The 72,089-nt window shown below is 36.9% G+C and overlaps 2 protein-coding genes, 3 non-coding genes and 1 pseudogene across 5 annotated transcripts; all 6 read right to left on the bottom strand.

Annotated features, from left to right (window-relative positions):
* Window positions 1–2,607: 2,607 nt before the first annotated feature.
* On the bottom strand, window positions 2,608–2,829 carry LOC140151595 (small nucleolar RNA U3). Its single transcript, XR_011858951.1, has one exon. It is a non-coding gene; the product is annotated as a small nucleolar RNA U3 (small nucleolar RNA).
* Window positions 2,830–9,119: 6,290 nt separating this feature from the next.
* LOC140151590 (small nucleolar RNA U3) lies at window positions 9,120–9,341 on the bottom strand. The gene has a single exon (XR_011858948.1). It is a non-coding gene; the product is annotated as a small nucleolar RNA U3 (small nucleolar RNA).
* A 792-nt stretch (window positions 9,342–10,133) lies between these two features.
* LOC140151591 (small nucleolar RNA U3) lies at window positions 10,134–10,368 on the bottom strand (annotated as a pseudogene).
* A 10,743-nt stretch (window positions 10,369–21,111) lies between these two features.
* On the bottom strand, window positions 21,112–21,333 carry LOC140151594 (small nucleolar RNA U3). The gene has a single exon (XR_011858950.1). It is a non-coding gene; the product is annotated as a small nucleolar RNA U3 (small nucleolar RNA).
* A 7,846-nt stretch (window positions 21,334–29,179) lies between these two features.
* Window positions 29,180–30,226, bottom strand: LOC140150164 (uncharacterized). The gene has a single exon (XM_072172167.1). It carries the CDS (start codon window positions 30,224–30,226, stop codon window positions 29,180–29,182), a length of 1,047 nt encoding a protein of 348 aa, XP_072028268.1.
* An 11,645-nt stretch (window positions 30,227–41,871) lies between these two features.
* Window positions 41,872–56,686, bottom strand: LOC140150163 (nose resistant to fluoxetine protein 6-like). Its single transcript, XM_072172166.1, has 12 exons — window positions 56,668–56,686; window positions 56,071–56,155; window positions 55,546–55,952; window positions 54,171–54,341; window positions 53,759–53,852; window positions 52,738–53,011; window positions 50,493–50,572; window positions 49,032–49,142; window positions 48,301–48,457; window positions 45,835–46,015; window positions 44,721–44,863; window positions 41,872–42,184 (listed from the first exon to the last, which is right to left on the bottom strand). The coding sequence occupies exons 1-12, from the start codon at window positions 56,684–56,686 to the stop codon at window positions 42,032–42,034; spliced, it is 1,875 nt and encodes a 624-aa protein (XP_072028267.1). The 3' UTR covers window positions 41,872–42,031.
* Between the last annotated feature and the right edge of the window lie 15,403 nt (window positions 56,687–72,089).

Below are 72,089 nucleotides of genomic sequence, written 5' to 3'. Positions count from 1 at the left end.
CTAGACATTTGAAGAGTATCCTATATTGCATTTTGAAATCATGGCAGGCTTTTCAATAAACATCAAAATTGGGTTTGTTGTGAATTTATGATATTATTAATGTTTAAAATATTGTCTGATAGTTTCAGATTGGAATATAATTGGCATCTTGTATTTTTTTTCAATTTTTTATTCATTTTTCAAGGTAATTCCTACTCTCAACATTGTCAATAATATTTTTAAAGGCCGATATATCAATTTCCAATTTTATAATACCATAATACGAACTCAATATCTTCGCTTAGGAATGTCCGATTTCGTTGTGGAGCAAAATATCTCTATATTTAAGATATGTAAAAACCTCAAAATTGACACCTACCCAAAAGTGTCTGGTTTTGACATGGGACGTCACAAACATGACAAATATGCAAATTTTTCCTGCGCTCGCAGCATATATCTACACAGGGGCGTAGCAAGAGCATCAGGGGCCCATGGACAAGAAGCAGTACGGGCCCTTTTAACCAGGGCAGGATTTAGCCTACCTTATTGGGGCCTTGGGCCAGGCCAAAATTTGGAGGCCCCGAACTCACGTACCGAGGAAGGTATGTGCACTTAAGTCAGTCAAGTTTTGGTTTAACTAATGGGGGACTAACAGGACTAAGGGGAACTAACATATTTTGTTCAATTCAATTTCAGACTATTTTGGCCCCAGATCAACATAAACTTTGGTATTTGAATGCGTGCGAAGCGCGGAAAATTTTACAATTTTGCCCTATTTTGACCAAAAAACATCCTGTTATTGGGGTTAAAAGAAAGATGCATAGGGCAATTTTGGGGGCCCCAAATTGCCCTGGATCCGGGCCCATCTGGCCCAATGGTATAAAAATCCGGCCCTACTCTCCATTATCAGCCCTTATTTAATTTTCGCTTTTGTGCTCGGGGCCCCTGAACCCTCGGGGCCCATGGAATTCGTCCACCCTTTCCCCCCGCTTGCTACGCGCCTGTCTACAGATCATTTAAGGTTTGCAAATTGGGATCCCCAAAAATTGGCATATGCAAGGGGGGGGGGGGGCTAAGATTTTGTGGCAGGCCGACAGGAGAGGGGCAAGCCATTTTTGGCAGGTCGAGGGGGGGGGGGGGCAAGCCATTTTTGGCACGCAATTTGGCAATTTTACCCCCAGGGGCTCATAATTATATGGTGTTCAAGTTGCATACATTGTCCGCTCACGGAATATCAATATTCATTCATGAAGTATTATAATAATATACACTGTAAAATCGAGTTCAACATATTATGTTTAAGGTGGATGGGAGGGAAGCATGTATGACCTAGCGCTGTTTGTACTCAAATGTTGAGATAAGCCGACACAAGATGAATAGCACGGTAAAGGGAGATCCCCAAGGCTTGATATAAGGGGCGTCATTTCCACCTCATATGGTGTACAAAACTTATGATAACTATATCGCCAATGTCGATGTCATATTCTCCGGAGTATAACTGTAATCATGATATTGAAAAATAGATAATGGGATAACTGAATAAGAGTAATTTATTGAATGAGTATTCCAAGACCTTTGGGGTGACCTATAACACTACGAAACAGAAGAAATATTTTGCAATATCCTATGTCAAATTTGAACGCCTTATACAGTCATGTAATACTGTACAATGTAAAATTGACGTAAAACTTGTATTAAGGGGTACTACACCCCTGCCCAATTTTGTGTCTATTTTTGCATTTTTCTCAAAAATTATCAAATATTGGTTTTCCCTCATTTTTGACTGTAACTCCACAACTGTTGTCTGTATTGAAATAAGATTTTCAGTGCAGTAGTTGTAGTCCTTGCCCCTATAATATACATATCTTACTTGTCACCAATGCGCTATAATTTTTTGAGAAAAATGCAAAAATAGGCACAAAATTGGGCAGGGGTGTAGTACCCCCTTAACGATTTACAAATCGTGTAAAATATTCAATAATTGTTTGCACATGTACATAAAGGTTATAGAGTTTCATATGTTTAACATATTTTTCTCTGCTTGTGTACGCTTATTATGCCACAATTACCTAAAATATTATGGGGTCTGCTCACGCATATATATGGGATATAACATTAACAAAATTGGAATTATAAACCGTTCCGAATTCAGGTAAACTTGTTTCATGCATGTTTTCGTCTGAAATTCTACACATAATTATTATTATCAATGACCATCCAGCTTTTGCCGTGTGAGGTATGGCGAATTTACGCCCGAATTTATTCCACTTCTGAATTATATTTCATCAATTAGCTTCAATATGGCGATTTTACCATGAACTTATTCTGTCGCCAAAAGATGCTGGTTACTTCCAAGATTTTTTCCAACTCCATCCCCAAAAAGTGGAAGGGGACACGTTGCAGTTCCTATAGCCTTCTTCCACTCCGTACGACGTCCCAATAGATTGGAGAATATCAGTGCTACAAGTAGCAACCTCGGACTAATCCCCCAGGATTTACACCAATGGTTGATGTGAGGCTGTTCAAAATCTATGGGCTGTATGATGCGAAATCAACATGGGTGCGTGTTCATAGGTCGCCAAGGGAGTATTGGGAGCGGATATCTATTTTTTGTATTGTTTGAAAAACGCCACTCTGAATGTGTTCCTCTCCTCCTCATCCCCACTAAAGGAGGAGGAGGAACGTTCATCAATGACACGAGACAAGATGCCTGGAAAGGCAACATCTCATGTCTGCTTCGCGCTCAGAGAGGACCACTATGACTCGTCATCGTGGTGTTGGATAGCCATCAAGTGTATTTGATAGCATGGTGACACGTACTCTAGAAATGATCCTTAAAAGTACGGTCTTGGTAGTATCTAGGACAATTTTATTTATGTATTGCTCAACAATATATTTATTCCGTGGTGTTAGATTACAAAAATAGCAGACACTGATAAATTAAATAAGAATAATAAATTAATTAGGTGTCACAGTTATTCGGTCTATAATAGAATAATAATCCTGCTTACAATTTTGTCTCTATAATTATCAGTTATGAACATAAAAGGTTGAATTGAGGTATTCTCGTTATACACGAATAAAAATATGTGTGACGTGCCTTGGTAGATTATAAATGTATTCTGATTGACAGTTTAGCAAATGAAAAATAACTAATAAATAGAGGGCGCCATATTATTTAGCTGTTTAGCTGCAGACTGGCCAGGCATTGATATACCCGATTGTTGAGTATGATTATTAAAAACGTTACATTAACTGCACCGATATACCCATAATCCCAAATCCTAACCATAAAACCCGGGGTCACTCCCATTGTGGCCTGTACACCATCCGCGATAATTAACTTTTGAAAAACACCCTAAACAAGGATTTAACCCTTGACTAAAACGATACCCTTAACATGGATTTTATTCCTTGTATGAAATTTCATACCCTAAATTTCATTTCCGCGTATTAGCAATTGCAATTTTGCTACCCTTTTTCCAATTTTTTGACACCCTAAACACGGTACGCGCGTATCGTGCCTACCCACGAAAAACTACCCTTTTACGCGTTTTCATTGCGGATGGTGTACAGGCCACAATGGGAGTGACCCCCCGGGCCATAAAAATATATTTTAACCCTAATCTGGAATTATGAAAGAAAAGAAAGAAAGAAAGATTAAGAAGATGGAAATAAAATATGAATGAATGAATGAATGAATAAAATAAGATAAAATGAAAAACAAGAAACAAAAACAAAACAAAAAAACCAGCAACTACAACAACGAAGACAGTTGCGACTTCGTCCTCCTCCCCAATAAAGAAGAAGGAGCTCACGTTCATCACAGAGGATGATTTAAGCACTTCCCAGCAAGTCTTGCGGTTAGCACAGCTGTGTGAGTGAACATGACACCACTGCCCGCCCACTGCATACACTCGTGCATGGTTAAATTTGAATTTGGACAGATATATTTACAATAAAAACACCTTCTAAAAGTTGGTCGATTTCACATTTTATGTTATGTACAGAAGGTGTGAATTATCCTTCATGCATACATCACTTTAGATCTGAAATCGACCAAGTAATGACGACACACGGGCAATTTTAAAACAACATCTTTTGCACAGAGTTCAATGGGATTTGAAAAGTAAAGTGGCAGTTGAAACTCTAGTGATAACACTTTTACAGTGCATGATGGGGCTTCCTTAAATCATCCTCTGCGTTCATCACTGACATGAGACAAGATGCCTGGAAAGACAACATCTCATTTCCACTACGCGCTCAGAGAGGAACACTAGTCACTACGACTCGTCATCAGCTGTGACTCGTCATCATGGTGTTGGATATCCAGCAAGTGTATTTGATAGCATGGTGACACGTACTCTAGAAATCATCCTTTGAGTACGGTTTTAGCAACACAGGACAATACCCAAAATAAAATGCGCGGAGTCTACATGTACGAGGAACAAACTTGTTTATGTGCCTAAAACACTGAGAACAAACTACCCGGGTAGTGCATGCATTCAAATACAAGAAACAATGTTATTAAAAAACTGCCAAATTTCTGAATGATATTAATATTTTGAATATCCAAAACACGCATTGAATATGAAAGATTTGAAGGGATTATTTTAATATGTTTTAATTATGTTTAAAAGTTAGCCAAAACTGAAAATGGGTAAAATGTTTTGAGAAAATTGGTCTTACCCTGGAATGATGGAAACCTTGGGGCATCATTGTTTGTCTAAAATATAAAAAAAATATACATATTTAGAGTCAAAGACTCATTTTTTACGGCCAAAAATTTTAAGTCATTTTTACAAATAATTTGGACTAAATTTGTGATAAACTTTACACAAAATGGTTGAAAAATGCTAAATTTCGCAAAGAAAAAAAATCATAAAAAGCCTGATTTTCGCCAAAATTTCAAGTTAATGAATACCGGTATTAAAAAAAATTAAAATGTTTCCTAGATATAGGCCTATTCATATCTAGTTTTTAGAAATTAATAATAACGATAAATTATATTGCCCGAAAAAAAATTTGGGTTACAAAACAATAGGAAGGTGGGGGGGGGGGATTTTCTCCAAAATTGAGCAATTTTGCCCAAAATTGACCTCACAAATTGTTTTCCCTCTGTTTTATTGTTTTGCCAAATCCAACAACTTCGTCCACCCTGTCCCCCCGCTTGCTACGCGCCTGTCTACAGATCATTTAAGGTTTGCAAATTGGGATCCCAAAAAATTGGCATATGCAAGGGGGGGCTAAGATTTTGTGGCAGGCCGACAGGAGAGGGGCAAGCCATTTTTGGCAGGTCGGGGGGGGGGGGGGAAGCCATTTTTGGCACGCAATTTGGCAATTTTACCCCAGGGGCTCATAATTATATGGTGTTCAAGTTGCATACATTGTCCGCTCATGGAATATCAATATTTATTCATGAAGTATTATAATAATATACACTGTAAAATCGAGTTCAACATATTATGTTTAAGGTGGGTGGGAGGGAAGCATGTATGACCTAGCGCTGTTTGTACTCAAATATTGAGATAAGCCGACACAAGATGAATAGCACGGTTAAGGGAGATCCCCAAGGCTTGATATAAGGGGCGTCATTTCCACCTCATATGGTGTACAAAATTATGATAACTATATCGCCAATGTCGATGTCATATTCTCCGGAGTATAACTGTAATCATGATATTGAAAAATAGATAATGGGATAACTGAATAAGAGTAATTTATTGAATGGGTATTCCAAGACCATTGGGGTGACCTATAACACTACGAAACAGAAGAAATGTTTTGCAATATCCTATGTCAAATTTGAACGCCTTATACAGTCATGTAATACTGTACAATGTAAAATTGACGTAAAACTTGTATTAAGGGGGTACTACACCCCTGCCCAAATTTGTGTCTATTTTTGCATTTTTCTTAAAAATTATCAAATATTGGTTTCCCTCATTTTTGACTGTAACTCCACAACTGTTGTCTGTGTTGAAATAAAAATTTTAGTGCAGTAGTTGTAGTCCTTGCCATATACATATCTTACTTGTCACCAATGCGCTATAATTTGTGAGAAAAATGCAAAAATAGGCACAAAATTGGGCAGGGGTGTAGTACCCCCTTAACGATTTCCAAATCGTGTAAAATATTCAATAATTGTTTGCACATGTACATAAAGGTTATAGAGTTTCATATGTTTAACATATTTTTCTCTGCTTGTGTAGGCCTACGCTTAATATGCCACAATTACCTAAAATATTATGGGGTCTGCTCACGCATATATATGGGATATAACATTAACAAAATTGGAATTATAAACCGTTCCGAATTCAGGTAAAATTGTTTCATGCATGTTTTCGTCTGAAATTCTACACATAATTATTATTATCAATGACCATCCAGCTTTTGCCGTGTGAGGTATGGCGAATTTACGCCCGAATTTATTCCACTTCTGAATTAAACTGGTCCCAAAAAGTAACTTACCAGGTAAGAAATTCGTCTGTCAAGTTCAAACGACAAATCGTATTATACTGAATAGCATATGAGTGGAAGCGGTGTACATTTACGCGGAGTTTGACACCTCATTTGTCGCAAACAGATCAAAACTTTTGAAGTTATGCTCATTTGAACAAGCCTACTATCAAATTTGAAAGTTGCAGGTCCGCCCCAATGAATTCACACAATAAACAGACACATGAAAGGATGTTCAGAACTTTTATTCTTTGTCAACTCACACTTTCACAATAGGAAAGTTAGTCATGCAAAGAAGAAGAGGAGAGCACTGGTTACACCTGTATACTGCCAACCATCTCAAGTGGTATGAGTGCAACTTTCATTCCAGTGGATAGGTTCGGTTAAATAAGCATAACTTCAAAAATACTCATCCGTTTGCAACAAATGAGGTGTCAAAATTCGCGTAAATTAACACTGCTTCCACTCATATCCCATTTAGTGTAACACAATTTGTCGTTTGAATTTGACAGACAAATTTCTTACCTGGTAAGTTTCTTTTTTGGAGCAGTTTATATTTCATCAATTAGCTTCAATATGGCGATTTTACCATGAACTTATTCTGTCGCCAAAAGATGCTGGTTACTTCCAAGATTTTTTCCAACTCCATCCCCAAAAAGTGGAAGGGGACACGTTGCAGTTCCTATAGCCTTCTTCACTCCGTACGACGTCCCAATACATTGGAGAATATCAGTGCTACAAGTAGCAACCTCGGACTAATCCCCCAGGATTTACACCAATGGTTGATGTGAGGCTGTCCAAAATCTATGGGCTGTATGATGCGAAACAGTCATCGACATGGGTGCGTGTTCATAAGCTGAGCTCAAAAAGAAACCTATAATTTTTTACAACGCGTGAATCACAAGGTCATATCTTAAAATACTGTCAATCAAAATGAACCAAAATTACACACAGGATTACTTTAATACTCTACTCAAAACACATGTCAGTAACCAAGCAGTTGTCCAACTGACACAACAGCAAAATGCACTGTCATGGGACAGCTTCCTGGACTTCCTCCACTTTCACAGCCCAACATTTGGCACCCAGCACAAAAAATCTGCGAGAATGCACACAAGATCCTTGCACAGATGATAAAACGGTGCTGCTTTCTGCTTTTCATACACTTTTTTTCATGAAACAGGGCTGGGCTGTGAATGTGTTCCAGGAAGCTGTTCCATGTCAGTGCATTTTGCTGTTGTGTCAGTTGGATAACTGCGTGGTTACTGACATGTGTTAAGAGTAGAGTCAAGGGGGTGACACTAAATTCACGGTTGTTCTATTAGCAACGCAAAACCTATGACAAATTCCGCTGGTTTACTATCTAGAAAGTGAGGCCAGTTATCGATCCGTTATGAATAATTCATGTTCGACCCCTTGGATCATGTTCATTGATATTGGCAAATAACAACGTTGTTAGTTTTGCGAACTTTGCCTGTTCAATGAGAGTATAGCGCGCCCCCAATACATCTGGGCATAAACCAGGCGAAAACGATCCAGTTTAATGAAATGGCGGACGGATATTCCCATCAGGCACCAGTGATATGTTTTTTCAAAGAAAGTCTACTAATTTGATATGAAATGACATTTTGCAATAGCAAAGTCAAAATTAGGACTTGTGGTCAATAATATGAAGGAAATGCGTGACAGAGGCAAGGTGTGAAACACAAGTAGTATTTGAAGTTAAAATAACCTTTGATACCCGACCTGACCTTCCATAGCTTTCCATCATGGCGCCTTATTCGTTTTATGTATTTCTATATGCTCTCAAGTAAAATAAAATACCAAACTGCACTAAGCAGACAGAATGTTACTTGGCTCCCAGCATGAATTATTGATTTTATACGGAGGTAAAGAAATACAGTTGCCTGCAAGCCGTGCACCATACTCTAAATAGTTCGGTAAATCTGAATAATGGTCACATGTAGACATATCACGTGTTCGGGAAATCACGTGGCAACATTTTAAGATTTCAGACTTGTTTACTAGTTAAATTGTCATTTGTACTATTGATTATTTATCTTTGTTAATTAATATATCTTTTAAATGCTGATAAATCGTGGTTGGCTGCCCATATTATATGTTAAATTCAATGTTTTATGAATATAATTCTACCACGCAGAGGGGTCACACAGCATAATTTCACACTACACGATTTAGCTAGATTTGGAGCTCTGCATTTCAAATTCACGTCAATTTTAAAGTTTATACACTTAATATATTTAATATAATACTTATTTTTTGTTATAACAAACTGGAACACGAAATATACTAGCTTATTACCTATACAGAAAGGGGGTTTATACACATTCACTCAGCAATTTGACATGCCTGGCGCATCAAGACATTCTCTGTCTGGATAACATGACTGTCGCCCTCAATACGTCTGGGCGCAAATTTAAATAACAATACGCTATTTACATATGAATGCGGCTTCATGCTAATTTCTAGCGCCGCTTCCAGGCCTATTCCGTGGTAGAGTATTGAAGTAAACCTGTGTGTAATTTTGGTAGAATTTGATAGACAGGATTTCAAGATATGACCTTGTGAAAAATTATAAGTGTCTTTTTGAGCTCAATTAAGGTCGCAAAGTGAGTAATCACTTTGGGAGCGGATATCTATTTTTGTATTGTTTAAAAAACGCCACTCTGAATGTGTTCCTCTCCTCCTCATCCCCACTAAAGGAGGAGGAGGAACGTTCATCAATGACACGAGACAAGATGCCTGGAAAGGCAACATCTCATGTCCGCTTCGCGCTCAGAGAGGACCACTATGACTCGTCATCGTGGTGTTGGATAGCCATCAAGTGTATTTGATAGCATGGTGACACGTACTCTAGAAATGATCCTTAAAAGTACGGTCTTGGTAGTACATAGGACAATTTTATTTATGTAGTGCTCAATAATATATTAATTCCGTGGTGTTAGATTACAAAAATAGCAGACACTGATAAATTAAATAAGAATAATAAATTAATTAGGTGTCACAGTTATTCGGTCTATAATAGAATAATAATCCTGCTTACAATTTTGTCTCTATAATTATCAGTTATGAACATAAAAGGTTGAATTGAGGTATTCTCGTTAATACATGAATAAAAATATGTGTGACGTGCCTTGGTAGATTATAAATGTATTCTGATTGACAGCCCACTATTAGTTTAGCGAGGGCGCAAATGAAAAATAACTAATAAATAGAGGGCGCCATATTATTTAGCTGTTTAGCTGCAGACTGGCCAGGCATTGATATAACCGATTGTTGAGTATGATTATTAAAAACGTTAAATTTTACAGGTTGTATATAATTAAATTAACTGCACCGATATACCCATAATCCCAAATCCTAACCATAAAAATATATTTTAACCCTAATCTGGAATTATGAAAGAAAAGAAAGAAAGAAAGATTAAGAAGAAAGAAGGAATGAAAGAGAAGAAAGGAAGACAGTAAGGAATAAATAATTAAATAAAAAAAAAAAAAAAAAAAAAATAAATAAATAAATAAATAAATAAATAAATAAATAAATAAATAAATAAATAAATAAATAAATAAATAAATAAATAAATAAATAGATAAGCAAAGAAAGTAAAAATGAATAAAATAAGATAAAATGAAAAACAAGAAACAAAAACAAAACAAAAAACCAGCAACAACAACAACATTAAGACAGTTGCGACTCCGTCCTCATCCCCACTAAAGAAGGAGGTGGAACGTTCATCACTGACATAAGACAAGATGCCTGGAAAGGCAACATCTCATGTCCACTACGCGCTCAGAGAGAGGAACACTAGTCACTACGACTCGTCATCGTGGTGTTGGATAGCCAGCAAGTGTATTTGATAGCATGGTGACACGTACTCTAGAAATCATCCTTTGACTTGAGTACGGTTTTAGCAACACAGGACAATACCCGAAATAAAATGCGCGGGGTCTACATGTATATGTACGAGGAACAAACTTGTTTGTGTGCCTAAAACACTGAGAACAAACTACCCGGGTAGTGCATGCATTCAAATACAAGAAACAATGTTATTAAAAAACTGCCAAATTTCCGAATGATATTAATATTTTGAATATCCAAAACACGTATTGAATATGAAAGATTTGAAGGGATTATTTTAATATGTTTTAATGATGTTTAAAAGTTAGCCAAAACTCTGTGCCTTGTATATATCCCGGGGGGGGGGGCACTCCAACTTTGGAGGTGACGCGTATGTAGGGCTGTTAAGACCCCCTTTTTCAGCATCGCTGTCACCCATAGACCCCATATTTTTTTACGAACACATGCTCGCTCTGCGCTCTGTCACCCAAAGACCCCTATTTTTCCATTTGATCTGTCACCCAAAGACCCTTACAAGTTCAATTTGAACAGCAACTTTCATTTATCACTGATTTTGTTACTTATTTTGAAAAAATAAAGAAATTTGAAGCCATTTAGAACTAGAAATTCGATTTTCGAGGTTTTTGTGGCGCTGTTTTGGTTCTCACCCAAAGATTCCATTTAAAAAAAGGTCATGTTCTCACCCAACGACCCCATATTTTTTACATTTTGCTCTCACCGAATGCCAAAAATCATGCTCTCACCCAATGACCCCATATTTTTTACATGTTGCTCTCACCGAATGCCCCTTAGTGCGAAAGCGCCAGCCCTACACCTATATCCATTTCAAATTGAAGTGCCCCCCCCCGGGGTATATATTTGAAAATGGGTAAAATGTTTTGAGAAAATTGGTCTTAACCTGGAATGATGGAAACCTTGGGGCGCTTGTTTGTCTAAAATATAAAAAAGTATACATATTTAGAATCACAAAGACTCATTTTTTACGGCCAAAAATTTTAAGTCATTTTTACAAATAATTTTGATTAAATTTGTGATAAACTTTACACAAAATGGTTGAAAAATGCTAAATTTTGCAAAGAAATAAAATCATAAAAACCTGATTTTCGCCAAAATTTCAAGCATTTTTGGTGAAGTTAATGAATACCGGTATTAAAAAAAATTAAATGTTTCCTAGATAGGCCTATTCATATCTAGTTTTTAGAAATTAATAATAACGATAAATTACCTTGTTATATTGCCCGAAAAACATTTGGGTCACAAAACAATGGGAAGGGGGGGGGGGGGTGATTTTCTCCAAAATTGACCTCACAAATTTTTTTTTTCTGTTTTATTGTTTTGCCAAATCCAACGCTAAAAAATCTCACGTTTGACATCGTTAGACATGAAAATAGCCTAAATCGTATAAATCTAATTCTTCATTTTGACCACACGCACAGTAAAACCTAGCGAGATGAAAGGTGGTCTATTCTTGTCAAAAAGTTTGTCCGGGAAATGAAGTTAAAATTTCAGACAAAGTGGTGGTGGGGGGGACTTTCATTTGGAGGTGATGCGTATGTATGGCTGGTAAGATTCCCCTTTCAGCATCATTGTTTCGACCACATGCTCGACTCTGTCACCCAAAGACCCCTTAATATGTTTCCATTCGATCTGTCGCATTGACATGTTGACATTTATCACTGATGTTATTTGAAATAACAAAGCCATTTGAAGCCATTTCTTAGGGATTGTTCAATATTCAAACGAAAAATATTTCGACAATAAATTTTGCGTTCCACTCCACCCCTTTGCGTCCGTTTAACATTTTTGGGACCCCCTTGTTTACCTAACGTTCTCCATTTAAAACTTAACATTTTCGGTTGTTTGATGTGATCATTTATTAATGTTTCTAACAAAACATTTCATAATTTTCAATTCTAGACCGTTAGGGCCGCTACAGACTCCGGGTATTAGACGTATAATATTTGATGTAACATATCTACGTTATTTAATATAGTCCCATTCTATTTCCAGTAATGTTTAAGTTCTAACGAAGGTTTGATGACGTAAAATCGATAATACGAGGGTCATTCAAAAAGTTCTACCTGTTGGATCATAACTTTTGTTTTATTAAATGTAGCTACTTAAAAATTTGCATACGTATAGTTCGTAATGTCACCCACAGCTGGTGCAAAAATTATGTCAAGACCATTTTCAGATTTTTGTAGGTGACCTGAAAACCACAGTAAGATATGGTTTACCAGAAACGGCCAAAATATGTACAATATTTACAAAGGCAGTGTACAGTGTGTTGAAGATCCCATAATTATTCCATTTGGTCGTGTTATACAGTAAAAACTGTATAAAACACAAGAATAATCACAAAATTATATGTACTGGTTAAAAGGTTGCCACAAACTGAAAATGGTGGACATTATATGCACAAAACTAACAGAACAAAAAGCCAGTGTAATAAAATTAGTATAAATGACCACAAACATAGTTTAAGAAGATATTGACTTTAATAAAACATAGTGTAAAATGGTGGCATTATGACGCTTTCTTTGGAATAAAATACCACAATAGATCACAAAGGGAATTAAATTTACTTTTTTGACTGAAAAATGTGTTATAGTAGCTTTAACTTTTGTATTTTTTCTAAAAGCGCAGCTAGAAAAGTCACGCTGTAGGGATGGACACTATATTATCATTACCTGAAATGTTACAAGATATCCCTCCAAAAATTGAAATTCTGGGTAATTTCTGTCCATCAAAATTTTACTTTTTCAGTCACAGATGATGTTTTGGACTGTTAGGTGATTATTCATTCAAAAATTATATTGTTACTAATATGATTTTTTTGTATAAAGAGGGAAGTTCTAACATTGGCTGCACACATGTTTTCAAGTGCAATATCCAAAGATGCGTCACCGTTTCCGGTGTACCATATGTTACTGTAGTTTTCAGGTCACCTACAAAAATCTGAAAATGGTCTTGACATGAATTTTTCACCACCTGTAGGTGACATTACGAACTATATGTATGCACATTTTCAGGTAGCCACCTTTAACAAATCAAAAGTTATGACCCAACAGGTAGAACTTTTTGAATGACCCTCGTATGTTACGTATAATATCTGGTAAAAATATATTATCGATTTTACGTCATCAAAGATTCGTTACCACTTATACATTACTGGAAATAGAATGGGAATAGATTAAATAACGTAGATATGTTTCATCGAATATTTTACGTCGAAAAAAAGTCTGTATTTTGTTATTATTTTTATTTTTTCGTTATTTATTCAGGAAATTCCACCAATACAAATGTACTGGTCTCCCTGGAAGACCTGATTTTATATATATGGTCGAATCCAACCAAAAGTGTACACGGCATGTTCAGGGCCATAACTTAAAAGTATTAATCAATTGGCATTCGTTTTTGGATTGTGTTTATTCGCCTTGGTTATACGCTTCGCGCCATATATAATAAGACCCACTTCTGTGAAAAACTTAGACACAGAGACCCCAAAACATGCTATTTTTATCCATTTTTTCAAAATATTTCTTAAAGTATTTTTAAAAACATCTAAATCAGTTATGAAAAGAAGTCATTGGATTGAATCTAAATTGATTTCCTGAAAGGTGTGTATTCAAAGATTGCCTTTTCAATTTTTCACATATTTGTACATAATTATGAATTTTTGTGATAATTTTTTGAGTGGTATTTTTTACATTACCTACGAATACAATTTTTCATAGCACTAGATATATCTTTAAAAATGGAAATCACTAATAAATGCGCAATTTATACAAGCTTTGATATGTCCAATACTGAAATGCATAGCATTCGGACATCTTTATTATTGTGTTTAGCTGCCAGAAATTCTAAATGGCACAAAGGTAGGTTTGGTAAAAAATATGCATTACCTCCGAATACATGTTAAAAGCTGTGTCATTTCCACAAAGTGAGAGAATAGTAAACAATAGTTAAGCAATAGGTGCAGGGTAATACACTCTTTATTTCTACCAAGTTTCAATAGCCTGCGTTTAAATATTTCTGAGATGTCAACAATAAAAGCAAGTATTCGTAGGTAAATTTCGGTAACCGAATGTTACCTACGAATACAATTTGACATCATGACAGTATTGTGAAACACCGCCATTCATGCCAATGCCCATATTGGTACATAACGAAGGCCTGTATGTTTGCTATCAAATCATATGTCAATGAAAGTTGCGAATTCACATACATGCCCACCATGCAAAAGTGAATACGGCTTAATTGTTGAAAAATATGTACTGAAATAGACGACGGTCTGCTCATTTGAAAGAAAAATCAGATTCAAAGAAGATTAGAAGGGGATAAATACTTGGATTTGTCAACTGTCATGTGTGCTTCATTTTAAATGTTTACCGACCTTCTGGTTTCTGAGTAATTTGTGTCCAAATTGATTTATTCGAAGGTAACTTTTGACGTTTTCGCTAAGGTTACCTACGAATACCATGGAAAAACGACTGTTCTCATTGTCTCATGATCTAGACAACACAGTGATGGACCCTGGTATAAAGCTAATTGTAGTTGCCCTCAAACGAAAGGCCACAAGACGTAACTGACTCCAAGATGGACTTCACAAGTCTGCAATAACGGTTTTAAGCGATTTGTGTGCAATTACAAATTAAAGTCACTTTAGTGCCTTTGCTTCTTACTTCAATCCTCTTTCAACCGCTGTGAACCGACATTATTAATACATGATAGGGTCTAAAGTATCAATAAACGCACATAAAGAAAATAATACATTCAAAGTGCTTTATAAAATGAAGTTTTGATTGCGATATCCACCAAAAGTCTAATTCTTACCTACAAATACTGAAATGTTACTTACGAATACATCATAATACATGACATGTGTAATGAAGTGTCCCTACCAATGGAAATTAATTGTCAAAAACTTTAAGCGGTACCCCAGGACACTATTATTACCCATATACGGATTCATTCAACAATTATTTATTATGTAAAATTGCTGATTAACTACTTGTATATCAAAATGAAGTGGTCAAATTCTTGCTAAAAGCATCAAAAAAATTTTGATCTAAGGTAATAGCATTTATTCATTTGGACGTACCATCTGAAAGAGATCTAAAAACTACCTTTTTATTAATTCATTACCATTAATAGCAACATTTAAACCTCTAAACTCAATATAGATATTGTTAAATCGCTCATGTTACCTACGAATACCCGGGTTTCTTCACCTTTTCATTGTATAAAGCGTTAGGTGTATGCGTATAATTCCCAATATTCTTGAAAACATATATCATACTCGTTCTTATACAATGTGTAAATTGATTCATACTCATTTGATAAATAAAATACAGAAACTGACCTAAACTTCATTTTCAAAAATAAACTAGCATAAATTGACTAAGATCATATTGATCGCGTTATAAAAATAAAACAAATATTTTCTGGTTGAGCTAGCATTTTCCTGACACCCTGTGGTCTACATTACACGAAAAAAGCGTTAATGGGAATATTTCATTTGTTTTAGGTTGATTAGTATTGCGATAGTGAAAGCATCCTAGTGGTATTCGTAGGTAACATTGGGTTTTGATATCATATTTACTATCACACGTCCTGGATTTATTTTTCAACATTAGTAATGGCACTTTTGGTTCCTATAAGGCCAATATGTCATCAATCAATGGGCAAAAGGAAAAAAATGTGGAGACATTTTTATTTCGGACTTTTATTTTTGGCCCGTGGACACTTTTGGTTGGATTCGACCATATACATAAACATGATAATAAGAATATAAGAAATATATATTTTATAAAATGAAGGAATTAAACATGATACAAAACAATATGCAACAATGTATAGACGAATCTAAATTCACGCATTCCTACACTACTAGCAGCCTTTAGTTGGGTAGCCGTGGGCTACAATGCACTCAAAATGTGAAATGATTCGGCCTTGGCGGAAATTTTAAACTGCATTCCATCACCCGTTTTACACCTTCCGCGAAAACACAGGTAGACACAAGAAAGATTCCCTTCGACAAAACACACAGCTGGTCTATTCGCTGTTGAAGTCATGGAGCTATTAAGAATGGAGAGGCAATAGATTATGTAACGCATTGTACACTTGTGCCGATTTGAAATCTGACAAGCTATTCATCGAAAGGTACCTTTTGTTTGTCACAAAGGGCTTCCACCATTAAATCGGTAAGCTGACCCGACAGTGTATTAACGCTTTACCTAGCAGACTACTGTCAATAAGTGATCAAACGAAAGTCGCGTGAAAGCGCTTACTATAACGAAAAGTACCTTTTGTTGTTATACCACTCAAGGGTGTAATTGAGTAGCCGTAAGCTCAAAAGGCACACATTAGCCGCTGATGCAGTTCGTTGTCACCCCACTGACTGTAGGTGCTTCATTTAAATAAATTGAATGCGCTTGCTGAATGATGACACATCAAGGCTGCCATGTATGCACGTCTATTACTGTATAATGGTAATAGCTACGCATAGGCCTACATGTAACATATAATAAGTATACCGGTATAGGCCTATATTAAAGTTGTTTCACAAATTGACATTTTATTTTATTTTAAGAAAGAGAATGTCATAAACAGTGGCGTACTGAAGGGGGGCAGCTCTTTTGTGAGGGGATGAGGGAGGAAGAGGTGGAGGAGGGGACATGAAGAATGAGAGGGGGCTGGAGGAAGAGAGAAAGAGGGACAAAAAGTATGAGGGGATGGAGAAGGAAGGGAGATAAGAAGAGGGAGTGATACTTTAGCAAGGAAAGAATAAGTACAGAGAAAGGAAAAGAAAAGAATAACAAATAAATGTAGGCCTTATAATAATTATTATAGAAACTAAACACAGCCCCCCCACATAGGCCTAACACTGACAGCACTATAGGCAGCCATTCGATGATGTCTTTATGCGTTACATATTTAAAACGCCCAGTCAGATGTATTTTACACCTGCCAAGCACAAGTCACCCATTTTCGAAAATTGGACGTTGAATGTACACTCTCATGAATATTGATTGGCAACATTTTCCAATATGTCAGCGCTCAAATCGGACACAATAGAACAATAGACCATTCAGTGCGCTGGTTGAAGTGACATAATAATCGGATTAACTACACGCGGTATCTATGTATTGATGTACTTGCAAACAAAAGGACTATGTATGGATATATGTGACGGGATTACCTGCGGAATTATCTGCATTATATATATTATTAGCTATTATTCTATTAACTTTCCTCGTCCTTGCATCTTCTCTAGGTGTTAGGCGGCTTTTATTTGCACAATTGGACGCTCAAAACACCAGGTTGGTGCTAGCGGCTACCCAAAGATGTCCGACCAAATCCTGATTATGACTTGGCTATAGTTGGATTCGTCTATAGCTCAGATTATTATTTAAAACTTACTGACCAATTGCATTTTTAAATTCACCCGAATTTACGTTATTTAATATAGTCCCATTCGATTTCCAGTAATGTTTAAGTTCGAACGAATGTTTGATGACGTAAAATCGATAATATGTTACGTATACTATCTGATAGAAACTGATATTATCGATTTACAATACCAACAGCTATCACAGCTATCTGGCAATTTTCATTATATAAACTGTATTATTTGTGTTTAAATTGAGGGCGATATTCACATAAATTTAAAATTTAATTTAGCCCAATAGTATGAGTTATAACTTTCATTTCATGATAAAAAGTAATTTGAAAAATTAATTGCTATATGTTACTCATTTTCATGTTTCAATGCTATTATAAAAGTGTCTACCCCAAACAAGATTTAAGGTAAATAGCACCAAGGGGGTGATACTAAATTCACGGTTGTTCTATTAGCAACGCAAACCTATGAAAAATTCCGCTGGTTTACTACCTAGAAAGTGAGGCCAGTTATCGATCCGTTATGAATAATTCATGTTCGACCCCTTGGATCATGTTAATTGATATTGGCAAATAACAACGTTGTTAGTTTTGCGAACTTTGCCTGTTCAATGAGAGTATAGCGCGCCCCCAATACATCTGGGCACAAACCAGGCGAAAACGATCCAGTTTAATGAAATGGCGGACGGGTATTCCCATCAGGCACCAGTGATATGTTTTTTCAAAGAAAGTCTACTAATTTGATATGAAATGACATGTTGCAATAGCAAAGTCAAAATTAGGACTTGCTGTCAATAATATGAAGGAAATATGTGACAGAGGCAAGGTGTGAAATACAAGTAGTATTTAAGTTATAATAACCTTTGATACCCGACCTGACCTTCCATCATGGCGGCTTATTCGTCTTATGTATTTCTATTAATGCTCTCAAGTAAAATAAAATACCACTCTGCACTAAGCAGACAGAATGTTACTTGGCTCCCAGCATGAATTATTGATTTTATACGGAGGTAAAGAAATGCACAGTGTATGTGCAAGCCGTGCATCAATACTCCAAATATTTACGGTAAATCTGAATAGTGGTCACATGTTGACATATCACGTGTTCGGGAAATCACGTGGCAACATTTTAAGATTTCAGGCTTGTTTAATAGTTAATTGCCATTTGTACGCTTTATTATTTATCTTTGTTAATTAACATATATTTTAAATGCTGATAAATCGTGGTTGGCTGCCCATGATATCTGTTAAATTCAATGTTTTATGAATATAATTCTACCACGCAGAGGAGGTCACGCAGCAGAATTTCACGTCACCTGACTTAGCTAGATTTCGAAGCTCTGCTCTTCAAATTCATGTAAATTTCAAAGTTTATACATTTAATATATTTAATATGATACTAATTTTTTGTTATAACCAACTGGTACACGAAATGATACTAGCTTATTACCTATACAGAAAGGTGATTATCAGCCTCCACTCAGCAAATTGACATGCCCGGCATATGCAGCCATTCTCCGTCTGGATAACATGACTGTCGCCCTCAATACGTCTGGGCACAAATTTAAATAACAATACGCTATTTACATATCAATTCGGAAGGTCACAGTGGGAGGATTCAAAATAATCTCTTCATGTTGTAATGTACTAGTATCTCAAATTGTTCCTCTCATCACACGGAATAAAAATGTCAATTGTCATATTTTTTTACGTTGATTAGTTTAAAGGTCAAATAGGTCAAATGTCAAAAATTTCATACACAGTGAGTGGTCAAAATAAAAAATGGCCAGATTTCATCGAAATTGGTCTCAAATTTCACCACTTAACATAAGAAATCTCATACATATACATCATTCACAATTTAAGTGCATTTTTGTTTTGTCATGTCCCCGTTTCGTGCAGGCAAAGTCCAACAGAAACACAGTACGTACAAGCATAACATTTGACCCATGATTTCATCCGATTCTGAGGTTATAGATTTCTCAAATAAATTATTTTCCTATTTGGTTTACCGCGAGGAGTAATTTAAGACAAATTTCAATTGAATCGGTGCATTTTGAAAACTTGGCTTCTGTGCATGAGATATTTGACATTTGACCTTATTTACTCTACAACACCTGATCTAAGCACCCTAGTGCAATACGACAATTGACTTCTTTATTCATTCATTCATTCATATTTTATTTTCATAGCAATGAGAGGAACAATTTAAGGTCATATAACAGCATGATAGAACATACATTAACTTTAGTCCCCATTATGACCTTCGACCCCACGTGGGAAGTATAGGGGGCATAGAAAAAATGAAACTAATTCTAGTTTTATCCTTTGAGGTGTATGATGCCAAAAAACATTGGTTCTAATGTAGGGAAACAGTATGCTAACTCAAAAATCACCCGATAGCGCCCTCAAAGCAAATAATTTTTTTATGCTTAAATAAGCACATATTTCCAGACTAAAATGGTTTGAAAGCTTGCCCAAATGAAACCATTTTATTGGTGCCCCATTTTAAGACTTTTATTGGATATTTTCAAATCATATTTAAACAAGATATATATTTCCCCTGGGCCTCATGGAAGAACAGAGGATACCTTAAAACATCCACTGAATGAGTAACCCAGGCAAAAGAAGAAATAAAACAAACAAACAATCATTCATGTTATTATGTCTCTGCTACAGTATTTTGAAATGGGGATATCTCGAAGCAAATCGAGAATGAGATTTCTACTTATGTTCAAGCGAATTGAAAATTTGCAAGCCCTAGTAATCAATATTCATATACGTTTCCTCATATTTAAGTCCCTATAAGCCATTTTGGCACAATCCAAAAACTAATAAAACACACCTTTAGGGTTTCTATACCGGATGTTGATTTGTAATGAAATTCTTTCCCACAATACCATATGCGTATTGCATAACAAAGGAGATGGATTAACCTCTGACCTGTATCTATGGTTAGCAAATATGCATGATATGCCTATTTTGATATGATATGCCCATTTTGTATTTAAACCGGGTTGACCCGGTTTTATTCAGAGTTCAACGATCGAGTACTTGCTAACATGCACCGTGGATGTCAGCTTGTATGTACACACGTCGAGCGCGATGCTCCGTGCAGTTACATGTAATATGATCTGCGAGCGCAGCGTAGTACACGCATTGTAGGCGTTGGAATGAATCGCAATTTTCTTCGTTATACCTCATTTGTTTGGCTCGAAACTAAAAGGGGATAATGTGATCAGTGAAAACAAACATTTAAATAAGAATCTATTCTTCATGCAAACTACTGGGCTGATGCGAAACAGTTATCAACATGGGTGCGTGTTCATAGGTCGCCAAGTGAGTGAACACTTTGGGAGCGGATATCTATTTTTGTATTGTTTTTAAAACGCCACTCTGAATGTGTTCCTCTCCTCCTCCTCCCCACTAAAGTAGGAGGAGGAACATTCATCAATGACACGAGACAAGATGCCTGGAAAGGCAACATCTCACGTCCGCTTCGCGCTCAGAGAGGAACACTATGACTCGTCATCGTGGTGTTGGATAGCCATCAAGTGTATTTGATAGCATGGTGACACGTACTCTAGAAATGATCCTTAAAAGTACGGTCTTGGTGATATACAGGACAATTTTATTTATGTAATGCTCAACAATATATTTATTCCGTGGTGTTAGATTACAAAAATAGCATACACTGATAAATTAAATAAGAATAATAAATTACTTAGGTGTCACAGTTATTCGGTCTATAAATGATAAAAAGTAGTTTGAAAAATTAATTGCTATATTTTACTCATTTTTATGTTTCAATGCTATTATAAAAGTGTCTACCCCAAACAAAATTTAAGGTAAATAGCACCATCAGCGTTCAACTTTGCTTACAAATTAATACAGTTCTACACTGTAGTCCAAAAACAGTGGCGTAATTCAGGGTGCCCAGGTTCGAAAGCGGGTGCCCTTGATCAAAGTTGTGCATGATACACAACTATGGGTTTGGGATTTTATATTCCTACGTTAGTGGAACCAATGTTTTTTTAGCATCCTTACACCTGAAATGATAAAAATTTGATTGGTTACATATTTTTTCTATGCCCCTGTGGTTCCCATGAGGGTTCGAAGGTCACAGTGGGAGGATTCAAAATAGTCTCATCATGTTGTAATGTATCTCAAATTGTTCCTCTCATCACACGGAATAAAAATGTCCATTGTCATATTTTTTTACGTTGATTAGTTCAAATAGGTCAAATAGGTCAAATGTCAAAAATTTCATACACAGTGAGTGGTCAAAATAAAAAATGGCCAAATTTCATCGAAATTGGTCTCAAATTTCACCCCTTAACATAAGATATCTCAAACATATACTTCATTCACAATTTAAGTGCATTTTTGTTTTGTCATGTCCCCGTTTCGTGCAGGCAAAGTCCAACAGAAATATGTACAAGCATAACATTTGACCCATGATTTCATCCGATTCTGAGGTTATAGATTTCTCAAATAAATTATTTTCCTATTTGGTTTACCGCGAGGAGTAATTTAAGACAAATTTTAATTGAATCGGTGCATTTTGAAAACTTGGCTTCTGTGCATGAGATATTTGACATTTGACCTTATTTACTCTACAACACCTGATCTAAGCACCCTAATTGACTTCTTTATTCCTAGCAATGAGAGGAACAATTTAAGGTGATATAACAGCATGATAGAACATAACATTAACTTTAGTCCCCATTATGACCTTCGACCCTACGTGGGAAGTATAGGGGGCACAGAAAAAATGGAACCAATTCTAGTTTTATCCTTTGAGGTGTATGATGCCAAAAAACATTGGTTCTAATGTAGGGAAACAGTATGCTAACTCAAAAATAACCCGATAGCGCCCTCAGAGCAAATAAATTTTTTATGCTTAAATAAGCACATATTTCCAGACTAAAATGGTTTGAAAGCTTGCCCAAATGAAGCCATTTTATTGGTGCCCCATTTTAAGACTTTTATTGGATATTTTCAAATCATATTTAAACAAGATATATATCATTCATGTTATTATGTCTCTGCTACAGTATTTTGAAATGGGGGATATCTCGAAGCAAATCGAGAATGAGATTTCTACTTATGTTCAAGCGAATTGAAAATTTGCAAGCCCTAGTAATCAATATTCATACACGTTTCCTCATATTTAAGTCTCTCTAAGCCATTTTGGCATAATCCAAAAACTACTCGAATAAAACACACCTTTAGGGTTTCTATACCGGATGTTGATTTGTAATGAAATTCTTTCCCACAATACCATATGCGTATTGCATAACAAAGGAGATGGATTAACCTCTGACCTGTATCTATTGTTAGCCAATATGCATGATATGCCTATAGTCGAAGTGCTTCAAGGTGCGCTGCACACTGCTTAATCATCTTTCCATCTTCTGTAATTATCACTTCAAAAACTTTCTCTTCTTGCCCATGTGGGATTAACTCATCACCAAGCTTATATTCAGTGCCTTGGTTTATACTGCCCATGTGTATTCTTTTGCACTTACTCGCATTGGATCTGAACAACCATGTATCAGACGACCATGTTTGAAGAGCTTTTAGGTCTTTCTGCATGTTGTGACTGTCCTCTTCACCAACCATATGCCTGTACACCTTGGTGTTATCAGTAAACATCTCGACTTCTACTTCTACTACTACTACCGGCAGGTCACGAACAAGATCGGTCCCAGAACAGACCCCTGTGGTACACCACTGATAACATCTGTCCATTCTGCATCTCCTACTGCCGCCTTCTGCTTTGCTTTCTTCTGCAGTGTTTGGGCAAACATTCTTCATCTATTGACTTCCTGAAGATGATAACAGTGGATCCACCAATTCCTCAGCACAACTTGCCAGCACTTGCGGATGTATGTTGTCTAGCCCTGGTGACTTATCTGGTTTTAACCCTTGAGTTTCTTGGTGACGTCTTCTATCGTAAAGTGACAGTCCATCACACTATCTACAAAAAGTTCGTGTGTCTAGGTGCGGTATTTCCCTTTCTGGTTCTTTGGTAAGCACTGTCTCAAAAAAGATATTCAAAACGTTTGCTGCTTCTCTTCGTTCTCCGTTAGGTTACCATCATCATCTTCTAGTCTGGAAATGCCAGACTTTACCTTCACACAGCAAAATTTCACACTACACGATTTAGCTAGATTTGGAGCTCTGCACTTCAAATTCACGTCAATTTCAAAGTTTATACACTTAATATATTTAATATAATACTTATTTTTTTGTTATAACAAACTGGAACACGAAATATACTAGCTTATTACCATAGATGAACTCCTGGATGGGGCAGCTTTAATTAGCATGAGGCCGCATTGATATGTAAATAGCGTATTGTTATTTAAATTTGTGCCCAGACGTATTGAGGGCGACAGTCATGTTATCCAGACGGAGAATGGCTGCATATGCCGGGCATGTCAATTTGCTGAGTGAAGGCTGATAATCACCTTTCTGTATAGGTAATAAGCTAGTATATTTCGTGTACCAGTTGGTTATAACAAAAAATTAGTATCATATTACATATATTAAATGTATAAACTTTGAAATTTACATGAATTTGAAGAGCAGAGCTTCGAAATCTAGCTAAGTCAGGTGATGTGAAATTCTGCTGCGTGACCCCTCTGCGTGGTAGAATTATATTCATAAAACATTGAATTTAACAGATATCATGGGCAGCCAACCACGATTTATCAGCATTTAAAATATATGTTAATTAACAAAGATAAATAATAAAGAGTACAAATGGCAATTAATTAGTAAACAATCCTGAAATCTTAAAATGTTGCCACGTGATTTCCCGACCACATGATATGTCAACATGTGACCACTATTCAGATTTACCGTAAATATTTGGAGTATTGTTGCCTTTGTTGTACGGCTTGCACATACACTGTGCATTTCTTTACCTCCGTATAAAAATAATTCATGCTGGGAGCCAAGTAACATTCTGTCTGCTCAGTGCAGATTGGTATTTTATTTTACTTGAGAGCATAATAGAAATACATAAGACCAATAAGGCGCCATGATGGAAGGTCAGGTCGGGTATCAAAGGTTATTAATACTTAAATACTACTTGTATTTCCCACCTTGCCTCTGTATGTCCTAATTTTGACTTTGCTATTGCAAAATGTCATTTCATATCAAATTAGTAGACTTTCTTTGAAAAACATATCACTGGTGCCTGATGGGAATACCCGTCCGCCATTTCATTAAACTGGATCGTTTTCGCCAGGATTGTGTCCAGATATATTGGGGGCGCGCTATACTCTCTTTGAACAGGCAAAGTTCGCAAAACTAACAACGTTGTTATTTGCCAAACTCAATTAACATGATCCAAGGGGTCGAACATGAATTATTCATAACGAGCTATAACGGATCGATAACTGGCCTCACTTTCTAGCTAGTAAACCAGCTGAATTTTTCATAGATTTTGCGTTGCTAATAGAACAACCGTGAATTTAGTGTCACCCCCTTGTTATTACCTATACAGAAAGGGGATTTATACACATTCACTCAGCAATTTGACATGCCTGGCGCATCAAGACATTCTCTGTCTGGATAACATGACTGTCGCCCTCAATACGTCTGGGCACAAATTTAAATAACAATACGCTATTTACATATGAATGCGGCCTCATGCTAATTTCTAGTGCCGCTTCCAGGTATTGTTCTATGGTATAGACCATGGAATAATTGATAGGAAGAGGCACTCCCTAATTAGCATGAGGCCGCATTCTTATTTAAATTAGCCATTGTGTTATAAATTCATATTCATGTTTACCAGTAGCACTTTACACCACCAGGTAGGGTAAGCCATGAATAATTTAGTGTTGTAAAGTCAAATAAGCTTCATTCTTTCCAGTCTTGAACAAAATAGTAGGCGGAGGCGGGAATCGATCTCGGTACCTCTTGGTTGAAAGGCACAGCGTACGACCACTACGCCAAGTAACTATCTGCTGTGAGACGTGTGATTTTAATCCTTCCGATATTGCTCAATGGAATAAATCGTGAAATTAAATCAATAATAAAAGAAGCAGAGTTTTATTTTGGGCTCAAATTGGAGACAGCTCTACTAGAGAAAAGGGAAAATATTTGTCTTTGCTCTAAAGAAAATATTTAAGTTAGAAAATAATCAAATAAATTTAAATAAATATTTTGAAACAGAATGTTATGCCTCTATTGGAAAAAAATATATTACAATAACTTGTGTGTACTATAATTTATTATTCATTTATTATTACTTACTTACTTACTTACTTACTTACTTACTTACTTACTTACTTACTTACTTACTTACTTACTTACTTACTTACTTACTTACTTACTTACTTACTTACTTACTTACTTACTTACTTACTTACTTACTTACTTACTTACTTACTTACTTACTTACTTACTTAATTAATTTTATTTATTATTTAATCACTAACATTTATACTCACTTCATCACTCACTCACTTAAAATTAATCTCATTCTGATGCCAAAACAACCCAATTAATTATATCATGAACAATATTATTTACATTATTAAAATTTTGTAAATTTGACCAAATATTTTTATAATTGTCCCAGAAAGATTAATTTGATTGTATGTGCATGCAGTAGAAAATAGTCTTTATTCTCTAATTCGCGAGCTTAACCGCGAATAAATCATTTTCTATCCTGCCATCCTGAAGAAGCTGAAACAAAAACATGCAATAAATGAGAACACTAATACCTGAGAGGGGCCGTACTGCACTGCGAGGCAACAACGCTACGAAGATCAAGGCGTAGAAACTTTGGAGCTGGATTGAAACAAGGAAACGCATTTCTTACCTTCTGCCGTCCTGTGAACTTATATTTTCGTGACAAGCCGTTATACCTGAGACTATGTCTCGGGCTATACTCACGTCACGTTTTGACACATAATAAAGTTTCACCTGACTCCTTTATCGCCTTTTGTCGCCTTGAACCAATTCTTTCCGAACCAAATTCATCTTTGCGAACTGTCTACTCCTGTTTCTCCGTATCTTATGTCCGCTCCTGTAGAAATCCTTCACAACCGATTTCCAATCTCCAAACCATCCCACATGTTGCACACATTGATTTAGGAATTGGTGATACTTGTGTGATTCCTGCATCGTTATCCATCTGAAATTAACTCTCAAAAAGTTTTATCCACTTAAACTTGTCGTGTTGCCGCGTCGAGTGCAAACAGCTCAGTGTTCGCTCTAGCGAACCTCCCGCCTATGGATCTATTTAATCCATCCATGTATTACCTAATATTACGACACCTTCTTCTTCTGACAATGTATAGAAAATTTATTTATTCTCTAATTCGCGAGCTTAACCGCGAATAAATCATTTTCTATCCTGCCATCCTGAAGAAGCTGAAACAAAAACATGCAAAAAATGAGAACACTAATACCTGAGAGGGGCCGTACTGCACTGCGAGGCAACAACGCCTCCTCTCCTATCAGACAATAAAGAACGGGCACCGAAGAAGTGATATTGAATTATTTACCAATTACTAGCTATTTATTCATCTATACTATTTGTAAACAAAATTATTTAAATCCAAAGCAAGTTTATTGCCATATTGAGCAGCTAATCCGAAGCAAACAACAAAACAGTATACAACTACTGCATAAGCCTACTTAAATTAATGACTGGATAATCGCTGCGCTACAATTATTACAATTTTTATAATTTAAATGCCTAACCTCTGCGATACCGAAAGTCTGCTTTCTATAGAGTCATCAACATAGCCGTCTTTGGTCGTTTCGGATCGCCATCTGCCGTGACGTTTGAACAATCTATCGCTCACACCCGCATTCGCTGCTGACGTCGCGCCTCCCGCTCTAAGACTGTGTAATCCATAGGGCTTTGGATCAACCTTTATCTCCTTCAATGCCGCTTCAAAAATCTCTCTACACCTAGTGTAAGATAGACTCAATTTACCGTGATTACGCAGTCTATGAATTCCCTTCTTTGAATAAAATCGCAATGGAGAGATTAAGAAAGCCTGATCTGTTGTATCATTCAACCCTGCTAACGTAAGATATCTTACCAGCATAGCCATAGGACAGGTGGGTGTACCTGTTGCTGAAATGATCACCCATTGACCTTGTCTATAAACATCGGTTTTACTCTCTGTGACTAGAATTTTAAAATAAGTAGAATCACAAAACACGATGTCGCATCTCCTGATGTTTACCAACTCAGCATGCCTAAAAAACCCTGCATACGATAATAAAAACATCACGCACACCCTTAGATCCTGTAACCCAGCATCAGGTCCCCAAAACGGGCAACTATCGAGCAAAGAATGCCCGGCGAGATCGGAAGCTTTTTCAACACCGGTTTGGCCAAACGCCGTTTTAGGCCTTGCAAGATTAAGTGAATGAACTTAGAGTCACAGGGATTACTGATATTGGGCTGACGATCATGAAACCAGTTAATACCGTAAAAAGTTGACTCAATTTGAGAATACGGGACTCCGCTCTGATATAATTGTGAAAAGAAACGCGCAATGTCAATAGCTGAGCCAGGTAAAGGATTAACCTTATTGTTGTGACACCATTCCGACCATTTTCTGAACCCTGCACTGTATTTGTCTGCTGTAGATTTAGCTCTCGAATCTTGTAAAATGCCTTGAATCAAGTCGTCTTCCTGTAGGCCTATATCGAGAACATCATGATCATAATGGGTTCTGTAATAAATAATTGATAGGATATTTGTGAATAATTTTATAATTAAATTATTCTGTATATCTCATACTGGAGGATCGCATTAAGGCCTTACTCATTAAATCCTGTCTTCCAACCGTCATATGGTTGACGAAGCAAGTGCTCCAAACATCATTTTTGTGTGTCTTATAACTGAGCCAGTGCTCATGCCTTTATCTCCACCTCGAGCTCAGTCAGTGCTCCATACACCGATATATCTAACAACTTTCCTCCCGAAACCATATGAGAAATACTAAGCCAGTGCTCGTATTACTCGAATTTAAACAACCAAGCCAGTGCTCGATTATTCCATTATTTCTACTCATCGTTTGCTTTATTGCAACAAACATGAAACTAATCCAGCCGCCCCCAATAATTATAAACCATAACTGACGGGAGAATATTGAGCCAGCGCTCCTTAACCTACTCGATCAACCTTGCAGTCTAATACACATGACTTTACTAGTGAAAAACTTCGAACCAAACGTGGAATTCATATTTATTCCTTGCACAAAAATGTTCGAAGTATCTGTAAACTGTATGCAAAATTTAACCAAGTCTTTGAAATCACTCTGCTGTGAAAACAACAACGGCCAAAAGGGGGAAGAAGGCCACATTGGAACAACTAATGTTCCTTGTGCTTTGCACACTTTGATATGCCTAAGAACTGCAGGAATGGCGCTGATGGGTGGCACTAGCCAGTTGTTATCTGAGCTCCAATCTAACGAGAAAGCGTCCACTTGTGCTGTGCCTGGACACCAGAATTTAGAGTTGAATTTACCCATTTTGGCATTGATGTGATCCGCAAATCTATCGACTGAATATGGCCCCATAGACTATTCATAAAATCAAAGAAAGGTCGGGAAACGCCCCAGTCATCAAAATCTATGAGTCTACTCAAAGAATCTGCTTCCTGATTCTCTGTTCTAGGAATCCATTGAACTTCTAGAGAAATGGAGAACATCTTGCACACATTGAATATATCTACGGCTATGTTCTGTAACTCCAAATTCATACTACCTTTCGCTGATATCGCAACTACTCCCTGATTATCTGTGTGTAATTTCACCATTTTGCCTTTGATAACTGGCGCGAAAGACAACAAAGCTGTGTGTACTGCCTTTAATTCTCTCCAAGTGGAGCTTTTTAACTTCTCACCTTCATTCCATGAATGAACGCATGATTTTGTACTTGAATTACCATCTGAAGCAATAATTGCCCCGAAGCCAGTGCTGCTCGCATCAGTGAATACCAATACCCAGAATACCTGTGGAATTGATAAAACAGGAAGCGTACGAATGTTAAGCCTGTCTACATTGTTTTTCCAGAAAAACACTTCTTCAATAGCTAATTGAAATTTTCTCATGTCCAACTTCGCATCCCAGTGGTTCCTCGACAAAATAGCGGTATGCATGAATCTCGTTTTTAAGAGTGCAATATTACCTACTACTGGTTTGATGGAAATAATTTTACCAGTGAGCGACGCCAGCATCCTGGCAGATATACTTGGCAACGCATAAATAAATGCATCTATAGATGAATGAATATCGCTAATCCGCTTGTTGGTGATAGCAAGGGACCCTGAACACCCATCCCATTGCATACCTAACCACTCAATTAACTGAGATGGACTCCATTTGGACTTTTCCACATTTGGAACAAATCCTGCTAATAATAGATCACTCTTTACCTTCTCAGCCTGAGCTGCGCAAACTGCTTCTGACTGCGAAACACACCATCCGTCATCTAGGAAAACAACAATAAACATACCTAGCTCTCGCCATCTTCTGACTAAAGGTCTGAGACATTTCGTAAAAATGAATCCTGACGAGGTTAACCCGAAGGGCAAAACGAGGAAACAATAATACTTAGTTTCCCTTTTCTGTCCAAGAAAATCCTAGAAACTTACAGTGATCTTCAAACATCTCCACGTGATGATAACCCGACTTTAAGTCGAAGGAAAACATAAAGGAGTCATTCTTGAAATAATTAAGAGCTACCTTCCAATCGTCAAACTTGACGCTTTGTTTCCAAACATGGTCATTAACATGGCGCAAATCTAAAATTAGCCTCTTTTTGCCGGAGTTTTGAACGGAAACTGAAAGAGGGTTTACGATATATGGTTGAGAATTACATTGAACAATGAGACCTTTATTAAAAAGTTCTTGAATTGCTTCTGACACAAAGGAACTGTTCTCAAGTGCAGATTTATTGTTCTTGAGATAAATCGGAGGTGGTGTAGAAACGAAGGGAATTTTGTACCCATGCTCGACCGTATCCACTATGAAACTACTAGCCCCAATTTCTCTCCAAAAAGAAACGGATGCTTTGAGCCTCCCTTTAACATTAGGTTCTGCGCTACCCTGCTCGTACTCAAAATAGTTCTGAATCAAATCGCAATCGTACCGAGTATCATTGTTATCTGTCTCTCGCAAATCTTCGTTTCCCGCATAGAAAGTGTCTTTATTCGTATCTCCGTCTGTCTTCCAATCCGATTCCACTGACTCTGTATTGACTAAAAATACAACACATGTCTCATATTAACGTGGAGCTAGTGCGGATAAATGACCTCCTCATACCTGTTACACGCAAGACCCGCTGATTCAATTAATAGAACCATTATCGTTTTATTAATCGTATTCAATAAATTGATCCGAATCATTCAAAATCATTCATGCATTCAATTGAATAATCACGGGGCTACAACCTCGGAATTAAAAAAAATATATATAATTACCGCATTATGTCTAGCGACCCTCAAAACCTATCAACCGTATCGGACTATGAACTCATCACAAAATATCCTTGAAAAAAGGCGAGGCGCCCATTATTTTTGTGTGATGCACTGCTAATTCACAATAATGTTATAAACCGTATTAGTTTACGAACTCTTGCACAAAAGTTATTTATAAAAAGGAAATAAGGCGCCCATTGAATTTCGTGTGATACGCTACTGGGTAACAAAAAGAATCTTTAAATACATAGCCGAATCGCTCGCTAACACTTCTTATTTATTTTTATTTCATTCATTCGTATCAATAACACTATCTGCCTTTATGATAATTCTGCTCACCTGCTTTAAAAGAAGCATGTACCGCCTGAACATTATAATGTTCCCTGTTTAGTGCTGATCTCTCTGAGATACCCCGGTCTGGCTGTGGATGGACAATTTCTGCGCCAGTGCCCCGGTTTGCCACACGCGAAACATATGTCGCCTGGCTTGAAGGAATTGGCCGTGTTGGCATATTGAGAGAATCGGTAGCTGTTACGAGGGCCTCGAAAAAACTGATTGTAACCAGAATAAGAACTATCCGGATTACTCGGATTAGGATAGGTTGCCACAGCCCTGCCTGTGCCTCTTTTGTTAAACTTCTTGGGTTGCTGCTTGGTCGCTTTACGTTTGCGTAAGGCGCGAAGTGACGCTGCCCGCATTTTCTTTTCGTCATCGCTGTCATCAGCGAGATCATCCGATTCATATTCATCTACGGCACTTCCCAACCGGCCGCCGACTTGTCGGCGAACCGAATCAGCTTATTACGGTGATTAATCTTGTCTACTACCTCCCTAACAGCTTGTCACTATCACTAGGAAGCTCGGAGATCTCTCTAGCTTCTACAACTTTTTCCAAGATTTCGCTATTAAAGCTGTATTGAAGCTTGTTACCTCTATAGTTAAAGTTCAGGTCTGCCCCTCGTTTTAGCTTATTCACCTCTTGACTGGTCTTGGCAAACTTACTCACGGTATCTTCTTTGAACTGGAGGATAGTCTTATCAAAGTATTTTTGGAAGTCCCCCAAAGCTTTAACGAATGTTGCCGGTGTAGAACTGGCGCCGCCGGACCCGACTGAAGGATTGGGCGTAGCCCTTTGTCCGTCAGCTCTCGAATTTCCCCGGGTTTGTTCGGCTCCGCTGTACTCACCCCGTACACTACCAGTATTTGCCTCTTCTGCCTGAAAACTCTCCTGCTCTGACATATTATTCCTCTAGAGATGATATCTTATTTTGAAAACAGCAAATGATTTAACGGTAAAATATTGAAGCCTAAGAAAAAATTCCGGGAGATTTAAACTTGTCGTGTTGCCGCGTCGAGTGCAAACAGCTCAGTGTTCGCTCTAGCGAACCTCCCGCCTATGGATCTATTTAATCCATCCATGTATTACCTAATATTACGACACCTTCTTCTTCTGACAATGTATAGAAAATTTATAAAGACAATATATGCAAAGTTTAAGGCCTTTTATGGTGGGTATACTTTTGGAGCTACATTTTATTTCAGGTCGAAATATGGTGAAAAAATGAAATGTGTAAAAACGCGTTTGAAAATTAAAAAAAACGTTGTTTTTAAATTTTTTTATCCGATTTGCATAACTTTTGAAAGTTTGTTTAATGTATTATCAAAAGTGCATTATGTTAATGTGTCTAATAATGAAAAACACATTGATATAATGATGATTTTTTTATTTCTCTTGACACCTGTCTCACTTTAATTTCAAAATAGCAATTTATTGCTCGCATTTATTTCAGAAAAATTAATTCATCCACCAATGCCAAGAAATCTACCGTCACCACTGTCTATTTTACCATAATGACAGATTCAGTAATCATCCATCTTACAAAATAATATTGTGTGAAATAATATATGGTCAGTAAATCAATCAACCAATCAACTCCCTCCTCTCAATTACTCTTGCATTCATTCATTTACCTGTTATACCTTCACACTTTATTCCAACAATCAATCATCAATCAATCAACCAATCAATCAATTCATCAATTCATCAATCAATCAACCCATACATCAACATATCAATCAGTCAATCTGTCAGTCATTTAGTCTCACGTCATCACAAGTCATAAAATTAAAATTGATCGACAACTTGATTGGTCGATCAGTTCATTGTTTCATTGTTTGATGGTTTGATAAGTCTATTGATCGAAATTGACTATTATATAATTATTAATATTGTTATTGTTTGATTGATTGACAACTTGAAGAATTGATGTATCAATTAATTCGTTGAGCCGTTGCAAGTGAGTACGTGAAATGTTTAAGAGCTGAGTTACTTCAATAGGCCTAAATTAAATAAATAAATAAACAAGCAAATAAATAAATTAATAAATGAATTAATTAATCAATCAATCAATCAATCAATCAATCAATCAATCAATCAATCAATCAATTAATTAATTAATTAATTAATTAATTAATTAATCAATTAATTAATTAACTAATTAATTAATTAATTAATTAATTAATTTATTAATTTATTAATTTATTAATTTATTAATTTATTAATTTATTAAGTAATTAATTCATACATTCATTCATTAATTAACTAATTAATTATTAGATGAATAAATAAAAGTTGTGCAAGAAAAATCAATGCAATAGATGTCCCATCTATCTGTAAATTTGTTTTGTTTTCATAAAATTGCTGTAGGCCTATTTCTCTTTTGAAATCATTAGGGGCTGTGCAATAGTTATGATCCCTGGGGAGGGTAAAATTGGGGGGGCAAGAATTTTTGGCGAGCCGCAAGGGGGACAAGCAATTTTTGGCCAGCCGAGAGGGGGGAAAGCGATTTTTGGCACACATCCATGGGGTGCGTTTTAAATAAAACGCTCTAAAAAGGCTTCGAAAAACAGTACGGAAACGCTTTAATATGCAAATTTTCCTGCTCGCCGCGCTCGCAACATAATAAGCCATACCGCATGATACCCGCAAATCATTGGCATGTGCAAGAGGGGGGGGGGGCTAAGAATTTTTGGCGGACCGAGAGGGGGGTGCAAGCGATTTTTGGCAGGCTGAGAGGGGGGCACGATATTTGGCGGGCCATTCGGAAATTTTACCCCCGGTAACGTACTGTTATCCTAAGCCTTTTAGAGCATTTTATTTAATAGGCGTAGGCCTACCATGAATAGGACCTATGTGCAAAAAAAACCCTCCCCCGGCTCAGAATTATTACACAGCCCTTGATAATCTCCGGGGATAATCTCCAAAATCATTCAATCATTCTTTTGATAGACCTAAACTCTTCTAGTAGGCCATAGATTTTAAATACTATGAGTAGGCCTATACGTATTCAGCAAGTGACATGTACAAGTGCTATAAACGCCGTGCATCAGTGTGTCACTTCATTAATATTACTAACCGGCTCACACGCTGTAGTGTATAAATCAAAATTCAAAACACTCGGGTGATTACATAATCAGTGGCCTCAGCTCAATTGAGGGCGTTTCAATTTATTACGTGATTTGGGAAATGCACAAGATCAAATAGAACGGCGAGTAATGATTATTTACTTGTTTTTAAAAACAAACTGCTTAGGGCGGTAATACAACGTGTACGTCCGATAACTATAGATTGAATGATATTTATCATCACACGGGGAAACAAAAACAAACGAGGTCAGTGGAGGTCAGTGGTCTCAGCTCTCAGAGGGGGCGCACTTTCAAGCTTGGTACTCGCATTGAACAGACAAAGTTCGCAAACTGAATGGCGGCTTTATTTGTCAACCGTAATTAACATAATCAAGGGGTCGAACATGCTAATATCATAACCGATCGATAACTGGACTCATTTTCACCAAGCAAACCAGCGGGATTTGTCATAGGTTTGCGTGCGTAATAGAATAACCGTGAATTTAGTGTCACCCCCTTGGTAATATGATCAATGTACCTGGGTGGTAGTATCACGGTTGTTCTATTAGCAACGCAAAATCTATGAAAAATTCAGCTGGTTTACTAGCTAGAAAGTGAGGCCAGTTATCGATCCGTTATAGCTCGTTATGAATAATTCATGTTCGACCCCTTGGATCATGTTAATTGAGTTTGGCAAATAACAACGTTGTTAGTTTTGCGAACTTTGCCTGTTCAATGAGAGTATAGCACGCCCCAATACATCTGGGCACAAACCAGGCGAAAACGATCCAGTTTAATGAAATGGCGGACGGGTATTCCCATCAGGCACCAGTGATATGTTTTTTCAAAGAAAGTCTACTAATTTGATATGAAATGACATTTTGCAATAGCAAAGTCAAAATTAGGACTTTCTGTCAATAATATGAAGGAAATATGTGACAGAGGCAAGGTGGGAAATACAAGTAGTATTTAAGTTAAAATAACCTTTGATACCCGACCTGACCTTCCATCATGGCGCCTTATTCGTATTTATGTATTTCTATTATATGCTCTCAAGTAAAATAGAATACCAATCTGCTCTGAGCAGACAATGTTACTTGGCTCCCAGCATGAATTATTGATTTTATACGGAAGTAAAGAAATGCACAGTGATGTGCATGATGTGCAAGCATACTCCAAATATTTACGGTAAATCTGAATAGTGGTCACATGTTAACATATCATGTGTTCGGGAAATCACGTGGCAACATTTTAAGATTTCAGGCTTGTTTACTAGTTAATTGCCATTTGTACTCTTTATTATTTATCTTTGTTAATTAATATATATTTTAAATGCTGATAAATCGTGGTTGGCTACCCATGATATCTGTTAAATTCAATATTTTATGAATATAATTCTACCACGCAGAGGGGGTCACGCAGCAGAATTTCACATCACCTGACTTAGCTACATTTCGAAGCTCTGCTCTTCAAATTCATGTAAATTTCAAAGTTTATACATTTAATATATTTAATATGATACTAATTTTTTGTTATAACCAACTGGTACACGAAATATACTACTGTCTGTTCAAGATTAGATTCTTGAATTTTTAAGATATTTGAAAAAATAAAACATTGTGGTCAAAGTCATCAAAGAAAAGTGTTAGCACAGCCTTAGACCTAACGTGATTTATACTTTTCAAGTTCTAAAGTTCAATTTAAAACCCCATTTCTTTTCAATTTTGGTATTTTCCCGCGATATTTTTATAAAAAGCCGTAGAACGTCGGGTACCATAAACTTTTTTGAATCAATCCATTTAGAGCAATGGGGACGAATGTGACAATGCGCAGAGATAGTATTTATTCGACCATCCGCATCAGGAAGTATTGTCCAGCAAAATACTTGCCAGTATGCCTAATTTGTGTTGAAACCCGCCTGTTGAAACATTACGTTATTATTTATGAACTAAGGTTTTCTAAAATAGGCCCAGCTTATATAAATACATTCCTTGCATGTTTATTTAATTAATTATTTATTTATTTATTTATTTATTTATTTATTGATTGATTTATTTATTTATTTATTTATTTATTTATTTATTGTGCGAATGGGTCTGAGAATGGGTCTGATAGGCCTATTATAAAACTACACATTTATTTTCAATTTGTTATTTCGTTTTGTTTGTTGAATACAAACTGACAAAATTGTGAAACAAAAGAACCTTGGTACAAGAAAATATTAAAAATAATCAGGTTACAGAAAACAATTCTTGAAATGTCACTGTATCTGAAAATGTCAAGCGAATGCTGATATTCTTGGGAAGGAATGGTGGTATTAAACAAAACTCAATTTACATTGTAAACCTGTTGAAATAAAAACGAAATCCATAATTTTAATGTCATTGTTTAGGAAGAAAATAATGCTGAGAATAATGTTATGCATAAAACGTAATCGCGCCATATAATTTCGTGTAACAAAAACCGGTGGACCATCATCACCTATAGAACCTATCCAATAACCGGAACGGTATAACAATTGAAATGGCAGGACAGATTGGTGGACAGATTGTTTTGCTAAATTGGATAGGGTCTAAGCCCTAAGTTGAGAATGGACCGTCCCACTCGATTTGTAAAAAGGTCACGAACCCTTTCGGTGGACCCAAGTAACTGCCTAAAATGAGGCAAAATTAAAAAGAAATGGGGTTTTAAATTGAACTTTGGAATTTGAAAAGTATAAATCACGTTAGGTCTAAGGCTGTGCTAACACTTTTCTTTGATGACTATGGCCACAATTTGTTATTTTTTCAAATATCTTAAAAATTCAAGAATCTAAGCTAATTGAACAGACAGTAGCTTATTACCTATACAGAAAGGTGATTATCAGCCTTCACTCAGCAAATTGACATGCCCGGCATATGCAGCCATTCTCCGTCTGGATAACATGACTGTCGCCCTCAATACGTCTGGGCGCAAATTTAAATAACAATACGCTATTTACATATCAATGCGGCCTCATGCTAATTAAAGCTGCCCCATCCAGGAGTTCATCTATGGTATAGACCTACCAAAATAGGAGACTTTACTCTGAGTTTCACGCCATTGGCGATTGTCAGACGACACGATAGAGACAATTTGGCTTGACCGCCATCCCCTTGGAATGGGAGAATATACATTACATGGTGTCAAAGCCAAGCAATTACAGAGTCTGACTCCCTTGAAGAGTCACATAAATTTCTTGACTCCGTCGACGACTCTGAATGTAGAGTCAATTGACCCCACAGGTAGAGGCAACTGACTCTCCTGTGATAATCAGGTGACTCCTTTGGGGAGTCAGTGCTAGTTTACTCCACTTATAGAGTCACTTGACTCCATTCTGGCTATCAGTGCTCTTTGCAGGATGATGATATACTCAGAAAAGTGAGATATTTCCTGCACACGGACAATGAGTAGAAAAGCCTCCTCAGAAGCAAATGAGGACATTGAAAACCAAATTGATGACTTAGGCTACAATTGAGAAGACATATTTGAATGAGTTGAATGAGAAAGAAGATAAACTTCCTTCTTTAGGGCATAACAAGACTCTTACAGGTGATACAATTTCTGATCATGAGAAATTGGTGAAACAACAGAGAAGAACGGCAGTCCATTGCTCAGATTGATGCGAGCGTCTTGTTAATGAGCGACATACACGGAGCTTTGTGATCACTTCAAGGGCGCCGATCTGCGCCGACCAACGATTTGACGCACAATCGGCCAATCAGATTATCGATCTGTTGCTATGATTGTCAGACGTTTGATTCAGCCAATCAGAACCCCACTTCCGCGTTTTCGCTCTGTACGCTCTCAAAATGTCCTTCTCTGATAAAAAAAACTCTAAGTCATGACAAGTTAGTTCTGGGGCAACAAAATGGTTTAAAACTTTAGCAGATTAATCAAAGGGCATTGACCCTAGAAGAAACAGGACATTATTCTGTCTGCAATACTACAAACAAGGTGCTAATGAAAAAATGGCGCCCACCTGATGCACCTGCCGATGAAAAGTGGAAGGTAGTGTACCAAATTGTGGTACCAAAAGTCTACCACACTGTAGTTATTATTATTATATTTTTTTCCGGAATACTGCAGATCATGCCACACTTGAGAAAGAACCATTGCGTCTTGAACTGGCAAAACTGACAGAAATATTCTGATTTTCTGATGTGAGCGATCACTCACATGGCGTATACACACAGAGGTCACACACACCCCAGTGTGAGCACTCACTCACATGGCGTATACAAGCTCACTTACCAATGCTTACACAAAGATAAGCCAATTACCGAGCTATTGTCAGTAGCCTTAATCAGGATGTCCCTCGGCTCATTAATGCGTCTCAAAGGTCGGAACAAAATGGCCACGCATGGCTGTGGATTCAACCTACCATGGCGATTTCTGCCATGAAGATATCGGGGCGATGACACTGTGCAACATGTAAAAATGCATGTAATTTTCCGACGACGACGAATGGTCCTAATGCAGGAATTTAGAAGGAAACAAGCTTCTGCTGCTCGTCGACGAGCTGTTTTTCGTCGCAATTATTTGCTTGATTTACAACAACATAATTATACAACAACAGCTATGGTAGTGCTTATGGCAGTTGGGGCGTTTGCCGAAGGGCTTCTAGACTATGCCATAGTCGATTTTGATAAAAATGTGTTATTATTCATGATGAAAGCATTCAGTTGAACTCGAACTTATACTGTAATTTATTACATCAAAATACTAGTATAAAATGGTTATGAAAAAGTTTATATAATTATATTTGTGACAGTAAAATTAAAGTATACGTAGGCTTATGTTATTGAATGCAACATATCATAATGGCATAACTATAATGGTACTTCAATACTGGACAATTCTAATTTTAGAATCTGCCAGTTTATTAATCGCGAAAGCCCGAATTAAAAATCGACTATGGACTTTGAATTTTAAACGGAACTTTGAACGGGCAAAGTCCACTGTCAATCATACTTGTTTATCAATCCAAATAAACCGCAAGCAAGTACAAGACACTGAGAGTGTAATGTTCCCGCCAACACAAAGGGCGGTATAGTTGTGTACCATGCAGTTATCTTAATAACTACATGGTACACAACGATACCGCACTTTGTGTTGGCGGTGCCCGGAGGATTTAAACCATAACGAGATCTGGGCGACCAATCACAAGCCAGATCCATTTAAAGATGCATTACATCATGGCCAATTTTAGTAGGCCAGAAACCCGACAATCTTATCCATAGACAGTCGTGTAAACCGCAATCCAAAGTCAGTAGTCCACTTGGGAAGCTAACAAACAGAGGGAGTACGGTGACTGAAAAGATCAGATGTGAAAATCTATCAATTGTGCACAAATTAATTGAATCAGAGTTCTAAGCTTAAATGCAATAGCCAGAGTATGCGCAGTTGGCAAGTGGACTACGGAGAAGTCTAAAGGGCTTCATGTTTAGAGAACTATGGTGTTGGAAAAGGCAAGACACTACTATGAGAGGGGCGATACCGGTTGCGAAAAGGGTTGCCATTACAGTTTGGTGACTTGCTAGAAACTCTGACCTTGTTGCTACGAGTAAACAATTTGAAGTTGGAAAGAGCACTGTTGGAAAAATCTTCAGAGAGACTTGTGAGGCAACCGTGGACGTGCTGAAGAGGCCAACAGGGAACAGGCTGCACTCATTATTGACGGGCTTAGGAGGAAATAATGGTTTCCCACAATGCGCAATCACGTTAAGCTCAATTGAATAGATAATCTGTAGTATTAAGATATGGTGCTGTGTGTTTGGGTGTTATCTTGCTACATTAGTGGAACCAATGCCTTTTTTGGCATCCTTGCACCTCAAATAATATATTTGTATATGTACCACATGCTTCCCACAAGGGGTCGAAGGTCATAATGGGCCAAAACTCGCTAGGAATAAAAAAGTCAATTGTCATAGTTCTACGGTTCTTAGTTCAGGGGTTATCACATCAAATAGTAGGTTATATGTCAAATATTTTATACACAGAGGTCAAATTTAAAAAATGTTCTGATTTCATCGAAATTATCTCATAAACATAATAAATCACAAACATAATACCTATTTCACAATTTTGGTGCAATTCAATTTGAATTGCCATGTCTGTCCACCTTGCATTCAAAGTACAATAGAAATATAACCTTTGACTCATGACTTCATCCGATTCTGAGGTTATACATTTCTTAAACAAATTATTTTCTAATTTCGTTTGCCAAGAGGAGTAATTTGAGACAATTTACGATTGCATTTCGGTCCATTTTGAACAATTGATCTATGTGCAAATATGTAAAATATTTGACATTGGACCTACTCGATAACACCCTAACGCCTTTTTGTCCCGTATACAGCACCCTATACAATGCTAAGGTTCTATAAAGAAGGACTTATTTGCAAAGTTAAAAAAAAGTGAAAAGCACAAAGCTACAAATCAATCCATTTTCTTGGTTAAAGATTTTTTTATTTTCTACAAAAAACCCACGGGGGTTATTCAATAAGGGTTCCTTAAAGGTTCTTCAAGCTTAAGGTTCTACAAATAACCATTTTCATGGGTAAAGAGCGTTTTTGGTTCTACAAAGAACGAACCCCGTGGAAAACCAAAGTGTTCTTTGTAGAACCAACAAAAGGTTCTTTAGTCAAGAAAATGGATCTTTGTAGAACCTTAAGCTTGAAGAAATTTTACGGAACCCTTAATAAAGAACCCATCAAGGGTTTTAGAACAGAAAAAAAGAACCATAAACGGTTAACACTCCTCTTCACTTCTCTTAACTTGATGAGTCCCTGAATTTAATGAATTAGTTGCTAGACCTGTTTAGATCTTGGTTGTTTATAGAACATTTCAAGGTTCTTATAGAACTAAAGCATCGTTTAGGGTGCTGACGAGACAAAAAAGGTGCACCATTTTTCCCCGAAGACTGTATATTACAACATGATACAGCAATTTTTAAATTTGGTCCCCATTATGACCTGTGATCCCTCGTAGGAAGCATAGGGGTCATAGAGAAAAAAATGGAACCAATTTTAGTCTTATCATTTGAGGTGTAAAGGAAGCCCACACAATTGGTTACCCTAATGTAGCAAGACAAAATGCTAATTCAAATATCACAACACAGCGCCATGTGCTATACTTACTAAAAGTAAAATAATGCACACATTGTCATCATTTCTCAGCTTTGCACTTTTGTATTTTGCGAAACGGAATCATAACATGGTTCATTTCTGTTTCCTTCTCTGTCTTGCTTTATTATTATTATTATTATTAGTGTCATCATCATCATCATCATCATCATTATTATTATTATTGTTATAATTAGTGTTATGACGACAAAATCTATGTCATTGAAAGCACAAATATTGTTTAGTTTCTGTTATATATCCTTCTCTTCCACATTCAATTTGGTAGAGTTTTAGTCTTTTGCACTAACATCTCTTTCTTTCTTAGCAGGTGCAGGTCTACCGAGAAAAGCCTTCTCTATACCAACTGTAGGTGATTCTACCAATAGTGATAAAATATATGCGCATGCGTAGGATGCAACCATATTTGCGATAAACCAGTAGCTCTGTGGTAAAATAAAATAAAAGTCACCGTTAGTGTGTTTGGAAAAAGAAAGGTAATTTTGCAAAATTAATGCAATAAATTAAAATAACTAATGTACCTTTAGATCAAAATGCTCACAAAATTCACGTCGGGTCATGTAAATAGCTATATTCGCCCGATATTTCACAAATAAGGCAAAACATACATTATTATCTTTTATTTTATATATTTTAGAAAGTTACGAGAATTGCCAAGCGATGTATACATAAGCATAACTTTTCAATATCGTAGAAACAATCCTGTCTTTCTTCAACATTTTATCAGGAATTTTAATGTGAAAACATCCCATTGTAATATGAAACAGGTAAGTTTCCCCATTCTCTACAGTTTCAATAATTGGTTGGGATGTTTTATTACATCAGACAGAATAACCAGCATCATTATGTTTATTGACGTGGAATATTTGGCTACATATATTGTAGAGCTATGTCGGGTGCTTTACATACTGGGAGTTTTGTTCGTTATGATCAATTCCAACTAAAAACGAACGTGATCTACTCTCGTTTTAGTGACGTTTTACCACTACACTAGTCATTGCTAGTGGTTTCATCAGACGGGCAACTCATCACATCAGACTGTTTCCTTTTATGGACAACAGAAAGCAGCGTAGAGGGCGTGATGAGTTGGTCACTTACACTTACACTTACACTTACAGGATTGATGGGATTAATTATAGGTTTAGGCCTTTTAGTACCCCATATCCATTTTCTTTCCAGTGCTGATCAATCTTTCCTTTAAACTGATTTGTAGTTTTAACTCCAACAACATCTTCAGGAAGGTTATTCCACACATCTACCACTCGCTGGGAGAAGAAGAACTTCCTCAAATTCAAACCTTTCTTCAGCTGCCTTTTGAAGAGTTTGAATTTGTGACCCCTGGTGCCTGTGTTATGAGACATGGTGAAAAGCTGATCTGGGTGGATATCTTCCAAGCCGTTGAGAATTTTGAAGACCTCGACCAAGTCACCTCTCAGTCGCCTGATCTCCAAGGGATACAGGTTCAGTTCTTCAAGTCTTTCTTGGTAGGGCTTCTCCTCAGGCTTGGAACCAATTTGGTAGCTCTTCTCTGGATCTTCTCAATGGCTTTGATGTCTTTTACCAGGTAGGGGTTCCATGCCTGCACACAGTATTCTACGTGTGGGCGAATGTATGCCTTATACAAGATAGGGAAGCTCTCCTTGTCAATGTGTTTGAAAGTTCTCTTAATAATCCTCAGGCTAGTCATAGCTTTGTTTGCTGCCTTTGTTCATTGCAGACTTGGTGTGCAATCGTCTGTAATGTATACACCTAGGTCTTTCTCCTCTTTAGCTGTCATGATTTCTTCTTCCCCTAGCACATAGCTTCTCTCATTGTTGGTCAAAGATGTTGTTGAGTGCGTAGGCCCCCTCGTCCTTGTTTAGAGTGGCATGTCCGTTTCTGCGGATATTTTAGTCACCTGGTAGTTGACCCAGATTGGTCAATTAAGAGAGTCAAAGAAGATAGTTCCACTCCTAAGACAAGGCCCCTATATTGAGGGTGTATCTGAGCGGGTCTCTCTTGTTTTTTTTTAAACACGGGTTTTCTACTGCGATGAAGCCACAGCGTACCATCCGCAGTATTCTCGTTCACCTAAAGGATAAACTTCTCCTCAACATAAAGCGGAAACAATTTACGAGATCTCCTGCGGTGACTGCCCTAGTTCCCAAATTCGGTAAAACTGGCCGTCCCTTTGGTATCCGACTCAAAGAGCACCAAAAAAGGAGGAGAAATTTGAATCCAGACCATTTACGCGTGCAAATCGCAAATCTTCTGCCACAGACATTCACAAATCTGCCATCACTGATCACGTGGCTTCTACAAATCACTTGGACTTAGTCTAGGGCGGACATTTTATAAATGAATTTAGAAGAGCAGCAACGACACCACTTGCATTACATTCCAGATGTTAAAACTACATCATATGCAAAATTTGAGGAAAAATGAACGAGTCCGTTTTATTTTATGGCCATTTGTCTATAACTGTTCTTTACATGTAGCCCTATGGAGAGAGTGCCCTTGAGGGCGCTATAACCCCATTTTAGGAACAAAAATGTGATTAAAAAAAAACGGACCCGTGCGAATTTTCTAAAATTTTCAGAGTATGTAGTATGAACATGAAGAAATATAATCAAGTAGTTGCCGTACCTGCTCTTCTCCGAAAAAAATAAAAAGTCATATACCTCAATGATAATGAAACCTAGGTGAGGACTCTAAATTGATCGTGAAGCTGAAGACTACCAAGTAGCTGAGAGAAGCCATTTGGATACACAGAAAAGGACATGACACTTTAAACATAGGCTCATCACGCCCTCTACGGTGTTTCCTGTTGTCCATAAAAGGTAACAGTCTGATGTGATAAATTGCCAGTCTGATGAAACTATAGTGTAGTGGTGAAACGTCACTAAAACATGAGTAAGTCACCTTTTTTAGTAGTTCATTACAAAACGTTTTAAAAAGTTGAATCTTTGAATCAATACTGACCATTTCCACGTAAGTGAAATGCAATAGGGCTTTCTTGGTCAAGATAACCTGGAAGATGATTATTGGATGCACCAAATACGCAGCGAAATTCAGTCTGGCTAATGGATTCCAGAAATTCCACGATAAGAAACTGTTGATATAACCTGAAAAGTAATTAAATTACATAATGTTATTAGACAATAACCTCCAAAATGTCCTCCAATACTGGATAAACAAAATATTATTTCGTTGGCGACAAAAACCGCTTAGCCCCCTTCTCGGCCTGCCAAAAATTCTTTGCCGCCCCCTTTGCATATTTAAGCGTTTCTGTACTGTTTTCCTAAGCCTTTTTAGAGCATTTTTTTTTAAAGGCGCCTCCAAAATGTGTGCCAAAATTGCTTGCCACCCCCTCTCGGCTTGCCAAAAATTTTTTACCTCCCTTTCAGCTCGCCAAAAAAATCCTGCACCCCAATTTTACCTTCCAACCATGGCTCATAAGTCATAATTGTTAAAGTGGAATAAAGTCGGCACAAAATTGGCACTTTTTAGGTTTTAATGACCAATATGAGGTTAATTTGGTCAGAAACCCACATACAGGCGTCAACCTGTATGATTGTATGGACCATCCCCCGGGACATACGCCTATGAAACTTATCCGTAATTTAATTTAATTTGAAGAAAAAAACCCCAAAATTTTAGAAATTTACTCGGGAATTTTTGCAATATTTTTCAAAAATTTGGTTAAAAACTGTTTTTTAAACACTTTTTGAGAAGATTTAAATTTTCGTTTTCTTTTCATGAAATTGAGGGTCATCAATAAACCTAAATGGCTGAAAATGAACCCCGAATCTGCCCCATAATCCAATTCCTTTATTTCTACTATAAATAACCTCGTGGTAGTCCGGGATCGTAGAAATCATTTGAAAACGCCAAAATTGAAACACACATTGTTAAAAAGGTCTTCCAAAAGTACCCCCTAAAGAATGCATTATACCCCTTTAGAGGAAATTTTCACAATTTAAAGGGTACAAAAATTTCTTTATACAGCTTCAGCAAAATGCTCGAAGAAAACCATGTTCTTTGATAAGTTTTTAATCCTGCAATATATAATATTATAATTCTACTATCAACATACCACCATTGCCTGTTATACACGCAAACATAACCCACGATACGCCAACAGCAAAAGTAAATCTACTTAGACAGTTGTAAACGATGGAAAGCCACTGCTCCGTATCTGGTCCGGTAGCTTTAAGTCCATAGATTGCGCTACATGCTAAAGCCGCTGATACAGTCCAGCCCAAGATGTTAACAAACTATGGAAATACAAGTTACATTCAGTATTACATACGACGCCATGGAACATTAATTTATTTATATAAACCCAGGTAGATCCAATATTGAAATAAGTCAATAAAATCGAAGAATTACCCTTACCATGATAAAATCAAAACATTACTAAAAAATACATACAAGCAATTATAAAATAAACCATATCATGAAAAGAGAACTATTAGTAGCAAAGGAAGTGGGGTTAGATCATCATGCAGTTATTGTTAACTACATGTATGCACACAACACAGGGGCACTCACAATAGGCAATTGAACCCTACTGGTAGCGCTGTATCGTAGCTATTGGGGATGAACTAGTTAGTATCATATATCAAAAAGTATAAAAGCTATGATTTTAGTACTTTCTCTCTGTTTCAATTACTTATTCTTTTCCAAATATCTGAATCTTCAACCCGGTACAAGTTTAAATAACGGGGGAACATACATTTTTATTAAAAAGAAATCCTACCATCTATCCAAACTCGCCGTGTTATTCCAATGCACATTTTACTTCACCGGGCAGCCATTTTTTGATCGTATTTTGAAGATTGGCGTCATAAAACCGTCATAGGTACAAATTTAGTACTTTCTGTCAATCAATTATGGCTTATTCTCTACATGTCAATCTTTAAATAATTGGCATAGTCCTTATAATAACGGTACGGTACTCCGCCTTGATGAGTAAATGACAGCAAACAGCTGCAAACCAGTGAAAAATATCCCAAAACTCGGTCAGTGGGGCTCCGTTCGTACATGTCAATAGAGTCATTCTCGATTGGATTAGTCGTCCGTAGCGGACAATTCGGTCGCTCATTGGATCAATATTATCAGGTGGTAATAAATTTGCATTGGACAATAGATTACTATATAATGGTTTAGTACTGCATATATCGGTTTAATCTTCAATAAGCGGGTTTATGGCTGGAAAGGTCACTGTGAATTCGCCGTGGACGTAAGTGCACTATGTGCAAATTTGAAGGCCTGGAGGGAAGTTGAATTGACAATAGCTTCAGGGAGATAATCCCAAATGGAGGAGGCAAACGTGGAAGGTGGAAGGAACTACAAGAGCGTATGAATTGATATTGCGCAGACGACTGGGTCTATGGTGATCGAGGATTGAAAGGATTGGGAGAAGAACAAAGGATTCCAAGACTGAAGAATGACTCGACAGGCGAATCGTTGAGTAGACTCCATGATAAGGGATATGTTTAGAGGATGCCAAGTAGTACAACCATACCCTAGAATGGAGCGAACCAGGGACCGATGCTGACATGGGTTGGGGTGGGGCGTTACTGATCAAAAATATCTATGAATGAAGCCAATAATTGTGCAAGCATTTTTTGTATGTGACCGATGTAAAGATTACAAGAAAGCTTGTCAAACAGCCAGACACCAAGACATTTGTCGTCTGCGCAATTTCGATAATTGGGATGGTTTATTATAAATTTTTGAATGGTTAAATTCGATCATTTGGATGATTTATTGTGAATATTTGAGTGATTAGATTCGATTATTTAGATGATTTTTACACTTGGATCATTTGAATAGTTTAGTTCGATCATTTGGATGTTCAATAAAATTGTTCGCGATGTTCATTGAAAAATATTCGCAATGATGTTCATTGAAAAATCGTTGCGATGATGTTCATTAAAACATGTTTGCGATGATGAACACCATTTTATGGAATTTGTATTTAAGTAATTTAGGCATTTTGGAAAGGTCTTGATTGGAGAAGAATGTTTTTATTACGGTAATTTATTATTGTTCAATCAATATGCCAACATTGTCTTGTGTACGTGATTGCCATAAATATATTTACATGTATACGAAAAGAAATAATTTGTGTTTATTGTTGGGTGTCCTGGACTTGTCTGCATCGGTATCGGCATTTCATATGTGTCAAATTTTTGCCAGACTTTCTACTTTTAAGTTGTTGAATCATAATATTAATGTTTAATTTATTTGGTCACATCCCCAAATTAAGGTCACGCTACCCACGGCCAGGGAATTATCTCCTTTCGTCGCAAGGCAGACTATTATCAATTTCCCCAAACCCCTGGTCTGTGACACTATGAATAACCTTCTCCCAGAAGCCTACATCAACTTGGTTGCAATGAGATCTGTAGTATGAGGCAGGAGCAATAGGACCCCCAGACTGGAAAGCGGATTTTACCATATGCTCTATAGCACTTTCCATAAAATGCATCAAAACTTATTTAGGTACTCAAAAGGGTTGGATAAACGTTTCAAACTCTAATCTAATAGTTACCTTGTTCAGCTTATAAGGTTTGCCATTCATCTTGTATATAATATATCCCAGCATCATACCAACGAGATACACTTGAATACGGACATACGGTTTGCCGTAAATGAAGTCATCGGATTCCTCAATTCCGGGAGTTGTAGTTGTACGATTGTTGTAATACCTTGTAAGTAAGTCAAGTAAGTAAGTAAGTAATTAAGTAAGTAAGTAAGTAAGTAAGTAAGTAAGTAAGTAAGTAAGTAAGTAAGTAAGTAAGTAAGTAAGTAAGTAAGTAAGTAAGTAAGTAAGTAAGTAAGTAAGTAAATAAGTAAATAAGTAAATAAGTAAATAAGTAAATAAGTAAATAGGTAAATAGGTAAATATGAAAATAGGTAAATATGAAAATAGGTAAATAAGTAAATAAGTAAATAGGTAAATGGGTAAATAAGTAAGTAAGTTAGTAGTAAATAAGTAAATACGTCATAAGTAAGTAAGTAAGCAAGCAAGCAGGTAAGCAAGTTACGCGAATGAGAGTGAGTAAGGGGTGAGTGAGTGAGTGAGTGACCGGGTGTGTGAGTGAGTGAGTGAGTGAGTAAGTTATGAATGATAGGAAGGCAAACTTAAATATTATTACAAATTATGAACATCTAAAAAATCGTAAACATGGTAAAAGGTACATTTTATAATGAGTTAAAATACGATTTGTTTTAATAGAAGCAATTCCAAAATGTGGTTCAAAAACTCTATTAACCACTCACGGGGTGGTGGATCCAAATGCTGGAAGTCCCCAATACCAGCATACGTAAGCCGTTGAACCAAATGATACACCACACAGCAAGCCAAGTAAACTAACTCCCAATTTGCTGGATCTAAATGTGAAAAAAACCCAACATAATATGCTTATAAGAAAATATCCAAGTTGGAAACTCCAACAGGCGGGACTTCATGCTCAAACTTTGGGTTTTGGTTTCAAAGTTACACGAGCAACGGCCAAATAAACTATTGTAAAACGTCATCTAAATGCAACTCTCCTTATAGACGAGTCCCCAAACCAGGGCCAGAGGTAGGCCATTTTGGACTGGGGAACTGGGAAAATTGCGTCGGCACTGACGTTAAAAAAACGTACATCAAAATACGAACGTACCAATTGACTTGAATTTTTGAATGCGATTTCCGTGTACAATATACTTTATACGACATGACGTTTGGTGCCATTTGTACGTTTTTTTCCCGGATTACTCAATAGCCTTTTTTCTAAATATCAAAATTCCTCAAAACCCGCGGAAATGTAAAAAATTCAAATGCTTTTTCTCCAAATTTTCTTTTACAAGCGCAATATTCTTTATCGGTGCAAAATTATTATTCGATAAGTGGTTGAATATGTTATTGATCGCAATTTTGACATAAAATAGGATCGATTGAGCATATATTATTGGTCGAGCTATTTTTAAAACTTATAGCGAGACCCCGAGTGAGACCAATAAATATTGGACATAAAGCATCCAATTTGGATCCAAAATTTACACACACTTTGTGCGGTTTAGAGTTTCTGTTCCGTGTTTTTGTCACAAACACTCTACGCTTCAAGCATGTCGGCATCTTGCTCTTCACGATGTCATTTAATTTTCAAAATGCACACCATCCAGCTTGGAGCTCCTGGATTATTCTATTTTACTTAATAATCCACTTTCACCAGTTGGCATTATGTATTTGGCACATGGCTCGTTCAAATGATAATAGGTATACACAACTTTGCAATTATACAGAATGGAGGCCGATTTTTGAAGTAGGGATAGTTAAAAAACAAGATGGAGATATGAAATTCTGTTATACAAGCCAAAACTGTAATTTCCTAAATTCATAACAAAACCATAATGTCCACTTCCATCCAACTGTACCACCAGGGCAAACCGCCCTTCACAAAAGCTCTTTTATTTGCTAAACGTGCAAATAATTGATGACGCGCTATTGATAACAGATGACGCGCTGTAGAGTTTCTTATAATTGGCGCCTTCCAGCAGTTGATGGCGTTTTGGCTCGGCTAACTCCAATCCAGCTGGAAGCAAGAAAACTGAAAGCAAGAACGATTGTATAGACTGGCTACACAATCGTCCGCGCTTCCAGTTTTCCGCTTCGCGAATTACGGCCTGATTTAAATTGCTTTATCATTATCATTATTAAGCACAATATATTGTATAGGTATATAGGGCCCTACTTACTTGTACAAGCAATAGATAATAAACGGACTAATGATAAAAAACTGCATGTCGTTTGAAAGGTACCAACTCCATGCCATACACTGCAAAAAACGAAAAGAAAAGAAATGGATCAAGTTTACGTGGCTAGAACAGAACTGACTATTCTCCGTAGAAGTAGTGACGTAACAGGATTAATTACCATAGCAATGGGTATACACTATTTTTGAATGCATTGTACTAGACATATGATCAAGAACAGGGATAAAAAACCTGGATCGTAATTCTGTAGAATTTTCACATCATGCTGATCACTAATACGCCTGTAACATTAGTGTCTATGAAAATAGCGGCATAGAGTGTATGCAATAAACCAATCGGAACGGTATAACAATTGAAATGGCAGCCATGTTGGAATTCTAAGATAGCTTAAGATGACAGAGGGATAGGTCTCTAGATCGATTCCATAACCATTCATACCTATCACACGTTTTATTGCATTATCATGCGAATTGCCCCGTCTTACCTTATGGAGGACAGAATTTTATTTAAATGAGGATGACTCTGTCATGAGTGACGTAGTATTGAATACCCTCTATTTTAGTCAATCTCCATTGCACACATACACAGGTGATTAGTGCATCCTGTTTATTCGCTGAAGAAGTGACGTAATAAATCGGATTAACTACCATAGCAATAGATGAATACAATTTTGACTATATTGCCCTGCACTACAAGCAGGTTGTACTCATCTGCAATCATAGATTTAATACAATACCGCTCTTTTCAAAGATACTAACAGGGGGATGAGACTGCACAGGGTTAAATGTCGGGACCTAGGTCACAATTTGAGAAGAGATATGTACCACCAACAGCTATTTGCGGAAGTAAAAAGCCACGTCTGTGATTGATATCCTCAAATTTATTGCCTCATCAGTTACTTGGTATAACTGATTTACTACAGAATAGTTCATATACCATGTTAAAATTGCAAATCATTTGCAAAAAGTTACTATTTTCGCCCGTTTTGTCATACGGTTGTAAAGTCAATGAACAATATCTTTGCTTAGAGAGCGATTAGAAATTGATACCGGTATGGCTTCCGACATGTGTCTACAAGAAGTAGCCTGATAATTTCCGCATTTGTTTGTTCAAAGATGAAGTTTTGGCATGTTTTTTCTTCGCGGCAAAATAGCAAAAGAAGCATGATATACAGATAAAAGTAAAAGTTCTACAAGTTCTACTTATGATCAGCTTTAATGTGATACCAAACTTTCACATTTCAAGTACGTGTTATCATTATAAAAATGCGGCTCGGACCTGTGTTCTGTGTAGTTTAATCCGGGAGTTTAATAGAGGTTATCCGTGTTCTATAAGCTGCATATCCTAACAACGACTGCTATACCTTGTTTAGGACTTTCAAAAGAAGTACCTGCATGTGCAACCAGGACAGTTTCATAATAGCCCGCCAAGAGTCATGCAGGTAACTCCGAGGTCGCGCATTGAATTGGTTTGAATGAGGAATACTACGGGAATCGGCGCCTTTCGTTAGAAGTCACACATGAGTAAAGTGGATAACCTCTATTGGCCTTTAGTTAGTGGTGCGATCTCTTCTTGAATCACAAAACGGCCGTTCAATGTTTATTTTTTTTACCACCTCCAGGTCGGAACACCATGGTCGGAACAGACATTGTGTTTTAATCACTGATAAAAGGTTTTTAACTTGTTTCTAAAAGGTAATGCAACAATCTAAAGTCTGCACAAAAAATAACGCAGCTGTTTTTGATACCCCATTTGTCAAATGTCGTTCAATATTAACAACACAGTAGTAGTGCTTTTAGAGAAAAATACCCGAATTTAAAAGTTGCAGTTTACAACAATCAATGGTTATTACGCAAGCACTGTGGCAACACTTCGCGTTGACTTCAAATCAATAGCTATTCGGGCATTTTTCTTTCAAAACACTACTGTGTTGTTAATATTGAATGAAATTGGATAAATAGGGTATCAAAATGCGCGTAAATAAATCATCCTTCTTTCAATGCTGAAATATTGTGAACACAATTATTAGTTCTAACACTATAGGCGTATTTATAACAGCTGCGTTACTTTTTGTGCAGTCTTTATGAAAGAGATACGTATTTACACATTGCACATTACGATAAGGTCAAGCTCTTACACTGTCCAGCTCTTACACAATATCAAGGTTTTACACTGTCCTCTCATAATGTAGTACTCTCAACCTAGCCTAGACCTATATGCGACTTACCTGATCGTTCAGATTTCCTGGAAATGGATAGAGATTGCTGATATAAAGAAGATTCGCCCACCAGTACTTCTGACATGCCTCACTTGTTGATTTTAATAAATCATCTTTTCCTCCTCCTTTGCCGAGATACGGAGTCAACGTAGCAAATATTGCCAGTGTTACCATGTACAAGGGCGTTATGCGCCAGAAACGATGGAAATAAAATAGAAACCAGTTGATACGTCCAGACGTCTTCCTTAGCTCTTTAAGCGTCAGATATGTCACCAGAAAACCACTGAAATTACATAACACTAAATCAATATTTATTTAATACACCAACTGCTTCATGCATTGGTAGCACCGGCGGCGTAGCTACCCCCGGGGCACTCAACACAAATGACCATACGGGTATGCTCCCCGGAAAGACCCCCCTTTGGGGTTTCGCAGCTCGAAAGACCCCTATATTTGACCAAAATAAAGCTCCGAAAGACCCTTGATTTTGATCAATTCAGCTCTAAAAGACCCAAAAATTGCTCATTCCTCATATTTCTTGTTTTTTCAGGCGATTTTCAACCAAAAAACAAAGAAAGACCCTTGATTTTGACTTTTCGCAGCTCCAAAAGACCCCATTTTACTTGTTCACAGCCCGGTTCGCAGCTCCGAAAGACCCCCTTTTACCAGTACGCCATCAGCTCTCAAAGACCCACCACCTCAAAATTCCGGGGGAGCATACCCACCAAAATTTTTTGATGTGCCCCCCCCCCGGAGCTACCCGCCCCACGAAATTTGGTCGTTTCGCTCTCCCTGCGTTCATGTAGTTGTAAATGATTTAAAGCAGAATTATTAGTTTTGCCGCCGATTCTCAACATGGACTCCCCCACCGACAAAATTCGAAGATGTAATACCACTGGGTAACATCATAAAAATATGATAAACAGAAAGAGAGAGATAGGAGAGAGAAGCAGAGGGAGAGAGAGGGGGAGCGAGAAAGAAATTAGCAAGCGATAGCCTATGCCAAGATTCGCACTCGTCATGTACGTACCTCAATAAAAAGAAAGTATCCACAGAGAAGGTGCCATTAAGTACCGCCATAAACGCCGTCTTATCGGTCAGTGAAAAAAGATATGCCGGGTTATCTGAATATATTTTGTTGAAAAAAAATTTCAAACACACATACAATAGAAATTAACATTTAAACTTTTACTTTTTTCCGTGTACCTGAATCCTGAACTAGGCAAAAAGATCGACCATATTTACAGAAAAATGGAGGTCAAAAGAGTTGAGCATACATACATTACACCTGTCTGCTGACTACCCCCAGCGAATTTCACAATGGACAGATGGATTCACTTGATAATCATTTTGGGCCAAAAAAACACACACACACAAAAAAACACCCATTAGATCCAACGTTCCAATAAGATTATAAATTATAATATTACTTAATTCCTTACCATAACGATATCCAAACGGGAATTGTATAGAATGACCCAGTATCACCCACCACATACTAAGCACTCTGATACCGTTAAGTGCACCTAACATCGAAGATGACGATCCCGTGGAGAATATCTTTTCGGTGTTGTGAAATATGGAGAATGACATCAAAAGTCGGTCCGTGATAGCTGTCAGATAGAATGAAGCATCAAATAGTAAAGATTGTTGTGTATGAGATCATTCTCATAAAATTTAAGTCATGCTTTGCTTAGTTACTAAAGGAACAATTTGTGATTCCTTTGATCAGAACCAAGACCATACCCCCCCGGGGGGAGGGGGCACTTCAATATGAAATGGATATAGGTGTAGGGCTGGCACTTTCGCAGTAAGAGGCATTCGGTGAGAGCAAAATGTAAAAAATACGGGGTCATTGGGTGAGAGCATGATTTTTGGCATTCGGTGAGAGCAAAATGTAAAAAATATTGGGTCATTGGGTGAGAACATGACCTTTGTTACAATATTGTATGTAGTGCTGCAAAATGGTGAATCATATCAAACATATTGCGCACTTTAAGTGAAAAGCCCGAAAATGTGCACAGATGTAGCTCTCGATAATTATGCTTAACAAATTTGGATAGGGGCCAATTTAAATTTTATTCCATCAAACTTTGTACAAGGAAAAAATTCAAAGTTTTAGTCTCGAAATCGTTTGTAACTTACAACGAGTCGCAAGTTTCATTTTACTAAACTTACCTACGAACGGTACCCTGCTCTTCGTAAGTAATAGGGATTTACTACAAGGACCCTTCGTAAAACTACGTCTAGTATTGGGTATTCGTAACTTTTCGAACGGATACTTTTATGTTACGAAGGGTTCAAAGGTTAGTGAAATATCGCAGTCAGTTTTGAAAAGAGTAAGGTGCTAATCCCTGACTGACCCCATCCGCCCTGGTGATTTTTTTGATATTCACATTCTAAGTATAGACATGAAAAGGCACCGTCGATCATGCCTAAGAGTAAGACTGCGCTAGGCAAATCGAAATTATACTGCATTTCAAAAGTAACAACAACTTGGGCATTTCCTAATTCAGGGTGATTTATGCCGCCTTTTGCAACAGGCTCATTACAGCGTGACAGATTAACGCTCACTCACTATGCTTATAATTGGTGTGCTTTGAGAAATAATCTAATGTAAATTTAGTCACTTTTGAAATGCTCTTTTTTCATTCAAGTTGATATAAGTTGGGGAAATTAAGTCGCACCGTGTCGAATAAGGTATACAAAATTAATATTCAGACCGAAATTTTCCATCTATTGATCACGTCTTAAGTTTGGTTATTTTAGTGTCTTTAAGATATTACCTCTGTGGGTATGTATATGACAGAAGCTCACCTAGTTTATGACTATCTACATTTCTACTTGCGCAGTTGTCTTCTTCAATCACTACTTGGGTAGTCCCATAAGTCTTAGAATCCACCGTAGATATCTTCTTCTCATCGTCATATATTCTAGACTCCTCATACTCAGGGGGCTGGTCATCAGTCGGATTGCGAATATCACTTTCCCCGGCTCCAACACATTTCTCAGACGTTGCACCTGTAGAAAATGTGCTCTCGTATTCTGTCTTCTCACCTTTGGAGTTTTCATCATGTACAACTTGTTCATAAATATTCTCTTGGGTTTTAGGGTTTAACTTTCCATGTTTAAGTTCTTCTAAAATGGAAGCCACGTATTCATGAGAGGTCACGTGGTAGACAGTTCCGGTTAGAACAATAAGTGCAAAGAAGGACAAGATAGATCTGTAAGGCAATAAAAACAATTAATCATGACATATAAAAATAGTTTTCTAGTAACAGCTAAGCAAAAAATTATAAATATACAAGCCGACATAAGAAAAATGGAATCACATTGACTTACAATGTTGCAATGGCGCCGGTACTCCATGGAATGTCCTCGAAACAGTCGTAGGAAATATTGTCGGCGCCTCTAATTGGTCCAAGGTCTGTATAAATATACAGGATGAACAGATCGCAAGTTAGTGTTTATCTTTTATTAGTCATGTAATTAGACACCATCCCACCAGGATTTGAACCCACGTTCAGGATCATTTTCTTGCATGGTATCTGAAAAAGGCGCTTAAAAATCATATCACTGAAAATACCAAGCTGAATGATCAAAAGTGTAACATACAGGAAAGACACGTTTCTACTATAATTTTACAGTTTTGATGAGTTTCATCCGCTGCACATCGATTTTCTCAGCCGGTGTACGCATATCTGGTCCCAATAAAGTAGGGCGCAGTGTAAAATTGTGTTATTTACACTTCATTGTTTTAAGCAAAAACAGGTCATCATTTGTTGAAATGTTGGTCATTTGGGAACCCAGGCATTAAATTTATTGATAATACTGTCTTTTCACACAGATCCACGTAATATGAGAAAACCGTGCTTAAAATCACCTATAACTGTGTTATAGAGAATTAATGGTATTGAACTATTATAATAACGCTCTTACCAATTGAGCTATCACGCATAGGTTTATCAACATGATCAAGATTTATTGTAGAGGTCCATGGCTATAAGAATAGGCTTTATGAAGAAAAACAACAACATGTTTTTGCCGGGGGTGGGAAATAAATGTTTTGGTGTGATTCAAAGTCATCTGGCGCCTTATGGAGGAAGGATCTTTCTTTCTTTCTTCCGAGTCACCCAGACCCGAGGTGTTGATTTCTTCCACCCGGCGCATCACTGAATCATTCTCCCACCACCATTTCCCTTATACGTTAACCAATTGAACCATTTTGCGACCATTATAAGGCACCTCTCTGCGTTTAAACGGATTTTCAATCACTGGAATACGCATATGATGTCACCACAGTGGGCACATTTCATGCTATTAATTAACCTAATATTAATTATTTCGTGCAAAGAACACTGTTAATGTGAATTCGACATTTTAACTTACAAGTTTTGTGAGCCGTTGTTAAATCTTCGGCTGAACAACTTGCCGGCCAACAGCTACCAACAACTGAGTACAAGGGAAGCTATAAAGGATGAAAAATATGTATAGATGCATATGAACCATACACAATAACATAATGTCTTTAATGATAAATTATGCTCGTATTAATTGTACCAGTACTCACAAATCATCTTCATCATCACCTCAAGTGTTCCCTTCATCCAATCAGATTTTTTTTTATATTGTGAGAGGTGATTTTGGCCTTGAGTCAGTACGACTCGTAACAATATCAAACGAAAGCTAACACTTCTCCAAAAAACACTTTTCGTCACTAGGTCAACAGATAACGCAATTCTATGTTATAGCAATTAGGCGAATGTGGAAAATCTGTTGAAAACTACCTATCTAAGCACATTTTTGACCAAATGTAGTTTTAAAAGTCAAAACCTCAAGTGTTCCTTACAATATTTTTCAATTTTTATGTCATTAAATCATCATCATCGTCATCATCATCAAACTCATTATCATCATTAAAAATAGTCCTAATAATACATACAAAACTGACTGCAGGTGCCTGCATCATACAATATTGGACATCAAATGGGAGTGCATCGTCTTCTTTGGTAAGTCCAGTACAAAGTTCATAGGCTCCTGGGGATTTAGCATTCCCTGTGAACACCGCCTTAAACCAAGCTGTTACGTCACCCCATGAAGCCCACACTATCGTGCGAAAAAAAGGAAGAATGAAACAAAACAGTAAAAGCTAGAACACACAATGAATTCATTCATATTTATTTCCATAAAAATCATTACATTACATTACATCAAAAAATTAATATACAAGCACGATACATATGGATGAAAAGGCTGGAAGATCAAAAACACTTGAAAGTTAGCCTTTCCCTAAAATCAAACGAAATTAGCAAAAAAAAAAAAAAAAAAGCAACTTTACCAAACATAACCAAAAGACAAGACAAGGGACGGGGACGTGCTCACGGAAAAGATTAATTATATTGAGAAATAAGTTTAAAAAAAAATCATTGCGGAAATGTTTGACAGATTTTGAAGCTTTCAGATTTTTATCTAAAGAATTCCAAAGAATGGGACACTTTCTTATTTTTGGTTAAATTTAGGTCATTTACATATCTTGTCTTGTAGTCATGTATGTCAGAACGTCTAGTAAAATAATTATCAAATGAACAGGGCAGCTCATTTATGGAGTACCTGTACATGAATGTACCTAATCCAGTGTGTACATATCTTCAACCTTAAAATACGTTATAATTAGCAAACAATGGCGTTGTGTGATCTCTATAGTGACCGTTTGCCACAGTTCTTATAGCCCATTTTTGAATATTTACAATTTTATTTTTAAAGTAAGCTTTACATGTATTTCCATAAAAGTATTCCATAATTCAAGAAGGCAATATTAATGTAAAATAAAGTGTATATAAAATACGATTTGGAACAAAATGTTTCAATTTATTCATGATACCGACATTTCTTGATATAGTTTTAGATACACAATCAATGTGACATTTCCAAGTGAGACATTCGTCTATTAGTACACCAAGGAATTTTGTTTGATGCACTCTTTCTAAAGTCGAATGATCTAGTGTGATTTGCAGGTCTTGATTTACCGATGTCATTTTGGGGGTGCCAAGTATCATGTAATTTGTTTTGGTGGCATTTATTGACAATTCATTAGCTTTAAACCAATTGCTTACTTCCTTTAATTCTTCATTAACAATGTTTATCTGGCGTTCTACGTTTTTATGGGAGTACAAAATAGTGGTATCATCTGCAAAAAGGACAAATCCCAGTACTTTGGATGCATTAGTTATATCATTGACATTGAGTACAAATAGAAGTGGACCCAGGATTGATCCTTGCGGAACACCACATATAATATCGCGTGATTCTGATTTATAAGAATTATAATAAACATATTGTTTTCTGTTGCTTAGATAGTTTCTGAACCATTCTAACACAATACCACGAAAGCCATAGTGTTCTAATTTATGTAAGAGTATGTTATGGTCGATTGTATCAAAGGCTTTTGACAAGTCCAGAAATATTACATTAGTCGTTTCGTTTCTTTCAACTGCTGCAGTAACTTTGTCTACCATTTGCTCTATAGGCATAGAGGTCGAATGAAGCTTATATTGTCTTCATACATTTAAGGGCGAGCGGATACCAACGTTTTTTGTGGGACATGTGAGCACATCAAACATATCGGATTGCATTTTGAATACGAGGTATGTTCTTTTAATATCAAATTGAGAGGAAAAGCCGACAATCATTTGAAAATTCTGCCCTTTCGTATTGAAGATAAACTTTCTTCTCCCAAAAGACCAAAAATGTATAGGTGTTTTTGGGAAAAGATGAGCATCGTCAATACGACTTAAACTGTGTTTGCATTCTTTCTATTTTCTTTGATTTCTATTTTGTTAAAGACGAGTCCAGTGCCAAGACACGTTTTGCATAATGCTGCCAAAACACCAGTTTTACAGTGTATAAATGGGAACATGTTAATTCTACGGTATTTAAGGGAATATTTTCGAAAATAGTTAGACCTAGGTCTATGCAATGTTTGTTTGTGATTAAAAAACACATTTTGAGGAGGAAAAGTTACAAATTATCATTTTACATTCCATACAATATCATTTTATACCTTTTCATTATATAGATATGTCTTGCATTTTATAATCTTTCATAACTGTTTACAATTCTTTCAAAGAATTAAATTACATACAAATGACAGTTTTTTCAGCATGTCACATGTAAATTACCATTGGGGGTCTTTTTAAATGTTTTTTTAATATTTATATTTGATAGTATAACAAGTAGATATGCAAAAAATATGAAAGTGATGACTCCCGGTCCCATTCCAAAGGAGCCTAAAAACGCAAACCTGTCGTTTTTGTTCTTAGCACGGGTTTATCCTTGTCCACGATTTTGCTTCACCGATTTTATGTGTACTATTTTATCTGGCCATCATCATAGTCATGTGCTACACATATTATCTGTTTAATTTCGTTAGATTAATATAAGTTTAAACATTATTACGAAGTAGCAACGTTATCTAGGGCTATTATTTGTTTAATTTCAATAAATCTGAAACACTTATATGCTTTAATCGGTAATCCTCTTATGTGTCCAAACAACGATTTTATTAAATTTTCTAAAGGTAAAAGATAGCGATGATATAAGACTTTTACGCCCAAATGATCTAAGCTAATCGTAGATCCATGTCCATCCTTTGCGCTCATTTTAGTGATAAAATATTTACCTCAGCTCCTTACCTAGCTATCAAAGATAACCATAGATTGGGGGGGGGGGGGGGTGGTTGAGGCCCACCATTGGTTTCTACAGTAAAATCTATGATTTTCATTTCGCTCTCGTAAAATAATTCCAAGAGCTACTGACTTTTTACTTGTTAGTTATAAGTTGAAATAGTCATTTCCTTATTAGGAGAAAATTCCGGGGAGAAAATTCGGCGAAAATCCCATGTTCGTAGAATTTTTAGCCGAAAATTTTTGTACAAAGCCAGAATTTCCCAAATTTGTATTATGACGTCATAGCGACATTTTGGTATCACTGGATAGAGAAGACCAATACTATACATTGGTACCAAATATAATGATATAATGACGTTTTAAACAAAACCACCGTATACTCGTATGGATATATTTCACCGATAATACCGAGTCAAAAAGGTATTTGGAACTTGGATTTTTTTTCTTCTTTACCCCCGAAATTTTTATTTTGCCACCCCTCCCGACCAAGAAGGATGGGCTGGCTACGCGCCTGGTGTAAGATTAGTCAGATATTTGTTATCCACTGAATGCATCTTCAGCAAAATTTAGAGAGGGGATAATTGCAAGCCGATTCTTCCCTCCATCGAGAGTCGAACCCAGGACCTCATGCACCAAAGTCAAATGCTTTTGTATACCGAATTCATTAATTTTGATACAAAAATATATTTCACAAAATAAAACTTACTTTTCAGAGCGTACACTTGAGCCGCTTCAAAATCAGCAAAAAATTTCGTGACGTCATTATAACATTGCAGTGAAATATTCCCCAAAGGTGTTTCGGCCATTCCATCTACCCGTCCATTTACGACTTTGCCTTCTGTGTATTCCCTGGATTTGACGAGCAACCAATCACGGATATCATTTTGCCGTTTCCCGTCTATTTCTGCTTGAATACCTCCCTGATTCACAAGCTCTTTGAGCAATTTGTTATCAATTTTATCAATATCAAAACTAGTCAAAATATCAGCTTGGTTAACATACTGCCCGATTGCAAAGCCTGGCATACGGTGTCGGGGTATTTCTACTTCATGGCCATTATTTTGGTTTTCAGCGCCAACTGCGGCTATCATCACCATGAGTAAAATTGTCAGTGCCATCACGACTGCCTTCTTGATGAAACTAGTCGTGAACTAATTGGAAAAGGAACCGTATGTTATATATATGTACAATTACTTAGTTACTTGGATACCGTATCTATTCAACATTTGCGTAAGTTCTATTTACGTTGATACCTTATCAATCATGGATATTAATGATCTAAGATTGCTTCGTCATATTCATTGACGTTTTTAATATTTCCCAATACAGCTTACACCCTGCGCATGCGGCTTGGTCCAATCACAACACCATACCCACTTTCCTCCACCAAAAGGAACACGCCTAATGGTACCAGTGGAAAGCTTACATTTTTCTCATAATTTTAGGGGTTATAAACCCTAAAAACGGTTTCATTGCAATTTCATAAGCCATCCTTTCTGTATTCGTGTACAGAATCAGTTAGATATGTAAATAGCTTGCAGTCAGTTTCGTATAGACTGGGGTGCCTCTCGCCTAATGGTGGGTTTGTTTGGATGTTACCCAATTAATGCCTTTTAAAAATATTATTGCACTGATTTTAGGCAAGCTTTAGCCGCCAAATGTATATTTTAACACTGTTTTTGACCCCAACCTGTCTGGGTCTCACTGAATTTATAGACAATATTGAGTATGTAATGTACCCTGAGTAATTTAATTTGATCATTTAACATTGTTTACAATTTAAAGCTACTTTATGAGAGAGATTACAGATGGAAATCCCCAAGTAATCATGCAAGAGTTTGATAATAAAGACATTTTAGGGAAATCTTGTTTTGATCAGAAAAACAAATCCAATCAATCTAGTTTTGGATCTTGGAAATCCCATGTGTCTCAATGTAACCATTGTTTTGCTTCATGTAGGGAAAATCATAGCTTGGAATTTCCAGTTTTTCCACTTTGGTATATAAGACAGAATGGAAAGGCTCTTTTGGCAGATCTGAGTTAGAAAGTGAATGTAGGCTTTCTAAGGGGATGTGCTTTCAAAAGGAGGTACATGTGAGTCAATCTTCATAGCCAATAATGTGCTATTATTCCAGCAATAACCATGGATCACAACATCAACAAGCTTCGATAAAGTCAGTGGCTCACGAAACTGTCAGCAAGAAATTTTTTTTCTTCTACTGCTTTTGACAAATTTAAAACTTGTTTATTCTGGTTATCATCAAACCTGATGAACCTGTTTCAAAGTCATATACAGGGTGTCAGAAAAAAAATCAGAAAATCACTGATTTTGTACTCGTCATACAGTTTTCAAGAAACTTTTTTGTTCAAACATGCATTAAACTTGAGACTGGAGCACTTTTGTGCATAAAGAGGAATTGGCAAATCGTATTGAAAACGGCCATGAACATGATGAAGTAGTCTAAGATCATTTTGATAACCACCCCGATTGATAAGATATCACTGAAAATAGAACTTACGCAAATTGTCTATAGAAGCTTATAGATAATGTAACCAAACATCTGAGTAATAATATATACATGTATCTAATATAGGGCCCATTTTCAATTATTTCTCTTTCGCAACCAGTTTTCATCAATATGGCGGCGGCGCTGGCATTGAAAATGTTACTCGTGGTGATGTTAGCCACAAATGTGTTCGCTGCGTGCCAAAAGCATGGCCATCAAGCATGTCAAGTACAAATACCCCCAAAGCGTACACCAGGCTTTGCGAATGGGAAACATCTTAATCAAGCTGATATTTTCACCAGTTTAGATTATGATAAAGTCGGTATAAACAAATTGCTCGAAGATCCTACGAATATTGGAGGTATTCAAGCAGAAATAGATGGGAAACGGCAAAATGATATCCGCGATTGGTTGCTCGTCAAATCCAGGGACTACAAAGAAGGCAAAGTCGTAAATGGACGGGTAGATGGAATGGCCGAAACACCTTTAGGGAATATTTCAATGCAATGTTATAATGACGTCACGAAATTTTTTGCTGATTTTGAAGCGGCTCAAGTGTACGCTCTGAAAAGTAAGTACTATTTTGTGAAATATATTTTGGTATAAAAATTAACGAATTAGTTATGCAAAAGCATTTGACTCTGTTGCATGAGGTGCCTGGTTCGACCCTCGATGGAGGGAAGAATCGGCTAGCAATTATCCACTCTCCCAAAATGGATACACACTCGCATTCGGCGGCCCAATCATTACCTGCCGCAGTGAGTTATGATAACTCATTGCTTGCCCTCTCCAGTAACCTGTACTTTATGTTTGCCCCTATCAGAGCCCTTAGGTCCGTATGCACAAAAGAGTTAGACCGAGTCTAAAGTTAGACCTGGTCTAAGTGGAATTTAGTACCAGGAGAAAGGACATTTTCCTTCATGTATTCTAAAGTTATTTTGAATCATTTTTGAACTGTGCATTTAAATCTTTAAAATTTGCTTGCTACCCTAGGAAGGAAATCAGAGTAAAGGACCATTCCTGATGGAACTAAATTCCACTTAGACCAGGTCTAACTTTAGACCTGGTCTAACTCTTTTGTGCATACGGACCTTAGGGTCTTGCTTTTACTATTACATAGAGGAATGACCGTTTAGTTTCACTCTTTTTTTCGCACGATAGTGTGGGCTTCATGGGGTGACACAACAGCTTGGTTTAAGGCCTTGTTTACTGGGAATGCTAAATCACCAGGAGCCTATGAATTATGTAATGGACTTACCAAAGAAGACGATGCACTCCCATTTGATGTCCAATATTGTATGATGGAGGCACCTGCCATCAATTTTGTATGTATTATTAGTATCGTTTTAATGATGATGATAATGGTAATGATGTTGATGATGATGATGGTGACGATGACGATGAATGTGATGATGATGACGATGATGGTGTTGGCAGCACGATGATGCTGATGGTGGTAGCTGATGATGGATGATGATGATGATGAAGGAGAAAATGATGATGTTGCAAAATTATATCTATGCTGCTGCTGATGATGATTTCATTAATATGATCAAACCATATCAATTTGTAAGCGCTCTTTAGCAAAGTCATAGTTCATTAAAGTTATAACCGTATGACAAAACGTTTTTGCATAAGATTTGCAATTTAAAGATAATTGGCCATTGCTTATTGAAATGAGGCTAGTATATGGACAATATAAGTGTGCTCTTTCATTTAATGACGTAAATTTTGAAAAATATTATAAGGAACACTTGAGATTTTGACTTTTAAAACCTACATTTTGGTCAAACAATGTGCTTGGATAGGTAGTTTTCAACAGATTTACCACATTCGCCTTACTATAACATTGAATTGCGTTATCTGTTGACCTAATGGGGAAAAGTATTTTTAGGGGGAAGTGTTAACGAATTTCTGATAAGATGAAGGGAACACTTGAGGTTTTGACAAAAAACCAATCACATAATCCTATTTTCCACTAGATCTCACACAACTCTTATGATGCTATGCTCTCAACTGTGTAGTATAACACAGACTGCGTAACTATGCTAGACTCGCTATGCTGGAAATATCTGTGTGCTCGGATGTATCGAAGTGGAAACTGTGCGTAGATGCATTTATAAGAGAATCGTTTTTGTAGTCAAACCTTTTCATATGTTGCAGTGTCAAAAAGGGTTTGCATGTACAAATACCAAAATATCAGTAAAGACATATTGGTTGAGTACTGGTTTACATGAATCTTTTCATATTTCCCATCCTGTATAGATTCCCATAAACGCAGCTGTTGGTAGCTGTTGGCCGGCAAGTTGTTCAGCTGAAGATTTGTCAACAGCTCATAAAGCTTGTAAGTTTTAACTTTGTAAATTTCTATTCAATTGATTAAAATCAATGAAATATGATAGATATTTATAGAAAACAATTTTTATTCCGACAAAAAATGTCAATCTGTCATCAATATGTTTACAAAAACTAATCATTAATAAACATTATGTGTGCATGTTTGAACCGCTTGCATACTGAACTATAAATTGTGCTTTAAGGCCAAATAAGAAAAACAAGTTTGTTTTCCGTAGCGCGCGCATTTCGTTTTTGATGGCTTATTTTGCGCATTTCATTTTTTCAAAGAAAAAAAAAAGAAAAAACCGGAAAAATCGCAATAAATAATGTAAACTGGGTAAACATTAAATGTTACACAATACAACAAACGAGTAGTGTAGTGAAAAAAACAAAACGGATGGTGTTGCTTGTATATGCAAACCCAAGCCCATGCATGTGTGTGAATTGTGCAGTGCATCATTTCTGTCAGTACTGCATTGAACTGAATCCGCCCAATACTTCTCTGCCGGTTAAAAAACAAAAACAAAAACAAAACACACACACAAAGTCTCAAGTTTAGAGATATGTATTTTTATTTGCCAGGCAATGAAGACTTGTTTTTATATACGTTAAACTTTCAAGACTTGGCGCCTTCAACACTGAAGCAAAATATCTAGTTTCAGTGAGCAAATAGATACTAAGAGAAGAAAAGAACAGTACTGTTTCTATGTTTTCTTTACAAATCTATTGTGATTTTTTAAAATACCTTTTTAATCTGCTGGTTGAAAGGGGGTCATAAATATTCTTGAATATGAAGAAACAGTGCCTATGATTTGTGTGGGGGAGAGGTGTGGGGTGTGTGGGTGGTGGGTTGTGGGCGTGTGTGTGTGTGTGTCGGAGAAACCCACTGTAAATTACGATTGCATGATTTTCATTTCAAGACATGGCTAAAAAAATAAAAAATAAAAAACCGCATTTCGCATTTGACTTTTTAGACCTGCTACAGGAAACAATTATTATTTTTTTGGCCTCAACTCGGAATGTTGCACCTGACGTCATGGCAGAGCCGTGATTGGTTGCTGACCTCAGGTTGCACAGCGTTGCATATTTCGTCGGATGGTTTAAACGTCATGTATATGCAACATTCTGAAGCTATAAGTTCGTTGTGTTGCACAAGTATTGACTCGTCTGGAGGACAATGCATTATGTAAAGTGGGTTATAAATGCTGGCAATGTAACCTGTTGGTCTTGTATTTATTTATTATCAATTATAGTTTTTCATTCTTTGGCCAACTCGATGGATTAGCAAGTTACTGTAAAGTACTAATTCACCCTGGACATTTTTAAACCTCTAGCCCGCCTCTAGTGATATTAAAGTAGCCGAATTATTAATTATCATCACCACTTTTTCAGGTACTAATACGCAAGAACTAATGTTTTTCTTCATAAAGTCATAAAGTTATAGTCTTGGACGTCTACAATACGCTTGGATCAATCATCATTCTTGATATGCATGATAGCTAATTTGGTAAGAGCGCTAGTTTAGATTACTTACAGGTCCTGGGTTCTAATTACGGTCAAGGATAATATCTAATTATTTGGCCAATAATAGGTAAACACTTTACTTGCGATCTGTTCATCCTGCATGTTTATACAGACCTTGGACCAATAAGAGGCGCTGACAATATTTCCTACGACTGTTTCGAGGACATTCCATGGAGTGGCGGTGCCATTGCAACTTTGTAAGTCAATGTGATTTCATGTTTCGTATGTCGGCTATACATGATTATTGTTTTCGCATACCCGTTTGAGCTATTTTTATGTCATGATTGATTATTATTTATTGCCTTATAGATGTATCTTGTCCTTCTTTGCACTTATTGTTCTAACCGGAACTGTCTACCACGTGACCTCTCATGACTACGTGACTTCCATTTTAGAAGAACTTAAACATGGAAAGTCAAACCGTAAAACCCAAGAGAACGTTTATGAACAAGTTGTACATGATGAGAACCGCAAAGGTGAGGAGACAGAATACGAGAGCACATTTTCTACAAGTGCCGGAGAAAGTGATATTCGCAATCCCCTGAGTATAAGGAGCCTAGAACATATGACGATGAGAAAAAGGAGGCAATATCTGCGGTGGAATCTAAGTCCAATGGAACTACCCAACTGGTGATTGAAGAAGAAAGCTACGGAAGCAGGAATTTAGATGGACTTAAACTAGGTGAGCATCTGTCATGTACATTCACGCCCACCTCTACACACACCCCTACCTACCTACCTACCTACCTACCTACCTACCTACCTACCTACCCACCCACCTACCTACCTACCTACCTACCTGCCTACCTACCTACCTACCTACCTACCTACCTACCTACCTACCTACCTACCTACCTACCTACCTACCTACACCCTCACATACCCGCATCCACATACATATTTTGATTTGTATAATCACTTTTAACCTAGTGTCTGCTGTTTATGGTGGATATCAGAATCAGTTAATTCCTCCTCTAATTGGAAGCCTCAGGCAAGGATAACGGCGTACTTTCATGTGTACTTAGATCGTAAATATCCAAACAGCACCATAACGGTATTGGTCAGTCAGGGATTTCCACCCTACTCTTTTCGAAACTGACTGCGAGATACATGTAAAGACATGGCTCTCTGTACACGAGACCGACGACTTAACGTCCCCTCCGAAGGACGGAGTACTCTCAAGGCTCATTTATCCAATTCCAAATACACAATGGGAAGAAACCACGGGATGTCCGATTTTAATCTACAGATGTTGCCAATTAAATTTAGTCTTTTTCCAAGTCAATGCCCCTGCATATCTCCAAAGCCGGGACACACCGACATCGCCCGGTTAATAATTACATTAGTACAGCCAGAGATACTGAAATGAATACACGGGATCGATACACGTAAATGTGCTATGCACGATTGATATTCAGACGATAAATCTTTTGATACCGGGGTGGAAAATGATGAATATCTCCCGTAAATGATTTCGTATAAAGAAACCAGATCTGGTTCCTTGCACTTGAACATATATGTTCAACATATATTATCGTCGTTAGGTTGCGCTTTGAAAAACTAGCGTGCGTCTTGAGCTGAAAAGGTGACCAAAATCATCAGATTTTATATAGCGCAGCGTAGACCCTCGTGGAGGTAGTCTCGGGCCAGACTGTATGTGGCTATCACGAACATACAGGATCGACGAGTGTCAGACCGACTGACACAAACTGACTGTGTAGGAGACTATCGTAAAGGCAGTTAAAAGCATATGACAATGGCGTATGTATGCTCGCTGACCGTACAGAGGTCAGTCACAGGCTAATGTCATTAGCCTTAGTCGGATGTCCTTCAGCCTATTATGTGTTTTATAAACAGGTGGGAACACCCATTCGTGGCTGTGGATTCACCCTACCATGGCATTTTCTGCCATGAAGATATCGGAGCGATGACACTGTGCGGGAGTTAAACCCGGGACTTCATGCGTCAACGGCAAGTGCCCTAACTATTAGGCCACTCTCTTCCACATATCGATGGACGTAGAGCATCACATCGTTATGACTTTAATGCATGCAGAAAAATATTATTTTATAATTTTGATTTTGTATTAACATTGGAATTGGATACTACCTTGATAAGCACTACCAGAATGGTTTCAACTAGCGGTTAAGGGTGGTCTTAACACTGGACTGGAATTATGGAAATATTTGGGCCTCATAACTGAAAAGAAATAAAAATAGAAAAATATATTTACACCTAGTTTTTAATAATTAATAAAAATAATTTTTTAATTTAATAACCGCTTTGGGGGATTTTTTTTCGAAAAATGAGCAGTTTTGCCCAAATTTAAGCTGACAAATGAATGCACTAATTTTTTTGTCATTCTGAATATGTGTACTTTTATATACTTTAAACCAAGAGTGTACTTATATCTTTAAATGCGCTTTTATAAATTCGCACGTGACCACCTCCGCGCTGCCATAACAGCTTATGGGCGCATTACACCAAATCACTGCGCGAAAGGTGCAATGGTGATGAGTTCCGGTTAAAAGTTTATGGCTACTGGAGACAATGTGGTGTCCTTAGGGACCATGTTCTTCATGAGGCTGGCATGTTCTGATTGAAAAGGTTAACATGCTGCTTAAAATTAATTGTATTTCAGTGCTTCTCAAATTTTATGGTTGCCAAAAAACACACAAATATTTTGGTAGATTAAGGACCACTACACCCATGTACCTTAAAAACGCGATAGTTAGCATATGTGGTTTATCATTAAACACTAGTTTTATAATTATTGCTTATGGCTATTTGTCAGCCGTAGTATGCGAATTCGACATCCTCCCATGCGCAAGAATAGAAGCGTATGAGAATTATAAAAAAAATATAAAGAACAGAATATACAGAACTTTCATCAAACGGATGTAAGTTTTTCAAAGCTTTCGTCGTCCTTGATTTTATCCTCATTCATAATACGTATCGATTTTTCCCGTATAAGATAACTTATTTCACATCAACACTACATGGCCTTATTAATACACAGTATTCTAAAAATACCAAAATGACAATTTTGATTTAGAGTGGTATGGTATTACCGATTGTTCCTTTAGGGGCTGTCCAATAATTAGGAGCCCCCCTCTCGGCCCGCCAAAAAATCTTTGCCACCCCCTTTACACATGCCAAATTTTTGAGATCCCAATTTTCAAACCTTAAATGCTCTAGATATATGTTGCGAGCGCAGCGAGCAGGAAAATTTGCATATTAAAGCGTTTCCGTACTGTTTTCCTAAGCCTTTTTAGAGCGTTTTATTTAAAAGGCGCCTCATGAACGTGTGCCAAAAATCGCTTGCCCCCCCCCTCTCGGCTGGCCAAAAATTGCTTGCCCCCCCTTTCGGCTCGCCAAAAATTTCTTACCCCCCAATTTTACCCTCCCCCAGGGCTCATAATTATTGCACAGCCCCTTTGTAACTATGTAAAGCGTGACTTTATTTTATGAGAATGATTTTGTACGCACTCTTTATTACTTTCAAGTTAATGTTTCATTATTTAATTCTCACAGCTATCACGGACCGACTTTTAATGTCATTCTCCATCTTTCACAACACCGAAAAGATATTCTCCACGGGATCGTCATCTTCGATGTTAGGTTCTCTAAATGGTATCAGAGTGCTTAGTATGTGGTGGGTGATACTGGGTCATTCCATGTATTTTCCGTATGGACTACGTTATGGTAAGAAATTAAGTACATGTAGGCCTATATCGAGTGGTTTTGATTATTATATATAAACACAGCCACATTAAAAAGTCTCCACTAGTTCCATCCCCATTTAATCAGAGTCTGATGAGTTTATGGCAAAACAATTTTTATAATAACTTTCTACACATTTTCCTTCGAAGGTTGATACCAAATTTGATATCAAAAGTTCAATCATCGTGAGCATAGGAGCCGTTGTTTGGCAATTTTAAAAATGACAAAAGCCAATGCATGGTATCAGCTTATTATGTGGCCTGAAGTAACCCGGACAGGAATCATTGTACACCTGCCTGCGCACAATTGAAAGAGCGGGGTATTTGATTTGCAATTTGACATGCATGGGTAAACCTTTAACCTGCCGGCCTATTCAGGCGACGTAATTCTTGGCACTCACGCTAGCTCCGCTACGTGATACAATTCCCTATGTCATTTTTAAAATTGGACGAATTTCAAAACAATGGTTCCTATGCTCACGATGATTAAACTTTTGATATCAAATTTGGTATCAACCTTCGAAGGAAAGAGTATAGAAAATTATTATATGAACCCAGCAAACACAAAACGTTTTCCACATCATTCGCAAAAGGTTATAAAAGGTTGTCAGAAAACGTTTAAATGTCGGGTTATATAAACAGTCCAAGAGAACGCCAAATATGGATCAGGAGTATTACATAATAATACCCTGCTATGACAATAGCTGCACTAGGTTAATCGTATAATCTCCTTATGTGGTTAGCATGGCTGGACCAGGAAATCCACAAGGTCAGCCAATGTTTGTACATGTATTCGGTACATGTGCCATATCTTTACAATGGGTGATAAATTTCTGGTTTGTTTTATTTCAAAACGCAACATTCGATATTCTAAAGCTTGGTCCAAATCCAAGAGAAGAACCAACTCTAGTAATTTATGTGGTTTCAAATTATATCAGACGTTGCATTTTTGATAGAAATGGTGTTTGTTGATGTGCACAGTTTCCCATTAGATCATAACATGCTGTTGTACATCCAAGGTCAAAGGTCTTTTAATCCATATGTGGCGTTGTTCTGGGACTGATAAAGGGTATATTAAGAGTATAAAACGTTTTCATAACCTTAAAATATTTTACAGAAAACATTTAAATATCGGGTTATATAAAGGGTATAAAAACGTTTTAATAACATTCCAAAAAGATTCTTGAAAACTTGATACAAAACATTCTAAACAGAATGTTATTTTGGGGTTGAAAAAATATTTTGCGAAAAATGTTTGCGCAAGATATTTTCAATAACGTTTTAACAACATTTTCATGACCTTTATTTAACCCGACATTTAAATGTTATTAAAAGGTTTTGAAAAAAACATTTTAAGAACATTTCTGTGTTTGCTGGCTTCAAATATTTTAACATAATGTTATTTAAGTATTCACACAATATTTGGCAAAAATGTTTGCAAAAATAGTTTATAATAACATTTTTTGAAAACATTTAAAAAATATTGTTGTAATGTGTTTTCATACAAAACGTTTTAAAACGTTATCATGACCTTTATATAACCCGACATTTTTTAATTAAAACGTTTTGACCAAAACCAAAAGCCA

Source organism: Amphiura filiformis, chromosome 4, assembly GCF_039555335.1.
Source record: "Amphiura filiformis chromosome 4, Afil_fr2py, whole genome shotgun sequence".
Taxonomy (NCBI): Eukaryota; Metazoa; Echinodermata; class Ophiuroidea; order Amphilepidida; family Amphiuridae; genus Amphiura; species Amphiura filiformis.
The sequence above is the reverse complement of the archived record's forward strand: the minus strand, read 5'-3'. Positions and strand labels throughout refer to the sequence as shown.

Excerpts from the sequence above, each read along its gene's own strand:
- LOC140150164 (XM_072172167.1), bottom strand. The coding sequence starts at position 30,226 with ATGTTTATTGTTGTTTTCCTAGATGACGGATGGTGTGTTTCGCAGTCA.
- LOC140150163 (XM_072172166.1), bottom strand. Across the intron at positions 53,012-53,758 it reads GATACTTTCTTTTTATTGAG|TGGTTTTCTGGTGACATATC; the intron begins GTACGTACATGA and ends ATGTAATTTCAG. Across the intron at positions 50,573-52,737 it reads CAGGAAATCTGAACGATCAG|TGTATGGCATGGAGTTGGTA; the intron begins GTAAGTCGCATA and ends CGTTTTTTGCAG.